Source organism: Bradysia coprophila, unplaced genomic scaffold, assembly GCF_014529535.1.
Source record: "Bradysia coprophila strain Holo2 unplaced genomic scaffold, BU_Bcop_v1 contig_561, whole genome shotgun sequence".
NCBI classification, from domain to species: Eukaryota; Metazoa; Arthropoda; class Insecta; order Diptera; family Sciaridae; genus Bradysia; species Bradysia coprophila.
Genome location: NW_023503807.1, coordinates 1,327,302 through 1,399,390, shown reverse-complemented (window position 1 = coordinate 1,399,390; position 72,089 = coordinate 1,327,302). Strand labels below are relative to the sequence as shown.

The window sequence follows — 72,089 nt, the reverse complement described above, 5'->3', positions numbered from 1 at the left end:
GCAAATTGCGCTTTGTTGACGATTCGTCAAATGACATTTCTAGTGAGAAAAGTGCAGCACTTTCTCTACCGTCCTTTCTCACTTGAACTGTCACTTTGTTTATGTTTTCTAAAATGTTATGGTGAATCGATGTTTTTTGTTTCGCGGTTCATCTAAGAAGTAAGAAATTCCGAATCTAGAGAAATTGCGACTCGAGCTACGCTCTTGTTGGAATTTCCAATTTTCTCCCCTCGGTAAACAAATAACTATTTTGTTTCTGTGTAAATATCAGAACACAATATGTGTTCAAAAATATACATAACTTGTCATTTATTTATGTACAAAACCATTTAGGTATTAAACGTATTTAATCGTTCCTTCAGATCAATGGATCTCGGCTAATCGCGTGATCTTTTATGCACCGTTTAATTTGACATGAACTGAACACACAATGCAACAATTGGAAAATTGAAACGATTCATCAACTGTAAAATAAACGAAAATAAATAATAAAAACCTCTGGTATCGACCACTCCGAAGAGGTACGGAGCAGAATTGATAAAATAAACGAAACTGGTTTTCGCATCTTATAGACATACTAAGGCACTACTGATGTTGAAAATTTGAAAATATTCCGTTTTAGAATGCAAAACGTTAGCGGGTAATCCGAGAAAGAACCGAATCCTTATATGGAACGTCGTCCCAAGAAACTGCTTTATCTTCCCAAATTATTTTTGTTTGTTTCAATTCCATTCGCTCTTGTGTGTAAATTTGTTTCCCGAAAAAGATGTGTATCTACTACCACCTAGGTATAAATACACTGTTTATTAAACAGTTCGTTATTATTATCGATTTTAGCACCGATAAACGTCTGTGAACGGTAACCATACACTACACATACATCCAATTTTGCTTTTGCGATCATTTAAATTCTATTGTTCGATAAAGATTCGATCGGCAATCAATGTGCTTTAAACGTTTTCGTCCGACCCAATCAGGTGTAGCAATGCCATCGTTTCGAAAAGAAAATGTGTGGAAATGATTGAATCAATGTATAAATTGCGTACGTTAAAGTAAGGATTTATGTATAAAAACGAGGATTTGTGAATGAGAGAAATTTCTTTTCATTCGTGCGGCGTGAATAACCTTATTTTCTCCACTCAAATACGCTCTATCTGATGACAGTTCAGGTGAGAAAATTTTCAAGAGATTGTCAACATTTAAAAATGTAGAAATATTAGTCTATGTAACCTAGGTGACAAAGATCTGAGAGAAAGAACGGATCATGTTATTACGTACGATACATCAAGATAAAAGTGCTGAGCAATGATCTGAAAATGAGGTTGTGGTTGGTTTGCATGAAATACTTTGAAACAGGCCATTTATGTTGTATCATATGCATCTCTCCATATAGGCGGATGTCAATCAAAATGTAAGATCACGTTAATCTCGTGGAATTGATAACAGATGGCGTGCGCTCAGGAATCAACGCCATCTGTCACCATTTATCTGGTTAGGCTCCACAATAAATCTGAAAAGTAAACAAATATTTAACATTACTGTAATCAGATAAATTAGACTGAATTTACCATGTAGTACTAAGGACGTTCAATATAAAAACATCTATAACATGATACAGCAACAACAACAACAACAACGTAACTAACAATCAAATGGAACATTAAATTTATTTATTAAAATAAAAAAAAAACATAAACCGCAAACACGCGGTTAGTTAGGTTACCTGCTCCATTTTCAACCGCGAATATCTCTCATCGTAGTAACAAAATTCAACTGAATGTAACGTTCGCTTAATAGACTTTAAAGCCGTTTGCACGAATATCATTACATCAAAGGGCTTCAGAATGCATTTAGCGTAATGGAAAGTGATTTGTACAACATACTCGTATTTATATGCACATAATGAGATTCTGAGTTTATCTTTTTTTTTCATTTATTTGTGTTTTGTATTTTGTAAAATCATTTAAGCATATCAATACCCATAAATTACGAATAACCAATTACCGTACAAACATACATTGCACATTGATTGAACAATTTTTTTTTCCAGTCGCTATGAATGCTCGTATGGTTTATGTATACAGTTGATGCAGTTCATTTTATCCTTTGTAGTTTCTGTGGTATATTGTCTATAAAGGCCAAACTTCTGCATTATGCACTATATGCACTATATGCACTACAGTCTATGCACTATATGCACTATAACTATTTTCCATCGTTTCATAAAGGTGACGAACAGATTCTCATCATATGATTTTCGTTTTCGACTGTTATTGAAAAACGGAAGCTATTCGTTAGCAGTTATTATGGCTGAGTGTCAGTGGTCACTTCACAATAGTAAAACCTATATATATGTCAGAGTAATGATGAGCAAAAAAGGTCAAAGATTGAATTCAATTACTCTATCAACGATTCTGTGGTGACTCGCTTGAAACTGGTGAAAGACTTAGGAGTTCTCATGGATGAAAAACTGACCTTTGGTAAACACGTCGAATACGTAATCGCTAAGTCTTATTCGATGCTCGGTTTTGTCATCAGGACTTGTAAGGAGTTTAAGAATGTCAAAACCTTGAAGAGTTTATATTTCGCACATGTACGTTCGTATCTGGAATATGCTTCGGTCGTTTGGCACCCGTATCAAGAAACTTTCATTGATAGGATTGAATCGATTCAGAAGAAGTTTTTGATGTTTGCACTCAGACGTGACGAGAACTATAAACTTCCACCTTACATTGACAGATGTTGCTCCATCGACATTGAACCGCTTGCTAGACGCAGGATAAATGCCTGTGCATTGTTTACTTTTGACCTTTTAAGTGGTGGTCTTGATTCATTTGAAATAACGAGAAGAATTACTCTAAATCCTCGTCCCACTCGAGCTGACGATCTAAATTCTTGCAAAATATGACATAAAATGTATGAGCTGGCTGTCAAATATTTTGCGAGCTCAGTGTAAACTCAGTATTTTGCAGCGTTCGATTTTGTGTGCATTTTTCACGAACTGTGTCTCATCTTAAGCTAGTAACCCTCCTTGTCTCATCCCTAGCTAAGCAGCTTAAGCTAGTAACCCTCCTTGGTTTGAAAGAGGTCGGTGCTATGAGAATTACATTTTTCCACATGAGCTGGAAATTTTGACAGATGACGAGATGACCGACACATTTTCTGTCGAAATTTCATTTCACTGACGGATTATATACTTGACTTTAACCTGGCGCATAGAGGTAGACTACCTAGAGGAATTATGACCGAAACTCATTGAAAAATTATATCACACACACCACTAACACGAAAACGTCAACTTTGCTTTGCTTTTGACATTATGAGTCCCTTCACTTTTGACATTTAGAGTCCCGAGTACTGTCTGTACAGGGAGCTGTCACATACACATTCAAATATATGATCTTTCAGTTTAATTTATCAATTGTTCTATTGAGAGGGCCCTTGACCTGGCGTCAGTATATTTCGCTAAGCTGCGAAACGAAATTTTGACAGGACTATCTGTCATTATTTCACTATTAGCGAAAAAAGTGACAGAAAGGCCATACAATTTCTCTCAACTTTATCACAATCCTTTTTTTTTTTCAGAAATGTATCCAGCTTAAGCTTTCGGGCCCTACCTACAAGATTCTACTCAATCATAACTTTGCATTAATATGCAGACGAAATTACTCTGATTCTCTGATTGCATTTTGTGCATCACTAAATACGATTGTATATGAAAATAATAACGAAATTTGATGGTCAATTTTGTATTATAAATTTAAAATCAATTTCGATTCGGATGAACGGAAAGGTATTACTTTGAAAAATTAATTATTTTTTATTGTGAATAATTGAATATATCCACAGAAATGTTTATTGTGTCCGTTGATGATTTTTGTTTTGTGCTCATTATCGACGATTAAAATAATTTTGTGGAAGATTTTTTGTTTTGTTTTATTATCTTCATCCTCTTGCATTTGAAGAAGGTAATATACGCAGTCCAGTGCAGAAGATAAAGCATTACGTTTTAAGCACACATTTTATTGGACCACATTCATTTGATTCACCAACTAATTGACAAATAAAAGAAAACTTACGATTAAACAGCCCGTCATCGTTTTGAATTATATTCGCTTATTTTTTGGTGTTTGAAGAGCCTTCGGAAATAAAAGTCCAGTAATTTGTAGCGATCGCGTTTTCATTAATTTTATGTGCCTGAAATCGTTCACGGGAATGGCGGCAATTTATTCAGGTTTTCAGTATTTTACCATACGGTACAAATGCTGGTCATAAGACAGATGTTGTTAAACATTCCAAGCAATTTTTTCTGAAATGGAGTTAAATGAGGTGAGCAAGACGTAGACAAATTAATTAATTTTAATTAAAGTTTTGAAATTCATTTGGTACAGTCGACGTCAGTAAAATTTAGACATGAGTTTCAGCTGTTTTTCAATTCAAACTCAGACTCGTCATTGCCGTCTTTAGCTGTTTGGCGCCAAGAGAAATTTTTGATTGTCAAATGTATATGTTAAGGCGAATCAAAAAACGCATTTTGTGGACTTAGGAGCCAGATTTTTAGGCGCAGGCCCTAAATGTCTGTGGAAGCCAAGGGAAATTGCCCCCTTTGCCCATATAGAAAAAGGAGGCACTGCTGACAAAAATGATCCAACAGCTGATACAAATAAATTCACGTCTAAATTTAAGCGACGTTTGTGACGTAATAATGTGGTATAACAGGACTATGGATACAGCGCGAGTTTAGATTGGGTAGAGATTTGGTCAATAAAATTTTTGTCAGAATTTCTCTTAATTTTTGATTCAGATGTCCTGCATTAGAGCGCAGGGAGTGGTTTTTAAATTGTAATTGAAGGTGAGCCAAATACTAATAGCAACTGATAACAGTGACATAAGTCAACTAGTCGTATTCGTTTCTTACGTCTGCGACACATTTTGTCCAGATTAAAGCAAAAAAAAAGTATTTTTCCTATTCATGAAAAATATTTCGTTAAGACGTTGACATTTTAAATTAAATTCACTTTGATACACAGTTCACGTATGAAATAATTTGTTCTGCACATCAAAACTTGCAAACAATGAACAATTTTATGAAAACAATTCCTTGCATGTGTCTGTCGAAAATTTAACATTGCATTGTCACAAATTTTATTCACACAACAGCAACAACAACACTAAAAAAAAAGACGAGAAAGAAAGACGAAATCCAGTTGCTGCTTTATTCCAGAAAACAAAAATGCAGACATTTTCCTAAACCTAATTATCAACGGACCGCTGCAGTTGAGATTTGATGTGTTTGTTTGTGTTATATTGTTTTCAATTTCAATAACAAAAATGTTTTTAAGTTATCTTCACAAAAGACATCGTATTTATATATATGTTGTAAGGACGGAACAACAAGCACATTCACCAAAGTTTTAATGTGTATTTCTGCCATCCAGAAAACTATTTGAAAATAATCTAAGTGAAACGAATCGTTAGTTCAGAAATAAGATCGATGTCACGTTTGGTTTGGTGAGTCCCCAATCTCTCTTTGTATTACATTATGCGACGATATGACTGTAAATGCACGAGATTTTGTTACTGTTATTGAATTTTTTTTTTTTTTAAATAAAGAATGCAAGTAGCACAACACTATGTGGTGCATAGGGTGCATGTGTTCTTTAATTTTGATTATAAACGCACTAGTGAATTTCAATTAAATCGACTTCCATGACTAATAGATTTTTGTATAGTTTCATGTTGATATTGACTCAGGGCAACAATTAAAGTTGGAAAAATAAAGAAAATGGTGAACAGTACGCTAGTTCAATCTATACATATGTATTACCACACAACATGCACAGAATTAACTAGGTCCCACCTTTGACTGACAATTATTGCAATGTAATTTTGATCAGCTTATTTTTCATTCTTAAACTTCCTAGGCATCTTAAATCACTATCACCGATACAATAATTTAGTTTTTGATATTCTATAAACTAACTTCAATCTGTGATGAGCTGTCAAAGAGTAAACATCTATGCCAAATCAAGGACATTCAGTCGATGATTGGCTGTCGAAGAAGAGACATCTCCGCCAAAACAAGGACATACTTTAGTCGGTGATCAGCTGTCAAAGAGTAAACATCTCTGCCAAAACAAGGACATACTTTAGTCGGTGACCAGCTGTCAAAGAGTAAACATCTCTGCTAAAACAAGGACATACTTTAGTCGGTGACCAGCTGTCAAAGAGTAAACATCTCTGTCAAAACAAGAACATACTTCAGTCGATGATTGGCTGTCAAAGAGTAAACATCTCTACCAAAACAAGACATACTTTAGTCGGTGATTGGCTGTCAGAGAGAAAACATCTCTACCAAAACAAGGACATACTTCAGTCGATGATTGGCTGTCAAAGAGTAAACATCTCTGCCAAAACAAGGACATACTTTAGTCGGTGATTGGCTGTAAAAGAGTAAACATCGTTGCCAAAACAAGGACACACTTCAATCGATGATTGTCTGTCAAAGAATAAACATCTCTGAAAAACAATGGTATACTCAGTCGATGATTAGCTGTCAAAGAGTAAATATCTATGCCAAAACAAGGACATACTTTAGTCGATGATTGGCTGTCAAAGAGTAAACATCTCTAAAAAACAATGGTTTACTTCAGTCGATGATTGGCTGTCAAAGAGTAAATATCTCTGTCAAAACAAGGACATACTTTAGTCGATGATTTTCTGTCAAAACAATGATTACTTCAGTCGATGATTGGCTGTCGAAGAGTAAACATCTCTGAAAACAAGGACATACTTTAGTCGATGATTGGCTGTCAAAGAGTAAACATCTCTGAAAAACAATGGTTTACTTCAGTCGATGATTGGCTGTCAAAGAGTAAATATCTCTGTCAAAACAAGGACATACTTCAGTCGATGATTATCTGTCAAAGAGTAAACATCTCTGCCAAAACAATGATTACTTCAGTCGATGATTGGCTGTCGAAGAGTAAACATCTCTGCCAAAACAAGGACATACTTCAGTCGATGATTGTCTGTCAAAGAGTAAACATCTCTGAAAAACAATGGTTTACTTCAGTCGATGATTGGCTGTCAAAGAGTAAATATCTCTTTCAAAACAAGGACATACTTTAGTCGATGATTATCTGTCAAAGAGTAAACATCTCTGCCGAAACAATGATTACTTCAGTCGATGATTGGCTGTCGAAGAGTAAACATCTCTGAAAACAAGGACATACTTTAGTCGATGATTGGCTGTCAAAGAGTAAACATCTCTGAAAAACAATGGTTTACTTCAGTCGATGATTGGCTGTCAAAGAGTAAATATCTCTGTCAAAACAAGGACATACTTCAGTCGATGATTATCTGTCAAAGAGAAAACATCTCTGCCAAAACAATGGTTTACTTCAGTCGATGATTGGCTGTCAAAGAGTACATATCTCTGTCAAAACAAGGACATACTTTAGTCGATGATTGGCTGTCAAAGAGTAAACATCTCTGCCAAAGAGTAAACCAATCAAAGCAAAGTACTGCTGTTTTTGTTAGCCACTCATGTATAATAAGGATACAGAAGAGAATTGTTGCACTGTGTGGTATGTTTGGTTGTGCTGATATCGTTTGCTATGCTAGTTGATATGTGTTGTGTGCATACTTATATTGCGCTCTAGGTTTTAATGTCGGTCGCTTGAATGACAGCAATATCTACTAATGCGGCTAAATAGCACGCTTCACATGCTATTTACCGGTCCCAAGCCCGTGAAAACGCAGAGGGGTAGAGTAGGGTATTAGTAGGGTTTAGTTAGGTATGAATAAGTTAGCGAAGGATAGGACATCACGTTAGGGAAATTTGTCTACCACCGATGTGTAACAGCTAATTTTGCAAAGAAATTCGATTCTAATGTGAACTTTCCACTGGTAAGATAGGTGTCCTTACTTGATCCATTTGCATAGCACAAACATGAGTAGCAAATGTGTCTTGTCTTACCACTCATTGCCGCCGGTATACGTTGTAGTATATAGTTTGCATTAGTTTTGAATTTCTTTCGGGTTAGCGATCATTTGACAGGTGATCAATTGACCTAACTCCTTGTAAGGCAATGAGAAACCGTTTATACGATCATTGTGTATCCGTTATAAGCAAACTCTCCTTGAAATTGCCACATTAGGTTGAGGATAGATGCGACGCCACGTTAGGAAAATTGTCAGCCATCAGAGAAATGATAACAGATGGCGCTGGGCCGGTGCCATGTCATCTGTTATCATTTCTCTGTCACCCACCAATGTGTAACAGCTAATTTTTCAAAGAAATTCGATTCTAATGTGAACTTTCCACTGGTAAGATAGGTGTCCTTACTTGATCCATTTGCATAGCACAAACATGTGTAGCGAATGTGTCTTGTTTTACCCCTCATTGCCGCCGGTATTGGTAAGATAGGTGTCCTTACTTGATCCATTTGCATAGCACAAACATGTGTAGCGAATGTGTCTTGTTTTACCACTCATTGCCGCCGGTATACGTTGTATATAGTTCACATTAGTTTTGAATTTCTTTCGGGTTAGCGATCATTCGATAGGCGATCAATTAACCTAACTCCTTGTTAGGCAATGAGAAACTGTTTATACGATCATTGTGTATCAGTTATAAGCAAACTCTCCTTAACGTTGCCTCATTTCGGACCTAACTCCTCGCCGATTCCTACGGGAAGAAAAGAGGGCACAGGCAGGGCCTTGGGGGCAGTTCCCAAGTGCGCTCAACTGTGAACAATCTTTTTCAACATCAGTACATGAAATATTTATCTCATAAAAAAAGCGTCATAATTGTCAATATTATATAAAATCAGGGTGAAGGTGACGCACCTCTTTGTGTTATAACTTACAAAGTAACTGATATTTCTTGTGGTGACGCATTCTGCGTGTGAAATAAATAATTTGAGAAAAAAATACTCAGTCGAATGTACTTAGAAAGGACAAATTTTTGGTTTAATTAAAAATCCATTAGACAACAATATGTATGAAACAGCGATGTAAAGCTTTAAGCTTAACCATTTCTTTTGTTCTAAAATAACATTTTTAACTAACAATACGTGAAGTAAGAGTAGGTCCGGAAGGAAAGGACAATTGAGGACATATTTTATGTATAATTAAAAATTATTTATTATTTTTTTCTTGAAATTTTATTTTACCAAAATTTAGCTTACAAATAACTTTGAATCATTTAAATATTATGGACGGATGACTTAACTTAACTTAACGAACTTTATTATTCAAAAAAATGCAAATTACAAATATAATATAATATTTCAATTGCAGCAACGGACGGCTTTCCAACTTAATTCAGCGTTAGTGTGTTAGTTGCTTATTTACATGGCGACGGACGAGCGAGAAGGCTGCACGGTCTGGGTTAAGGTGTTTACTATCGCAATGTTTGCATCGTTATGTAAACAGCCTTAACATGGCCTTAACGGTATGAGATTATAAAATATTGTAAAAATGATTCAATCAAGGTAATAAACAACCATCCAACTAGATTGGCTTATCCAAGGTTTTATTCGCACTCAATAGTACTGGACCAAAAATTAAAATGACATCGGCCATAGAATCAGAATATATAAAGCGAGCGGCACAACTGATTATAATATTCTCATTCCCTATTGTTATGCCCATCACGATGAAAGTTTCATCATATCAGAAAATGAAGTTAAAAATCAGAGAACGTGGCGTGTGTGTGTTTGTGTGTTAAATTTGATTACGGCCAGTGGTATACTAAGAATTATGATTTATCTGATAAACACAATATGGTACGTGTTAAATCCGTCAGGTCAGATACACATTAAACCCTCCGTTGTTGTTGATCATCACCGTTCCCTTGTTTCTTTTTGTGCGAGTAAATGGTGTGCTAAATTATCGTAATTTCCTAACAAATTATTAAAATTATTTACAAATTTTATTATCTGCAAAAACAATCACGCACTCGATTTTCCATCATGACATACCGCCTTTGATGGACATCATCCATATAGCAATACATATATATAACATACTTGGAGGGTAATTTATACTTTGTTTGCTTTAGCATATTTATGTGCTCTTTATAAGGACACACATATATATCGAACCGAATATGTATATTGTCCATATGAGCACATAAAACTGTTCAACACGTTGGTTAAGCCCATCATGTAAAATATTGTATATGAATAATGTATCCATTGAGATGACTATGATTCTTGCTGTGCCGCACATGTAAAACTAATTTATTCAAAACATTAAGTACACAATCAAATTATGTTCATGTTCTCCACAAATCCCGAGCAACGAATACTAAAAAAGATAAAAAAAATATTTCAAGATGAAGTTGATTAACAAATATACTCAAAAAAATAATAATAATAAAGAAAAAGAAGACCACGCGATATATGCTCAGCTCATGCATATTTTTAGTTCGTCGGATTCAAATATTTTTTTATTTATTTCTTTTTATTCTTTCATACACTCATAACTGCTTTCATGTGATGCGTACTGTAACGTTAAATAAACCATAGCTGGCTTACATTTGCATATGAGCGAGGTTCTTTTGATGGTAATAAAGCATCTTTGAGCTTATCAATTTCTCGCCTTTCATGAGTTCTTTCAAAATGCCGATCCGATGCGTGCAATGTCATATATGTATGTTTGTAACGCGTTTCACTTTATTCTACTGGCGTTCAACACAAAAACACCAACCGAAAGAACGAAGAAAAAAAATAATAAATTTAGTGAAAATTTTACTGTCACGTTTCGTTGAATTATATTCTGGTTCAAACGTTTATGTTTTTCGATTTTTTTTTTTATTTAAGTTGACATGATGAGTGTTAAATATTCGTCTTGCAGCTTGGTGGAAAAGGTGTCAACTAGACTTGATATGGGGGTAAAGCATTTCTTCCATAAATTCTTCTGAATTTTTTTTTTTTTTTTAAATAAATATTTAAATTCAAGTGCGTTTTATTGTTGTTCTCGACTTTTATGATCGTGGAGTTCAAAATCTATGTAAAAGCGATTTAGGAACCTATGACTGTACCCCATCGGACAATATGTTTGGTTCTGCTAAAAGCCATTCAAAGGCAATTGTGTACCATTCTCATTAATTCCATGCATAACAATCAACTAGGATCTGGTGCTCGTTTGGTTTAAGGTCTCTATTCGCTAGATAGATTGGAACTTCTAACAGGTTATAGGCCCAGATAGAGGATAGGGTAGTGGATAATAGAAGTTAATTACTTATGACTTGAGTAAATGGAATTAGTGTAGCTCTGTACGAAGTTATGATGAAAAAAAGAACAATCGGAAGACAAAGCGTACTGACACTGACTGAAAACGGATTATTATTTGGAATGTGAAGCAAAAGAAAGTTGACGACAGTACATGGAATGATTAAAGTAGAAACAGAAAAACGGCAACGACCTCTGTCAAGTTTAAGAAAAGAGCTGAACAGAAAACAACAGAAAAGCAAAAGAAGACAAGATCTAGAAGGCAACAGAATTTGAGCAAACAAGGATGAAAAAAAAAGAGAAGATGAAGACCAATCACATAACATAACAAGGGAACAAGAGACTTCGTCCCACTTTTTCTCCGCCCAATATAAAAAAAAAATATTCGTGTGAATTTTGTTGATCAGAGGCGAAGCCGAGGTCGATAAACACACGAAAACGAGACTTTTTATTTTTATCCCGAGTTATGCAATGGATTTTACATGCTGAGAGCGTCGAAAGTAGTGCTCGAAACATGAAAAGTACGGTTTTCGACGCATGTACAGTCGAAGAAATTTAGTTTTCGGGTTTTCCAAAGGTATTAATCTTATTTAACCCACACTTTATCCCACAACAATGGAATCCACAAATTTAAATTTAGTTAACACAGCGGTCACAAAGACGGCGCTGCAGTCACGATTTCAAAATGTGATATAGGGTGGATAAACTAAATTTTGGTTTTAGCTACATTTTCGCTTGGTTTTTAATTATTACATTAGGCTTCTAAATTAAGAATATCTTTATGCAATATAAAACGTTTGAGTTTGAAAAAAGAGGTTTTGTATCAGTGAACAATATAGGAAAGCGTTCAGTACGTCTCAACAAACAAAAGAACGTAAAACATATTTGTACATTTAGCCACCCTACGTCCGTCATAGCTTCTATTGTCTTCAAAAACATATTGTGCGCTTGTCATGATATGTAGTTATCAGAAGTTAGTTTATTTATGTGTCTCATCTAAAATGCTCGCCAGCAAAATTTTGATCATTAAATTCAACGGCAAAATTGATCTAAATGTTAAAATAATTGTGAATAATAGTGAAGTTAATGTGATTTTGTTTTCTCCTCATAAAGGAATTTGCATCAACTCGATGAAAAGTGCGGAGCACCATTAGAAAAAAAACTTGTCGCTTAAGAATGATCAAAAAGTTGCTGGACGCAGTAGGTCCAACTAATGCTTTGCAGGATATAGAATAAAAATTAGAGAAACACCAAGAGCCGTCCATTTGAAATCTTCATCATCATCATTTCAAGTGAGGCTTTTTTTTAACGAAACGGAGGTTCGCTCTCAGATTTGGATCGGAACAACATTCTTTTTCGCTAAAGCTCGTAGCCGTCGTGAATCAAGATTCCCGTGAAGAATCGCCAAAAATAAAAAATCGGCAAGGTGTGAAGAAACGCCGACAGAAACAAATAATGATAAATTTGTCTTTGTTGCGTTTCTTCACACTTTGGCAATTCTTCGTGGTGATTAAACAAATCAACCACAATGATTTTGTTCAATCCTTGGAAATTTATCCTTTTACGAAAGGTATCGCAAAGGCGGTATTTGTTCGATGCTAGTGAATCTATCCTTTTATAAAGGTTACGAAATGCTGCCTGGTTCGATCCTAAGGAAACTCTTATTTTACGTCAGGTAAAGTAAAGGCATCTTGTTCGATCCTGGGCAATTCATAATTTAACGAAAGATCCCGAGTAACCTATCATTTTACGAAAGATAATGTAAAGACATTTTAAAAACGTATTTTTACACTTTGGCGTTTCTTCACACTCTGGCGATTTTTCTCTTCTTAACACTCTATCGATTCTTCTTGGCAATTCATCATTATGGTTGATTATGGTTGATTTGAAAACTCAACAAGAAAAATCGTCATATTGTGAAGAAAAACCAAGAAATATCGCCCAATAGTAAAGAAACTCCAAGGATCATAGAGAATTGAAAATTTGTCTTTATGGCGTATCTTCACACTTCTGAGACTTTTCTTGATGATTTAACAAATCAACTAAATATGATGAATTGTCAAGAAAAATCGCCAAAGTGTGAAGAAACTCCAAAATATGACAAATCACCAAATAATACAATATTGTAGATTTGACTTTGACGATACTTCAGTGCTGTGTGGATGGATACACTTCCAGAAGATTTTTTTTTAAAGCAACACTTAGTCCAACTTTTTATTTATTTACTGTACCGCATATCATATAATTCCTCTTGTGTTTATCTGTGTTCTACGAAGCCAAAATATAATTTCGGACTACAAGTAAACCGTCTCGACTGTCCAGTAGTTATTTTCCTAATGAATGCAAAAAGGCTATTTCAACACTAGTTAGGAAAACATAATTTTTATGTGAATGTTTCTGAGGTTTTCCATCTTAATATTTTCATGAAGTTAGAAATGATCCACAGAAAATTTTATTACTCTAGAACGAGGTCGGAAATACAATAAAATAAATAGAAAACCGATTCGGAAATTGTACTTCTGTTTGATATTAAAATTCTTTGGAAATCGTAACAGCAAGCATAACTGCATGAGCAGGCATTTATAAATCATGAACTTTGAAGTTCGTCATATATTCATATTCTTATCTTATTCCTGACCAGATTCTGTTTTCATGATTGAGCTCAATCATGAGCTTCACTTATACAAAGAGTTGAATTTATTTACTATGCCAAATTGTAATTTTGCAAAAAGAATGTTCCGAATGATACAAGCGAACTTCCGTTTCGTTTAAAAAAAAAGCCTTTAGTTGAAATGATGATGATGATGATTTCAAATGGACGGCTCTTGGTGTTTCTCTAATTTTTATTCTATATCCTGCAAAGCATTAGTTGTAGCTACTGCGTCCAGCAACTTTTTGACCATTCTTAAGCGACAAGTTTTTTTTTCTAATGGTGCTCCGCACTTAACATCGAACTGATGCAAATTCCTTTATGAGGAGAAAACAAAATCACATTAACTTCACTATTATTCACAATTATTTTAACATTTAGATCAATTTTGCCGTTGAATTTAATGATCAAAATTTTGCTGGCGAGCATTTTAGATGAGACACATAAATAAACAAACTTCTGATAACTACATATCATGACAAGCGCACTATATGTTTTTGAAGACAGTAGACGCTATGACGGACGTAGGGTGGCTAAATGAACAAATATGTTTTACGTTCTCTTGTTTGTTGAGACGTACTGAACGTTTTCCTATATTGTTCACTGATACAAAACCTCTTTTTTCAAACTCAAACGTTTTATATTGCGTAAAGATATTCTTAATTTAGAAGCCTAATGTAATAATTAAAAACCAAGCGAAAATGTAGCTAAAACCAAAATTTAGTTTATCCACCCTATATCACATTTTGAAATCGTGACTGCAGCGCCGTCTTTGTGACCGCTGTGTTAACTAAATTTAAATTTGTGGATTCCATTGTTGTGGGATAAAGTGTGGGTTAAATAAGATTAATACCTTTGGAAAACCCGAAAACTAAATTTCTTCGACTGTAGCATGTAAAAAACTATTCTGTTTGATTTTTTCTCATTAACTAGAGGGAGGTCGCTTTCTTTTTTTTGGCAGAATTCATAAGAATTAGACGGAAGTGTTGAATGTATAATTGTATCATTCTCATTAATTCTGTACAATGAAGTAATCTCTGGTGAAAAACTAATTTCTCTGCTCATTGGCTTAAAATCAGTCATTCAACAGAGAACCATTTTCGTCAGAGGCCTTTCATTCCCTAGATATCTTGGAACTTTATTGGCATTTGTCATGCAAACACCACGTGAACCTACCCGAGTCAAATTAAAAGTCTCAAAAGGTCGAAAAGAGACGTCTCACGGTCTCAAATCCTCTGTATTGCCTCTTTTCGAAACTTTGAGACTTTTATTTTTACTCACGTACTCTCAGCGCCGACATTTTTTTGACCAATTTCTTACGAAGTAAGTTTTATTTATTTATTCCAATGAATTCAAAATAACAATTTACAAGTATTTTTACAAGTTCGTCGTTTCATTTTAAGTAAGTAAAGAGTGAATATTCAATCTAACTTCCGTACAATAAATAATCATTCGATTAGAGGAACGTCTTAGTCATCTGAAAATTAAATCCAGTTCGAAATAACAAATGGATGAGCTTCTGTTTTAGTACAGGAGAGTTTTGAACGCACCGCGAACGTACAGCAATAGGGCGATTTTATGCCACTGACGTCAGAATTCACTAGTCCTCTTCCTTAAAATTCCTGTAAATTTTATGGGGAAAATCAGGAATGACAATGTCGAGAGTTCTCTGCGCTTCTTCACCAATTTTTTTTTTTAATATTCAAGTTCCGTGCAAAACATCTTCAACACAAAAAAAAGCCAGAGAATCTCGCTAATCCTTTCAGCATTAAGGTAGCCAGGTAACGAAGCACACAGGACTCCCTATCGTGTCTTTTGCATGTTTCAACAATTCATTCTTATCTTAAGTACAGTTAGGTACTATTCGTTCAGTTCATAAAATGTTGCATGTAACAACTACATTGTGAGTCTATTTAAATATTTTGTAATTGCTAATTTGATGCTATCTTAAGTATTCACATTCACGAATAACGTTGAATTCGAAAAGATTGTCAATGTCGCATTCTTTATAAGAATTATGCAATTCAATGGCGCAACACAATTTACAAGAGCGTGTATATACGGGGGTAGAATATTCAAGGAAGTCTTGCTGGAATAACTTTTCCGCAATGAAATTTAAAATCGCTATTTTCGTTACACAACATTTATCCGAACAAAAGCGCTTTTTGTGCAACAAAGTCAAACCGTTTCACCTGATAGCTGAACACAATGCAGTTGATATTCCGCCAAATATATATATATGCATTCGACGAAGGAAGACGAAGAAAATCTATGCAAAAACCATATTCAACATTTTCCACAATAAAACCGAAAGCCTTTCATTTCCAACACCTCCCGTATACCACGGGGAAAATTAAAACAAAATATTTGTTCGCGATAAAGCATAACAAAAACATACATTCGTTCGAACACAAGTTTCGTGTACACATGGCAGAAATGTATACAACATTATAATGCAATCTCTTCCATTTAAATATAATATTTCTATTTCTATGTAATACTACGCATAACGTCTAACAATATGTAAATGAAAATATACTTTACCAACCAATCCAAATTCAACACACCATACGAAGACATTCTCAACAATAAATTTTGCACCATAATGAATGTGTTCCTAAATACATTTCCTCCTCCATAAATAAACAAAAGCATACACACACAGCACACACAACTTTCCTATAAGTGTCTAATATCGCAAAATCGAGAAACTTTTAACATATTCAAGTTCAATCGAATAATAAAATATATCTGCAAAGGAAATCATATTGCGTGTGAGTGGTTGATACTTGAAAACTTATACCTCTCCACATTCAACTGAAAAACGTATAATATTCCTTTGCCGGCACGATGAGTACGTAGCGTTAGCGTATACAACACAAATGCTATACGGGGCTTTTTTCTTTCTGTGACATCGCATAAAATGGTGAGACTTTAAATATTTTCGTTTTTTTTTTTTCGTGTATTGTAAATGAGTGAATTTCCTAATCTTGATAGAAATGGCGTGCGAAATTTCAAATTGACGATATACCAGGTTATATCACCGTATAAATATTGAGGGGGATGTGTGATATTTCCCATTAAAAACGCTTATATAATTTAAAGAGTACAAAAAAAAAACGAAATAAAATCCAGAATATCGTTCGAAAATATCGTAGCCAATTTTCAGTTTTCTTTCACTTTTTGTTGTTCTTTTCGATAGTATTTCGTGCAACATTTTCCAACCGTAACATAGACACAAATTTATTGTCTAAAAATTGAACCGGAAAATTTCATAAATGAAAATTTAAAAGTGCATTAATTTCTAAACGTCGTTTCACATGCACGAAAGTTTTTCATAATTGCAATATCAAGGGAAATTTTGCCGTTAGAATTAATGGTATAAACGACCGTCGTTTACATTGCTGTAATGACCGTGAATGCTTTGTATAAGGATGCTGAAATTCGTTGATGAGTACGGCCCTGCTGTATGAGAGAATTGAAATTCTTGAAAATTTGAGAAAGTTCTAGGTTTCTTGAATTCCTTGAGAATTTTCACGAATTTTAATAGGTTATGCCACGGTGCTTTAACTAATGATGTCGTTTCAAATTTAACACTACGTCTGGACATTGATTCTAGCGAATTTAAGAATTCGTATTTTGACAGTTGTCACCTTAATGGTAATAGAGTGCGTACAGTAATATCCTGTAAAGTTCTCTGTGAAAATTTTGACAGGTCTGTCTACCCATATAATTTACGTGGGTAGACTTGTCAAAGTTCACTGGTTAAACTAACCGAAGACTATATTCTTTAAAACCCTTTCCTTATACAAATAGCTCGATGTAGAATGTGATAAATTCATCATTGTACTAATTCTGATAAGCCAAATTTCTTGTTTAAAACGCATATTTTTAACTTTACAATGGCTATATTGGTGGGAAGTCTCTATTTCTTGTACGAAGTATTGTCAGTTAAATTCACGCTGTTGATTTATATGAGTTTAATGAACTCTTCGAAGTCACTTTTTAGTAGTTTTTGGAGATTTAGGAGATTTTAGGAGCATTTTTGAAATATTAGGAGTTTTAAGAGATTTTAGGAGGTGTGGGAGGCCTGTATGCTATGTAGAATTATGTGGAGAAAGAGCGCAAATTACATTTCTCGCAAATTTATGAAATGCAAAATATTTTCAATTTAAACTTTTTCCGACAAATCAAGAGTGACAGCAGCTTCTTCATTTTGAGTTATTAACCAGTTTATAAGCGAATAAAAAAAACGATTTCAGCATTCTCGAAAACAGGCTGTGGGAAAAAAGGCTAAGTGAAAATGTGAAAATCCTGCAGCAGTTCATTTAGCAAAACGTTTACAAAAGAAGAAAATCGAAAAAAATCCTTTGAAAAAATATCCAGAATCAGTAATAGTCTGACCTGATCGTATTCAGGTTTCAAGTAAATTCAGGTCAGGTCAAAATTGATTGAATTATCATGTCCGGAGCGGTAGCGTCCAAAAAAAGAACGAAGAATTTTTTTTGAGACGCGGCAACTATATATAGGCGAGAATTTAAGTTTCTTTCCTTTGGCCTGTATCACCACAAATCCTATTCTATCTTATTCGCGCTTCAAATACGAGCAAAACGAGCTATCACTCGACTATGTAGCTTTAAAATTACCGGAGATACATCGTTTCGAAATTGGCACTTTTCATAGAAAATACACCAAATTGACTTTTCCCAAACAATCAAAATCTTTCAACTTACTCTGTATGTTATCTATCTATCTGTCTGTCTATCTGCCGACGGTCGATCTCGGAAACAAGTCCGCCAATCTCCATGAAATTTTGCAGGAACCTCAGGGTGGGCAGAAAAATGAAAATGTGATACGCCAGGAAAAACCAGAATTTTGTTTTATTGTCCTCGAAGTGGTTTCTGAGTGTGGTTTTCGAGGGTCGGGAACGCGTTTTCGGCTGTAGCTTAGCTGTATTGAAACCTACAGAGGCGTGCGACCCATCAAATGAAAGGTATTCGTAACACGATTCGAACAAAAAAATAATTAAAAAAATCGGGTCAAATTCGTTTGAGCTAGAGTGATTAGAGTGACCAAATTTTGAGCTACTCGAGCGTAGGATGAAAGGACTAATATTTTTTTGGGTTATGAGAGATAGAGAATTACTTTCTTCGGCAAAGTCTCAGAGTTTTACGAGTAGAACAGAGGGGCATATGTGAAAAATGTCAAAAGTTGGAAATTGGGGTTTTAGAGATATTTCTTGAATGGTGGCAGATAGAGAATTACTTTCGTCAAATTTTCTGAATTTCGTCAGATTTTGTAATTTCGTCAAATTTTCGATTTTCGTCAAATTTTCAAATTTCGTCAAATTTTCAAATTTCGTCAAATTTTCGAATTTCGTCAAATTTTCGAATTTCGTCAAATTTCGTCAAATTTTCGAATTTCGTCAAGAAAATTTATCTGCCACATGCGACGCAGATTTTTTTGGTAAAATTTTGGTTGTTTCCAGTCTAAATTTTTTTTTTAATTATTTGGCAGATGATGAGAAAACCTAAGCCAGCTTGTTTGAACTAAAATTGGGTGTAAAATTTAATTTTTGCGTAACGAAGCTGAAAGCGTCAACTCTAGCGATATCATTCATTTTAGAAATTGTACTTCAAAGACTGCGTCACACTTTTCTCGAAGAGATTTTTGTTGGGATGTCCAACCTAAAGCAGGTTCAGCTTTTTCCAGTTCAGGCTGCAGGAAAACCTGACCTGTTCAGAGCTTTAAACTCAAACCTTAAAAACGTATTCCTGCGACAAAAGTTTTGAGTCTTGTCAATGCAATTTCTTCTCTCTACTGTTTTACCTCAATTTTGACGAATATCCGTAAAATATACCGGCAATTCCATTAATTATAATGGTAAAGCCAAAAAAAACAACGCTCATCCATCCATATTCAAATATGTTAGGTATACAGCATACCAATTGATATCTCGGTTTCAATAAATCTGGCAGTGATTTAAGGTAAACTTCTTCCACCGACTAACAAAACAACGGAGCTTGTTGCATTTGCAAGGCTTCACCAATCTAATGAATATGTCAGACACCTTGTTGCATTTCGTTTTCGTCGCAAAGTTATAAGATAGTTTTAGGTTTTTGTGAAGAAAAAAAAAAACGGAAAGAGAGAGAAATGGTTATGCACATAAAACTTTTGAGAAAACACTTGTTTCCTAACTGCACTGATCTGACATGACGATAATTTTAATTTATTTTGCATAAATTCCAGTCGACCAGATTTAAAAAAATTCAAGAAAATCCTATCTGCTGTATGGCAGTCTAAATGTATGCATAGTCGCGCTAAAAATATCACCAATAAAAAACATTATGTTGGAACGTGTAAACAGTTCCACGCCAACAAGAAAATAAGAATAAAAAAGAAACAACAACAGCAAACGACAACAGCGAAATTGTATCAACACAAAACCTTCCAGAGAGTGTAAAATTATTTTTTTCAATTAATTTTCTGAATTACAACAAAATTTATTCACAAAATAAGCAATTAACCGCGCCTGAATATGTCTGGCCGGTTCTCTTGTTTTAAAAATAATCATTGACTACATGGGTCTGGTCTGGTCACAGCACAGAGTTGGGTAAGATTGGACACACAACAACATTTACAATTTAATGCGAATTTTTTTTATGCATTTGTTGAGACAAGGTTTCGAAATTGTTTATGCAAATTGTTTTCATTTTTATAAAACGGGAGAGAGACATTTTTCTTTGATTATGTCTTAATTACGTCGCTTGCAGTTTTGGTCGACCAAAATTGGCTGTGTGTGTTATTTGACTAGAGATATAGGCAAGACATTGTAAATTTGATAAAATCGATTCAACTTGTTTGAAAATGATGAATACGCAAGCGTTCAAAATCTGTTACTTCATATGTTGATATTCTTCATTAAGCTTATTCAGTTAGATGCGTGATCAGGGGAAAAGGTTGGTGATACCTTATTTCGACACAATAAATGATAACTTAAAAAGCAATAGAATGGTAGGTCGACCCAGGGCCAATTTTTCGTGAAATTTTAATGAATTATCGTGAAATTTCGTGGTATTTTTGAAACGTCAAATCTGTAAAATTTCGTCAAGTTCGTGAATTTTCGTGAAATTTGTTAAATTTAGTGAAATTTGTTAAATTTAGTGAAATTTGTCAAATTTAGTGAAATTTGCTAAATTTAGTGAAATTTGTTAAATTTCGTGAAATTGGTTAAATTTCGAGAAAATTTGTTAAATTTCGTGAAATTTGTTAAATTTCGTGAAATTTGTTAAATTTCGTGAAATTTGTTAAATTTCGTGAAATTTGTTAAATTTCGAGAAAATTGTTAAATTTCGTGAAATTGGTTAAATTTCGAGAAAATTTGTTAAATTTCGTGAAATTTGTTAAATTTCGAGAAAATTTGCTAAATTTAGTGAAATTTGTCAAATTTAGTGAAATTTGCTAAATTTAGCGAAATTTGTTAAATTTCGTGAAATTGGTTAAATTTCGAGAAAATTTGTTAAATTTCGTGAAATTTGTTAAATTTCGTGAAATTTGTTAAATTTCGTGAAATTTGTTAAATTTCGTGAAATTTGTTAAATTTCGAGAAAATTGTTAAATTTCGTGAAATTGGTAAAATTTCGAGAAAATTTGTTAAATTTCGTGAAATTTGTTAAATTTCGTGAAATTTGTTAAATTTCGAGAAAATTTGTTAAATTTCGAGAAAATTTGTTAAATTTCGTGAAATTTGTTAAATTTCGAGAAAATTTGTTAAATTTCGAGAAAATTTGTTAAATTTCCTGAAATTGGTTAAATTTCGAGAAAATTTGTTAAATTTCGTGAAATTCGTAAAATTTTGTCAAATTCGTGAAGTTTCGTGAGATAAATTTGCAAACTAAGACCTGTCTCGGCCAGACCCCAACTCTTTCCGCTGACCAGATCAAAGATTATTTTAAAAACAAGAGAACCAGCCAGACATATACACCGATTCATTTGATTTCTTTCATTTATTTATTATTTCCTTTTTAATAATAATCGGAATTTCGTTCTAAAAAGCATGTCTGACCCGTACAGCAATAACACAACCGTCGAAGAGCGTTCTCATATTTTCGCAATCATCGGTTAATATACACATTAACAGAGTTGTTTGTCTATTTTAATTTATTTATTGCCTGATTCACCTGTCCCGCATGTTTTATATGTGTCTTCAGCCTTTAGAAGAAGAAAAAAACATTGTATTGAATAAAGCGACAAGCATTCCTCCAATAGCCTTCATTATTAACTCTCTATCCGTACGAGCGATCGCTGGGCACCAGTCATTTAATATATGAACGTACCACAAGTAGTTGAAATAATAAAAATGGTATGTGTGTTTGTCAGTGCAGCGGCAGACAACCGTACATTACAGGTAACAATGAAGCATTAAATGCGCATAATGTGTAATTTAGCCAATGATGAAGAAAAAATATGAACGTAATGGTTGGGCTTTGTTGAAAAGGCATTTGAAAATTTAATTTTAGTACTTAACCGATCCGTAATTACACGTTTTAACTGATATGATGAAGATTTTTTTTTGTTCGTTATTATTATTTTAGGTAAGCATTGCATATGAACTTGATCTGATCATACGTGAATGAGTTCTTAATGTAATGGTATAGATGTTTCATTGATTTCATCGCGGACATACTGACACATGGCATATACGTGCATATATATATATATATATATATCATTCAGAGCTATAAATTTTAATCGTATGCAATTTAACAATTAAAAATTATTTGCCCACATTTTATTTGCATCGAGAGGACGTTATATAATTACAGTTTACATTTCAATGAACTATCGTGCAGCCAATATATATATATTCGATGCACTGCAGTGTAGGACCAGTTGTCGTCACGTCTTTTCAAGTTTCATTAAATATTGCAAATATTAATGGGAAAATTTTAATTAGAGAAATCTTTGTGCATTGAACAGTTGAAGGAATTTTGTTTAATGTCTTATTAGCTACGGGTGTTGCGAGGGTTGGTATTTTCGAATAAGCAAACTTGTTCGACTTTAACGAAATAAAGCAAATTTCTCCGAATCAAAAACCGAGTGGGAAACAACAATGACAATTTTGTCACACCGTTCGACCATTCGCCTATTATTTCTCCATTATTTGCTTGCATTTCCCTTTATTCGGAAAATATTTACCGTTATTCGCCCGGACCCAGTCCCAGCATTCGCTGCTTGAATTTTTCATTCAGCATTATGATGTCTTGCAACGATTTAATGCAACTCGTTGGTCTGTCTTGTATAAAATATGTATTTTACAGTTCTAGGGTTGTAAAGTATCTCTTTATTCGTAGTTTCGTGTCTGAGACTGTGTAAAACACATGTGAATGTTTTGAACAAAGTTTCCTGATAAAAATGAAAGGTTGATTACACTGCGGCACTTTCAGGTGTTGATGACTGTAAAGAAAAATAAGATTAAATTGCTTCTCATGATGTTCTTGGAGATGAAATGAACTAGAAATTCTCTTTGTAAACAATTGCTGCTGCACATTAGTTTAAATATTAAACATTTAATTACATAGCAACTCTAATAGTAGCAAAATAGCGTACTGGATGCGGGGCTTTCATCAATAATTGCATTAATTCTGTAACCTAATCATCATTAGAAAATACAATGATTGCACGAAGCACCTAACAATGGAACACATTACGGCACTTGCAATATGAATTGGTTTATTAAATTTTTAATTAAGCTATGATCACGACAGAGTAAAGTTAACCAGGCAGGAGCGCTGGTTTGATTAGGGACCTGAATAATCTAGTAGCCCTATATTTTTTGCAAATAAAATTTTTTCAATTTATGTCAGTGTTCATTTGAGTTCATTTTCATACAGTGTATTAGGTCCCGTATTTGACGTTTCGAAAATGAACCGCTCCTGCCTGGTTTATTTTACTCTGCCGTGCTATGATTCATCAAGTGCATACAAACTTCTTTGCCCCAATAATATAATATTGACTTTTCAAGAGTACTTTTTGTCGAAATCACTCAAACGACCGCGTGAATAACGACCGCGTGAATAACGACCGCGTGAATAACGACCGCGTGAATAACGACCGCTAAACGACTTGAGTTTGAATGAGTTTGAGAAAAATATTGTGTGAACTGACCTTATAACCTGACCCAAGACCTGACCACTTATGTGATAAATATTTCTAGACATAAGGAGCAATAGATTAAATTAGAGAGATGGTGTTTTGTTGACTTTTTGTACTATCTTGGCCTGGAATGCCCATCCGCGCATATCATCTCTCTGGATTTAATGATTACGTTGTTTCGTAGGAAGATATTGTGGCATTTCACTTCAAAATTCTACTTTGGCAATGTCCCCAAAATCATCTCCACACTAAAAATGACAATTAAAAGTGAACGTCAGTCAATTTGTACTGCGGAGTTTGAAAATGTGGCACTGTCAACAAATTGACGTAAGAGCCGCTTTATTCTTCTATCTATATATATTTTCTGGTTGGACAACGGCAGTCACAGAGAACGGACGTGTTTATGCGTTGCTCTCTAAAAGTGTTTCTTTTGTGTGGCTGTGTGTGAATTCATTTTCGATTTTGTCTAATTTCTGTGCCAACTTTTACGGCTTTGGTGTTTTTATTTTGCTGTAATGTTTAAATGGTGAAATTATTTTAAAGGTTTTATTAACGAAGTCAAAGTGTTGTTCTCGTAGGTCATTTTCTCTTTGATCAATAAAGTCGTTCTCGCCTCATTGTGCGATATCAACAATTGTGTTATTTCCTTTGTTATTTAACATGTGCTTCGTGGCGTCGGTTTACGGATTAACAATCGACTCTACCAGAAGCTAATGCTAAATTACGTGCTCGATTAATGTACGAAAATGACACATTGCCGTATGGCATCTGGCAGTCAATTTTAGTGCAGGTAAGGTACAAACGCTTCGGGTTCTCATTTGACACCCCAAAACCACATAGCAAATTTTTACAAATTTGCTGTGGTACAATCCCAAGATACAGAAACTATCTTGTACTCCAAAATGACCGCGAGGTTTAACAGATCTATTGATTGATACGTTGTATGGATGTCAAGGGATATGACGAAATACGAATCATTCAAACGCTACAACCTGCAACGCCAGAACGAGTTCAGTCACATGGTGGCATGGCGATTTATACGAAGAGGCAACTCATGGCCTATGGTGATTAGACACTTGCTATTACCTAAAACTAATAGCCGTAACCGTAACAAAGTCGGAAATATCAAAAAACCCAACATTCGCTTTCTCCATAAAAGAAACCATATCGACATAATGTCAATAGTAGAAAGAGCTACAACATGACAATGTTGATAGCGCCATCTTTGGGAAAATGTACAGGTCAATTAGTGATGGTTGTGGTATTCGCATACCACCCACGGCTTGGAGAATTCACAACGTATGGGACGTTAACACACGGTCGATTTGTGAACAATCTAAGTCGGGAGAGATATGATGTAAAATCACAGTCCATATGATCAAGAGACTTGTACAATAGCACAACAGGCCCATCTGAGGCTTAGGTGCTGGGCTTACACCCTCCCATCTAATCTAATCTAATCTAATCTATATTTTCTAAGCTAAGGATAATATATACCGTACAACGCATAAAAACCTTAGAGAGGCGAATTTGTAAGAGAAAATACTTGAAATTCTCTCACATGTTCATGTAGTCTGGGAGATAGTTCACTTAGTTTGGAAGAGAGTTCACTTAATCTGGGGTATAGTTTACTTAGACGGGGAAATAGTTCTTTTTAAAAAAATTCAAAGAAATGATAACGTCCCAACTCTGCAAGATGACGCACGCACGATAATTACAGGTGAGCTGTATGGGAGTGAATTCTTAGAAAGTTGGATGATTCTTCCCAATACGTATACAATCCAGTAGCCATTCACATGCGTGTTGTATCTCGCAGAGTCGGTGCTGCCGTTATCACTTCTCTATCTATCATACGTTTGCCGTTTTTTTCTCTTTTAACGTTCCTCAAAGACAATAAATGAATAATAATTAGCTTTAAAAATACATTCGAGCATTATGATATATGGAAAGATGGAAATAATTTTACAGAAAATTTATTTACACAAAACATGGATGCGTTCAACGAATTATCATCATCAATAAAATAAATTTTACAACTTAATTTAAGTGGTGCTTAATAACACAATCACCCCAACATACACAACAGCGCTGTCTTACTAAATTGCCTTCTTTTGCTTCTTTTTTTCCGTTGCATAAAGTAAATATATTGTTCACTTTGAATTATTATTAATCCATCCATTATTGTTATTAAAGATAACATTACATACCCACCAAACCATAACAATAAATATGGCGTTATTAAACACATAAAAATATGGAAAAATGCATTTTATAATTGCTTTATCTTTGCAATTTTATGAGTTTTGCGCGAAACCAACTAAATACAAAAAAAATACTTCCACATTTTGACGAGGCTGGTAATTAAACACACTGAAAATAGTTTTCAAACAACAGTCGTTTAAGGATCTTTTTTAGATTCTAATTACGGGTGAGATGTCTTCACGGTAATTTAAAGACTATTCGATTTGCATCTCTTTTTTCAGCGTGCAACTCCGATACAACTCTTTTTTTTAGCTTGCAACACTGTTTTATCGCATGCCCTCGGTTTGTAACTGTGTCTTTACACAACGACGCACGCGAAAATATTCTACTCAACAATACCAAATGACAGATTTTCCTGTTATGGCAACTCTAAATTTCATTTACAAAACTAGATCAGCTGTCACTTTAGCATCGGCAAAATTGTATTTTTTTTACGTGTCTTTCCAGCGACTTTCCAACACAGCAATTCAGCACGTTCGACGTAGTGTAAACTCTTTCTTGTAACGAAAATTGAGCAATTCGGTAAGATTTATTAATAAAAAAATTTAAATTTTCGCGTCGCAACCCAGACTAAAAACCTTGCATACGTCATTGTGTAAAGACGCAGTAACTGACCCTACACACAACCAAGGCTGTATACTTTGGGGAGGTCACGCAGACCGCCATTTTATTAGATACGCGGGAACACACCACTTCTGATGATTTTACATGTAAAAAATTTCACCACATCATCAAGACGACGAGAATCATCAGAGTAGGTGAATTTTTGTATGAAATCGGCCATTTTATCATCAACTGTGGTGTGTAACCCGCGTATCTGTATCTGCGTGACCTCCCTAAAGTATACAGCCTTGCACACAACAACGTACGCGAAAATATTCGCCTCAACAAAACCAAACGCCATTTTCATAAAATCTGTCAATTTCACATCTTTCCAGTGACTTTCCAATAAAGCAATTCAGCCCTGAATTCAGCACCACAAGAATGTGATGTAAACACTATCGATGTAATGTAAATTTTGTGTTGTAGCGTAGATTCAATGCTGTTTTGCGATGTGAGATTTTAAAACTTTACGCCACACTGAATCTACGCTACAACACAAACTTTACGCTACATCAATAGTGTTTACATCACATCCTTGTTGTGCAGAATTGCTGTATTGTAAAGTCACTGGAAGGATAAAGTATAGTTTTCACTTAAAAAAAGCACTCCGTTTAGCCTCCGTCTACATGACAGTTGTAAAATAGAACAAAAGAACTGTCATGCTCAAAACAAACGAGGCATTGAAAACGTGTTTTGGTCCTATTTTTCATGACGAAATTTTCGAAACTGTCAAATGAAGTTAGAACTTTTTCTATTCAAAATTGCGACTGCTGCATCTGTCAATGAAAACTAGGACCAAAACACGTTTTCAATGCCTCGTTTGTTTTGAGCATCACGCAAACGGAGTTGAAATTGAATTTATTTTAATTTTTTACTCCGTTTACGTGACAATTCCTTTGCTCTATTTTAGAACTGTGATGTAAACGGAGGCTAAACGGAGTGCTCTTTTTAAGTGGAAACTATACTTAAGTTAGCGAAATTCATAAATTTAAATTTTGACGATGCGAATGTGACAGCTCATCTGATTTTAAGAACGAAATTGAGGGTTGCCATAATAGAAAAATTTGGTGTTGTTATGGCGAATATATTTTCGCATACGTCATTGTGTGTAGGTCAGTCGGGGTCAGTAAGCTTTTATGAACGAAACATTCTAAAATCTCGAATCGCATTCCAGCACCGGAAACTTCGCATACGTCGTTGTGTAAAGGCACAGTAACTGCTATATGAAAATGATTGACTACCGAAAATTGTTTTTTTTTAGTGAAACTATGCAACGATTCGATAACCGTTGTGTTGTTCATTTCAATATGTTTCCAATCAAAGCATTGTTTCAATTTTACTAATTTAACGCAATTTTTGCATGTTTGCATTCTGCTTGGTAATTGATATAACTGCAGCCGCAAAATTACACACTTGAAAAATTGAACAAAGAAGCGATGTAATTAATTACTTTAATTGCAACACTGTTTAAATAATGAAATAAACTAAATTTCACATAACATCCAACACAGAAACATAACAAACAACGAAAATATGTGTAGAGTATACTAAAAATTCGCTAAAATGTATACACAATAGAGGACGCCAGCATTTTTCGACGAAAACAATAATGCCCCACAATAACAATAATTCCCAACAATAATGCCCCATCAAAAATGGCGACCATTGTGAATGCATACACATGGACAAGTCAATTTTTTATTTATTTTTTATTTTTATTCTAAAAGTGCGTCCGGATCTATATTTTATTACTGCAATCCGTAGATCTAATTTGTAGGAAGCTAACGACATTAGGCTGGAAAAAATGTGTTCATCTTTCAACACGCTGTTCAACGACAAACATCATCCACTACACAACAAACACGTGCTTAACCTGCAAGCGGAACATATAATGTTTGTCGTCGCACAACGTGTTGTAAAGTGAAACAATTTTTTCCAGCTCAATGTCTTTAGCTTCCTACAAATTAGATCTACGGATTGCAGTAATAAAATGTAGATCCGGACGAACTTTTAGAATAAAAATCAAAAATCAATAGAAAATTGACTTGTCCATGTGTATCCATTCACAATGGTCGCCATTTTTGACGGGGCATTATTGTTGGGAATTATTAGTATTGTTGGACATTACCGTTTTTGTCCAAAAAAGCTGGCGTCCTCAAATATGCCGTTCGTATATACACAAAGATCACTCAATTGCATGAAATTGATTAATAAAATATTTAAGAGCAAATGCACAGTCGAACCGATTTTTTTTTTTTAAATTTATATTTTCGTGTGTTTAATCATTTGATGCGAAATTACATATAACAGGCAGAAGGTTACATTTGTATGTTTCCAATTAATTAATAAAATAGTGAAATGATGAATTGATTTCTGGCAGATTGATTCGAGGCACATTGACGACAAATAGCCTTATTATGAACCGTTGAATCATTTCCATATTTTCACGGTTATATGCATAAATGCATTCAATCTGAATTAAATGAAGTGCATGATGTACACATGCACTTCATTTAATTCCGAGTGAATATTTCACCAAACAATTACTTTATCCCTACCCTAAAGACAAAAGTGAACTTTTTTGTTGGTTTATTTTTGGTGAATAGAAGGTAAATGCCACCACCACACCAAGTTTATACTGCGAATGGTTTTGTAAGAATTTTTTTTTTAAGTAAAAATAAAAACCAACAACCGAGAACGGCGACTAATTTTACATTAAACGTAATTAGGTTCGACAAGATTTGTATTTAATTATTTTACGAGATTACAATTTGCAACATCGATTTTATTGGAACGCATTGGTATGTCTTGAACATCGTTAAGCCAGAACATCTTCGGTTTTGTACGTTGCTGTATACGTTTTGTTTGTGCCATGTTCAAAATATCACAAAAGGAAAAACTGTGGTAGTGGTTTGTTCAACGTTCAACTGACTGTTCGTATATAAAATAGGTATAAGTAGAGTATGGTTTACGACGCTATAAGATCAATAAATAATAAATGATAGAAATTGAATGAGAGCATACATTATCATCATGGGAATAACAGTCCAATTCAAATTCTATGGGAATTTTTATTTCAGATTTCAGATTCCGTTTTTGTTGCTTCGAAATAATTGAAATCAGATAAATTCCACATTGTCGAATTTCGTCAGAAGATTGAAAAGAGCGACAATTAGCACCGTTTTGACGTGCAAGCTCCACTTGCAGTCAGAGGTTGCGTTCCCACCTTTATCCGAAAAAGGGAAAAATTTGGTCACATTTGGGATTTTTATACCGGCTATTTGTATATTTAGTACATATACCTATATATAGTTAGCATATAGCTATATTGACGTATATATATGTAGGATATAGCTATATTTAGTTAGTATATAGCTACATGGACCTATATGTAGTTAGTATATAGCTATATGGACCTATATACAGATACTACATAGCTATATGAACCTGTATATAGTTAGTATATAGCTATATGGACCTATATACAGATACTACATAGCTATATGAACCTGTATATAGTTAGTATATAGCTATATGGACCTATATACAGATACTACATAGCTATATGAACCTGTATATAGTTAGTATATAGCTATATGGACCTATGTACAGATACTACATAGCTATATGAACCTGTATATAGTTAGTATATAGCTATATGGACCTATATACAGATACTACATAGCTATATGAACCTGTATATAGTTAGTATATAGCTATATGGACCTATATACAGATACTACATAGCTATATGAACCTCTATATAGTTAGTATATAGCTATATGGACATATATACAGATACTACATAGCTATATGAACCTGTATATAGTTAGTATATAGCTATATGGTTCTATATATTATTAGTATATAGCTATATGGACCTATACATAGTTCTTATATAGCTATATGGTTCTATATATTGTTATTATATAGCTATATGCATCTATATAATAGAGTCGGTCGATTTTTGAATATTTTCCATTCGAGATTTTTTCAAACCATTCGACAATCAATTTTTTCTGAAAAAATTTGAACCAACAGAATTTTGACTGAAAAATTTTCAACAAAAAAAAATTCTGCGTCGCATGTGACAGATTAAAGTTCTCGTAGGTTTGTCCGTGAGCATCTTCCACTTTGCGACGCAGAATTTTTTTGGTAAATTTTTTGTTGAAAATTTTTCAGTCAAAATTCTGTTGGTTCAAATTTTTTTCTGAAAAAATTGATTGTCGAATGGTTTGGAAAACTAGGCCAGCTAATTTCAATTAATTGGCTGTGAAATTCAATTTTGCGTAACGACGCTGACAGCGTCACCTCTAGCGATATCACTTGTTTTAGAAGTTATCACACATCCTCTTAAAGAGTTATTGCCGGGATTATCGCTTAGAGATACCGAAAAAAGGTCATTATCGCCCAGATCATGTGACGTGGGCGATAACATTCGCTCTTTCTATCAACAATTATCATCTCTGAGCGATATGAAATTCCTCGTAAATTATTATAATCCATCGATCAACAATAAGTCAGCAAAAAAAACTTAGGAATAATTGAATAAAAGGGATGATTGAGCCGGTATGAATAATGTAATTGGATAAAAGAATTATGTAACCATACCGGCTAAATCATTTGTGTTTTTTATTCCATACTTCAACAGTTCGTGCTTCAAATGTCTTGCTATGTGGGGATATAAAATGTTATAAAATATTGTCAAACCATTGATCATGCTTGGAACATATTTTAAGTTTAAAATATTTTTATTTTCGCCCGGTAAAACCGAAAACAAAAAGTACACAAATAAATCCTGACTGGAGCATTTATGATTTTATGTTTTCTCCTTTACCAAAAAACAAAAAAAAACTAAAAAATTATTGAAACGAACAGGTTTTAGATTTATTTAATATTTTTCATGGCTTTTTTATTTTGATAAATATTTATATTATGTTATATGCTATATCCTTTACCTTTTAGTCTTTAAACCATAAAACCACATATGCGTCTGCATTCTTCAGAAATAATATTTTCATTTTTATTTTTATTTACTTTTTTTTCTGTCTTTACAAAATGGAGAATCTCTTTGACTATTTATTGCTAAAAAATCGCAGTCATAATTCATCTAAAAATGCAGAAGAATTTTTATTCCGTCTGTCATTTTCGTATTAGCAGATATAAAGTCATATAAAACCGAAAGCGCACTGCACACACATATGTTTTATGAATATATATATATATATGTTCCGTATACAGGCTGAAATGGTTGCACATTATATTTTCCATGCACAAAATGTGAAGTGATTCATTTTCTTTTTTGAAATGTTTGAAATTAAATCGGTTTTGCGGCACGGCAAGCATATTATAAGAAATTATAATGCGAAATCATATTTATAAAATATTTTCGGAGAACACTCAATAAGTTCGCTGCAGGACATTATAATCTATATAACATGGGATATGAATGTGGATATGGATAAGGTTTATAGAAAATTTACAAAATACAAAAAAAAGAGGAATTAAATGTTGTTGGCTATTTCGCGGTTTGTTTCTCTCTATTTAAAATTGATATAGTAGATGGGCTGTTGTTCGTTTTTTCATTCTTCTCTCTGCTGTGCTTATACAGAAATACGCAGTCCAGAAATATTATTCATATTTTTGATTTGGCACGGTTGGTTTTTGTCTGATAGTAAATGGGCACATTATTGTGAAATGATTGTTAATAATATTGGAATAGAATGTGTAATTGAAATTTATGTGCGTAAAGAGATTATTGTACGATTAAATATATCTGTTGAATGTTGAATAGTTCGTTGGTTGGAATGGATGGTATATACATATATATGAGAATATTGGAATGATTGGTTGGGCATTTAATGCGGCACAATAGCATTTCCATGGTTTTGTTATTGTTGTATGAGATTTTAATTCGAAAAATGCATATTCAGCTTGTTTGCTTTGAACTTAGTGACGCACATTAAGGTTAGTTAGTCAGATTTTTTTTCGTCGTTCGGTTGAAATCATTAGGTTACAGGCTTTGGGTTGTCTGTTGAAATATTTTCACAGCATTTTCTGATATATTGATTTGGTCGAGATGAGCAGTAATGTTACCATTTTTGCGATCGGTTTTTCTGGATTCTTTCCATCGTTTTCAGTCGTGCAAATATAAATTGTAGAATTTGTTGTTTTTGTTTCATAAAATTGTAATTACGAGTCGTCAAGAATGAAATAAACATTTTGCCTTATTGTTTTCAAAGTTGCTTGAACGAAAGAAGTAATAGATTTACTCATTACGGAATCTATTACTTCCTTCTGTCAATTTATTTTAATCGAGATATCTGCAGGAAATGCACTTTTTTTTAAACTTAATTGAAACACGGAGTGACTATTTGCACCCGGGCCAAAAATACATTGCTACATCACATTAGGGACAAATTGATTTTTCCGTCTACAATTTAGCCTGACATAGGTGTTACGTCAAAGACAAATTGATTTTTTTTCTTCGAGTTAGCCTGATACTCGCTGAATCAATTTTGTTCCTAACATTGAATAACTCTGTATTGCAGAAAATCTGTTATCCTCTGGCTACGAAAAGTGGTACTGTTCTAGAGTGCGACAACTCATTACTCATACGTATTGAAGTGTGACTGTTGCACACTAGAAATTAAGACTGTAAGTTACACCGGGTGCAAATATGGTATTAAAGACTATTTGCAACCGGAAGCAAATAGTATCGACAATTGAATATGTGTTACCAACAAACATCTCGACTGTAACGATCTGCTTTTCAGTTTCAAATGTAAATTTATTGCAAGAGATTGACTAACAGTTACACACGCGGAATTCTGAAAACCGACATATTTTCTGTTTTTGTGTTTTACGCGAGTTCTTGATTTCTCCCTTTAAAAATACATGCAAAAATCACAAAACACTGAAAAAACACAAAACTGAAAAATATGTCGGTTTTCAGAATTCCGTGAGTGTAATAACATTGTTGCAGAGAACAGAAACTGCACTTTTCTGACTGTCCCTGTTTTGATATTTCGTTTTTGGCAGCTGTCCTGCGTCATTTTAAACTTATTTTTTCATTAAAATTTACGAAAACATCGGTGCATTTTTGAGCAGAGCTTATTTTAGAGAATTTAATTCTCAAAAAAAAATCCTGAAAGTTCTTACCAAAAATTAAAAAAAAAAATCTCAAAATTTTTTTGGAGTTTGTGGGAAATTGCTGAAACTATTAGAATTTTTCAGAATTAAAATTCTCTAAAATAAGCAATGTGTCAGAGGCATGTTGAGAAAAATGTTTTCTGACGATCCGTCATTCCACTACTGATATGCTCACAATGCCATCTGTGAAAGGATAAACTTTGTTGTCTGATGAATAGACTAACACATCGACTTTACGGATTTTTTCTTAAAACAAAAGTGAAGAAATCCACAGAAAATCACTTCCACTCCACACCACCATACTACACCAAGTGTCAAATACATAGATATATGTCCAATTAGCATATGGAAGTAAATTATCCAACACGCCTACATAACATCGTTTGAAAAACAAGGATTTCGCAACAAAAAAAAACACAGAGAAGAAATAAAGTCTTCAAATAACCAATTAAGCTAATTAAAATGTGTTACAATTTCAGTTGTAAAAGATTGGTTCAACGATCAAACCGTGGTGTGGTGATGAAAGAACTTGTTCGCGTTTCACTGGCAATAATTCAGTAACTCATTACAGAAATGTAAATAGAAGTTTTGTGGGGATTTATGTGTGTATGTGCTGTATACCACACAGAAACATATTAGAGATGCAGTGAAAATCCATATATACAGCTGCAGGCAGGAAAAGGAAATTTGTGGTGCCTTACAGCTTTCGGTTTATGGCTGAACTGAGATGCGATTGATTTTTATGGGAAAATATAAAGTTTCGATCATGGGCGCGCGTTAGCATAGCGCCCGTGACGCAAGTCCTATTACTAGAAAAAATTTCAAAATTTTTTTTTTGTCGTAGACTGCCATTACCATTAAAAAAACTAGGCGTCCGTACGAGTTCAACGAGCTATCACACGTTCTTGAAGCTTAAAATTTGGCCACGCAAAAAATCTTCCAAGAAGCCCCATTTCCATACATTTTGGTCAATTTCAGTACTTTAAACGAAATGAAAAAATCCTACGTTACTTTGTTAGTCCGTCCGTCCGTCCGTCCGTGTTTCCTATCTTCTAAAGTCTTCTTTAGATTTTGTTGAAATTTTGGGAGTAGATTCTAGTCGTCATTCTAAGACATTCCAGAAAAAAAAAATTGGGGGGAACCAGCCTCGTCTCGGAGCTAGGGCTCCTCGAAGTTCCCATATAAGCCCCATATAAGAACACCTTTAAGTGTGTGTGTGTGTGTTGATGGGTATGGTAGAACAAATTTGTTCGCTTTTGGTAAGCTCTGCTCGCCTCATTTCTTTCCTAAATTTAGAATTTTTTAAATTTTTTTAAATTTTTCAAATTTTTTTAAATTTTTCAAAATTTTTTAAATTTTTCAAATTTTTTTAAATTTTTCAAAATCTTTTAAATTTTTCAATTTTTTTTAAATTTTTCAAAATTTTTTAAATTTTTCAAAATTTTTTAAATTTTTCAAAATTTTTTAAATTTTTCAAAATTTTTATTTTTTTTTAATTTTTTTTAAATTTTTTAATTTTTTTAAATTTTTCAAATTTTTCAAATTTTCCAAATTTTTTAAATTTTTCAAATTTTTCAAATTTTTTCTATCTACTAATTCTTCCAAAAGAACTGATATCAGTCAAAAACACTCAAAAGAGTAAAAGTGACGCAAGTCCCTGCATACTTCCAAAACAACTGATATCGCTGGATGTGACGCATTCTGCGCTTGTACGCAAAAACTGTAACAGGAAAAATTTGACCAAAGAAATTCTAGAAACAAAATTTTACCAAAAAAATGTTGCGTCACAAGTGGCAGATGTTGAGGAAAGTACTTTTAAGAAATTTTTAAAATAGGCAAGAATACGTCCTAATACGTCCGAATCATCTGCCACTTTGTGACGCAAAATTTTTTTGGTAAAATTTTGTTTTTAGAATTTCTTTGGTCAAATTTTTGCTGTTACAGTTTTTGCGTACAAGCGCAGAATGCGTCACATCCAGCGAAATCAGTTGTTTTGGAAGTATGCACAGGGACTTGCGTCACTTTTACTCTTTTGAGTGTTTTTGACTGATGGAATATTTCACTGTTGTATAATCTGCTATGTTTACGAGAAACCGTTACGTACATCGACAAAGCGGATGTACGTAAAATGTTCAGATCATCATTTCGAATACTGGCTGAACTGATACGTGTTGCCGATATGATGGTCAAGATGACCATGCTTATAGTTTAATGTTCATCTTGTTGAACAAAATATTCAAACCATAACATGCTATCGCTGTACACCGCAGAGGACATCAACGAAAAAAATAAATTGCAATTTTTGCAACCAAATTTTATTACTTTTACATACTTGTAACTATCTACTTCAGTGATCTCATGCACTTCCTTAAATCAGACAATGGGTTCGAATATCTCTCGTTCCAAACAAAAAATTGTTAAGAATTGTATCTCAAATCAATATAATCCAACGAAAACCTCGAGACATTTTTAACAAATGTCGGGTATGTATATGCATGTAAGAATATTATAAAACTTGTGCATCGTGGGCATGTGTATCCATATAAATTCATTTCACAAAACTTCGGTAAACCGCACATGAAATGTATTATGTGAAATATCAAGTTTACCGATTCAATAGAATGATAAGACTTAAAATTCACCGAAGCGTGCTTTCGACAATAACACTGATAACTCATTTTTCTGTAGTTCACAATGTTGTTATAAAGCATAACGGGGCGCACCACAAGAACACAACGCAAATCCTCGACCTTATCCTTAACGAAAATATTATATCAGTCTTTCGAAATCTCTTACGTTTCTCTTTCAAGAACCAAATTACGTTATATACCAACCAATATGTACCGTACCTTTATACCAGACTCTGTGTAAAGAACCAATAAAGGAAACGTAAGATAAAAAATGTAAAAAAAAAATTTATAAATTCGAACAACCCAACAAACCGTAATTTTATATAAATTCGGGTAGATGCGATTTACGATGATATAATAGCACACATTGGAGGGCAAAGATTTTGTTTTGTCTTGCGGGATATAATTTTTTTTTCTGCTGTTTTTACTTCTTTTCAAGTACTTTTCGGAGGACACATCTGTTATAATCTATTGTTCAATAGCGACATTCTTGTCGTTCAACATTAAAATAAAAATCACAAAAAAGGAGAATTATGTCCTCTGTTCGATTCGATGCTGTATGTGCGCCTCTGTACATTTAGGGTGGCATTCAAAGGTAATCAAGACATAATATCATTGTAATAAAAGATGAAATAGAGGGTATAATGAAATGATTTTCAGAATGTTTTGATGAGGATATGAGATAACTGTGGACTACATTCGATGTAGGTAAGTAGGTAGGTACAATTATTCTAACAAAACATGACCATGATCTGAGATCTACACACTTTGATTCTTTTATTTACAATGACATCATTCGAATTATGTTCTTTGCAGTAAGGATTCAATTTAGAGATCTTTGTGAGTGGACGGACAATTAGAGACTGTCAGCCGTGTACGAAGTTTGAAATTGAATTTCATAAAAAAAATGCAACTTGGAACGAACAGTGAGTGGAACGAACGAAACAAATGAAACTTACCGACAATAAAATCAGTCAAAAACACTCAAAAGAGTAAAAGTGACGCAAGTCACTGTGCATACTTCCAAAACAACTGATATCGCTGGTTGTGACGCATTCTGCGCTTCTACGCAAAAACTGTAACAGCAAAAATTTGACCAAAGAAATTCTAGAAACAAAATTTTACCAAAAAAATTTTGCGTCACAAAGTGGCAGATGTTGAGGAAAGTACTTTTAAGAATTTTTTTAAAATAGGCAAGAATACGTCCTAATACGTCCGAACCATCTGCCACTTTGTGACGCAAAATTTTTTTGGTAAAATTTTGTTTCTAGAATTTCTTTGGTCAAATTTTTCCTGTTACAGTTTTTGCGTAGAAGCGCAGAATGCGTCACCTCCAGCGATATCAGTTGTTTTGGAAGTATGCACAGGGACTTGCGTCACTTTTACTCTTTTGAGTGTTTTTGACTGATATCAGTTCTTTTGGAAGAATTAGTAGATTAAAAAAATTTGAAAAATTTGAAAAATTTGAAAAATTTGAAAAATTTGAAAAATTAATAAAATTAAAAAAATTAAAAACAATTAAAAAATTTAAAAAATACTAAATTTAGGAAAAAAAATTGAGGCGAGCAGAGCTTACCAAATACCAAAAGCGAACAAATTTGTTCTACCATACCCATCCACACACACACATTTAAAGGTGTTCTTATATGGGGCCTATATGGGAACTTCGAGGAGCCCTAGCTCCGAAACGAGGCCGGTTCCCCCCAATTTTTTTTTCTGGAATGTCTTAGAATGACGACTAGAATCTACTCCCAAAATTTCAACAAAATCTAAAGAAGACTTTAGAAGATAGGAAGCACGGATGGACGGACGGACTAACAAAGTAACGTAGGATTTTTTCATTTCGTTTAAATTACTGAAATTGACCAAAATGTATGGAAATGGGGCTTCTTGGAAGATTTTTTGCGTGGCCAAATTTTAAGCTGCAAGAACGTGTGATAGCTCGTTGAACTCGTACGGACGCCTAGTTTTTTTTTAATGGTAATTTTGACAAAGTAATAATGGTAATTTTTTGAAATTTTTTCTAGTAATAGAACTTGCGTCACGGGCGCTATGCTAACGCGCTCCCATGATCTAATGATGAATTCAGTTTACCATTTTCTACTTCTCTGAATCTGCAAACCGGTGCAACTTTTTGTTGAGTCAATATTCGTTTGCAAGCTCCTGAAATTCCCTCTAAAATGAGCGACGACACGACTATTTTGCTTTCCAGTCACAGATTTTAGAAAACTTTATATCCAAAACATTTCTGAAAAAGTCACGGTCGTTGAGTCGAATTTCTGTTTTTAAGAGTGATATCGCCAAAACATCGAACAAAATCACACATTTTGGGACAAGGGGTCACGGATATTATTGACTTATAGCTCATTCGATTCGTTGAACTGTTGCGAGTAAAACGTGGTACTAAGTTTGGTGTCATATATTTTGTTATCGACGCTCGAGGTCATGAAGTAAGGGTCTGCCAAGATGGGCTCGTTTTCTCGCGATTAGTCGAGTAAAACAATTTTGGGAAAAAACTTTTTTAGCTAGGCTTGTAGGCCTTGAAGAGACGCACATTTTGAGTATACACACCACCAGGTCCATGTTGATCTGTTGATGATATCAATCATTTTAGGTGAAAAAACAGGTGATTTTCCCAAGTCCCTAACCGGCTGCAGTGACATAAGTCAGAGATATGGTATGTATGGTGAGAGAGCCTAGCCTCTGTAGTACCATAATATGGAAAAACATCTTTGGATAAGTTTCACTGCAAAGGGTTGGAGCGACTTTAGTGGAAGTTCACCCCAAGTCGACGAAATTTTATCCCTTTCTTTCGTTTGTTTTTCGCTTTCTTGAGGTTTTTTGTGCCGCTATTCATTATTTATTGCTGACAAGAGTGAGATCAATTAAAATAAAATTTTTTCGATGTATTCACTTGGTTCTTACACTCTTGGAACCCAAATTTCGATCAATTTGGACTATTTTCTATTTAAAAGTGGGGTATGAAGCATTTTTGGACTTTTTTGTGGCTATTCAATATTTATTTTTAATCCTTGAACAATAAGAAGCAAAAATTACAATTCGCTCAAAATTTTACTCTGCCAAATCGTCAGCATGCATTTGAACAATTTCTCATCTCTGCGACCATTCGGACTTCAAACAAACATTGGAAAAATATCTTTCCTTTGGTGGCATATTATTCCAAAAAGTTCTTGTAATTAGTTTTATTCAAAGTTTCATTTTTAATGTGCCTCGCATTTAAGAAAGAAAAAAAAAATTGGCAACGAAATTATCAAACGAAAACTTTGAGAAAATTCAAACGTAATTTATTATTCTCCGTTTTGCACCTGAAGGGAGAAATTACGCTTAATTATGTGCTATAAATCTTTAGGCATACGGAAATCATGTTTAGGTAAAAAAAGAAAGAAAGAAAAAAATAATAATAACGAAACACCGTCTCGTCTGATTCAGACGCAAAACGTATCGTACAGCCAGTCTATATATGTATCCTTTATATAAAAATAACAACTTCACCGAAAATAATTACAAAGATTAAAGCCAAAAACTCATGCACACAGAAATATACCACAGCTCGGAAAATGTGTGTTCCATTTGCATCGCTTATCTTCCCTCCTTTACTTTTCACCTTTAATGGAATACAATTTTTTTTTATGCGAACAAATAACAATGTGCAAGGGCATATTAACCGTCAAATAAATCAATCACGAAGGGTGTAGACGAAACAGGTTAATTTATATGTAACCACAATTTTTATGGATCGAAATGGATTATTTTTGGATGAGTAATTTATAAGTGGAGCTAATTCCTTTTGATTGGCTAAAAAGCAAATAAAAAAAAAACGGGAAAATTAATCAGAACCGCCGGTTGCCATTCGAAATTACGTTGAAAATTGAATTTATTTTAAAAATGTAAAGAATACAAAAAATCTCTTGGATCATAATACAAAAAAAAAAAAAATTTAAACGCACGTACTGTCAATGAATGAAGAAAGATGCACTCAATGGATTTTTATTTTATTTACTTCTCGTAAATCCTAATAAGATGGAACAGCATATTTATCTTGAAACTTATTTACTTCTTCGTGGTATTCATCTATACTTCGATATCCTTAAATCTTTTGGTACTAAGACCCATCAAAATATTGAAGAGTTAAGTGAATAATCCGTGTTGCTTCAATACTGTAATCCTCTTAAGGTATTTGAGCGGAAAAAAAATAATTAAACAAGATAGACGGGAAACGGAATTTAAATTTTTAATGGTCGAGAATAATAATTGGGTAAGGAATCAATCGATAATTTCGTTCACGTCAGTTTTGTATAAAGAAGAGTCACAAATCGAAGTAACAAATAATTTAGGTTTGGTGGGTATTAAAGTACAACGGTCAATTTGTCTCTGAATTATGACTTTACGAGCTACTTTATTACGACAAATTACAGTCCTTAAATTATTTTGGCTGCAACCATCGATATAATATAGGGTAGATTGGTACACACGAAGAACGAAAATTCGGAAATGTATCACACACACAACGACAACAATTTTTAATCACAACACAAAACAAAGCGAAGGGACATTAAAAGGTACATTCAAAAAGGAAGGGGACCGCGCGTTTTCTTAGAACGTAAGGTACGTTACATACACTTTCAAACATGATTTCCGCACAAACGTTCTTCGTGTGTAACAATCTACCTATATTACATCGATGGTTGCAACAGCTGGTTTTGCTTCAGCATGCAAACATTGTAACAATTGTTTGCTTTGCGTTTATCGAGATGTTCTCTTTATATGCGTGTGCGACGAGCACCAACTGATAAGTGGAGATCGTACTAACAATGAGACAAAAGAAATCATCCACGTGTGATACAGCCTTTGAAATTCGCAGGCATCTAGTTGAATGACTATGCCTCATACAAGATGTTTGTTGGTAGTCATGAATGTCATGATTGGTATCGCTGTAAAGCTTACATCTCAGGCTAAACAGCAACTATATTTTTGTGTTCAAACGAGTCACCAGTAAGGTCCAAACAGTCTTCGAAGCTTCCCGCAGGTCCCAAAAAAACGAAAAATCGATCTAATTAAAAATTTTCCCATCGAAATATTTTGGGAATAGTCATTTCGTCATCCTGGGAGGCCCCTGAGCACATTCCCATAAAAATATCCCATGTGCACGAGGGGTCGAATAAAATTTTTTTAAAGCTCACCGTGGACCTATACTAGGTAAATAATAATGACGTCACGCAAATCACAGCACAATAGAAGCGATGACAGGTATGATTTAATTTTCCAAAAAAGTGCATTTAATGTCGGTTTATAGATCTCGTAGTAGTATATTATTGACAGTTCAGGGGAAAATCGAGGCTTGCCGATACCGAGTCGTTTTTTATTGGTCTGAATCGTTCTGGTGATTCGACAGTGTCTGACACTTCAACAGATTTCATAGCACGTTAAAGGGCTTTATTACCAGATGGATGTCACGCTTTGGTACCAGGTACCATTTCTAAGTTACTGTAAAATCCGAGGGATGATATATTTGTAAATTTCGATGACAAAGAATTTCCAAAAAGACAGAGGATTTTCAATGATTTTCCAATCGCTTTCCAAGGATTTTCATAGGATTTTTTCTCAATTTTCAAGGATTTTCTTCTTTTTATTTGATTTTCTTGAACTCGAAAATGGACCTTCTATGAATTTGAGGTGAAGAATTTTCTTTTGACTGACAAAGGATTTTCTGTAAATAGTTACTTTACTTTACTTTACCGGCGCTACAGCCACTTGTGGGCCTTGGCCTGGTCGAGAATCCGGTTCCAGCGTGCCCGGTCATTCGCTGCACTTTGCCAACCTCTTATTCCCAGCGCCCGAAGATCTGATTCGACGCCATCTATCCATCGCATTTTAGGGCGTCCTACTCCTCTTCGCCCTTCTGGATCATTTCGGAATAACATTGAGGGGGCTCTGTTCCTGTCCATGCGTGCTACATGCCCTGCCCACCTCAACCGTTGGACTTTCACCACTGCCACGTTTCAATTCAAAGTTGTATCGTCGCCGCCACCTTTCGCCTTCACGCATCGCTCCGAAAATAGTACGAAGGACCTTACGCTCGAACGTTAGGAGCAACTGTTCATCACTTCTCTTCACCGTCCAAGATTCGCATCCATAGATCAGAACTGGACGAATGAGCGTTTTGTAAACTTGGCACTTCGTTTCCTTCGATATCAACTTTGAGCGTAAATGTTTGATTAGACCGTAATAGCATCTGCTTGCCGCCATGATTCGTCTTTGGATTTCAGGTGTATTATCGCCATCGGGGTAGGGTAATCTCGCACACCACACAAATTCATGGTGTGCGAGATTCACCTCTAAGTGGTGAATCTCGCACAGTCATGACTTTTCGTTACATGTCGTAAAAGGACGCATACTATGATCGCGTGTGCGAGATTCCCCGACACCTCGCCATCCGAACGAATCAGCGCTCCAAGGTAGATGAATTCTTCGACTACCTCGAGGTTGTACTCTCCAATGCTTATCACGTCCCCTTGTTGATTGGCAACCGTATTGGGCTCGGCCTTCATGTACTTGGTTTTCGATTCGTTGATCATCAAACCCATTCTCTCCGCTTGGATTTTCAGATTTGTGAAAGTGTCTACCGCTGCTGCATGTGTACGACTGGCAAGATCCAAGTCATCTGCAAAGCCCAGAACTTGAACTGATCCATTCACCAGTGTTTTGTTGGTTTGGATACCAGCACGTCTCATTGCGATTTCCAAAGCCAAATTGAAGAGCAGGCAAGACAGTGCGTCGCCCTGTTTCAGCCCTTCCCTTACAGCAAAAACGTCAGACAAGTCATTTTGCACCTTGACACGACATCTGGTGCCCTCCAATGTCGCTTTCACAAGACGGATCAGTTTTGTTTCGAAGCCCAGCTCCTTCATCGCAACATACAATTCCCTACGCTTGGTCCTATCGTAGGCTTGCTTGAAGTCGATGAAAAGATGGTAAGTCCGGACTTGAAATTCCCTGCCTTTTTGCAGAATCAGACGAAGGTTGAATATTTGGTCAGTTGTTGAGCGATCTCGTCTGAATCCGCCTTGATAATCTCCAATGACTGCCTCAGCCCGTGGATTTAGTCTAACGAATAGCACTCGAGCAAAAACCTTGTACGCCGTGTTAAGCAAAGCAATACCACGGTAGTTTTCGCAAATCATCCTGTCACCTTTCTTGTGCAGAGGTAAAATGGCACCCTCTAACCACTGATCCGGTAACGATTCGTTGTTCCATATTCGCTCGACTAATTCATAAATCACCTTAGCCAATTCCTCACCACCCATTTTCAGCAGTTCCGCTGGTATATTATCCGGACCTGAAGCTTTGTTGTTTTTGAGTGAGGAGATTGCTGCTGAGACTTCCTTCAATGTTGGTGCTGACACGATACGACCGTCGTCGTTGAGAAAAGAATCATCGGTAGCATTGCCGTCTTCAACATCCCCGCACTGAAATGTTCCTTGAATCGTTCCAGGACATCATGTTTTGCTGTAAGCAAAGTGCCGTCGACTGCTCTGCAGATAGTCATTCGAGAATTGAAGCCTCTTCTTTGGTTGTTTATTCGTTTGTAGAACTTCCGTGATTCGTCTGTAAATAGTTGTCCCTCGCTAAAAACTGACGAGAGCTTTGGCCGTATTTAAAGGACATCGTTGTTTGAGTGAAGTTCCCACGGAATGTAACTGTATCGCAGTCTTACGAATTCCAGCTAGGAGACATTATCATAAAAAGTATTAAAATCATGAAATCTAAATTCCTATGCACCGAAGTTCATGTAAAGGTAATTTTTTTCAGAGTATGTACTCTCTATAAGCTAAATGACAATATAAATTGTGAATAGCACTGCAGTCGTTATTGCTCAATATTTATATCGTCATTATGTAATTAAATTTGTCATTTTAACATAAATATTACTCCATTGAATTAATTTTCGAAATGTTTATTTAAAATTTAGGATTAGAGATTTAGCAACAGATAAATGTGAATGCAATGCATAAAAAGGTTAATTAGCAGAGAGAGAATTTATAGGACTGAAATGGCAGACATTTATTCGGTTAAATTGCACGATAGTTTCTCGATATTTTCCGAAGAATGTGATCATTGAATTATCATTAATTTACCGACCGCACTCTCCCGACCGATATATACATTCAAATAAGTATAATTTAAATAATTTCAATCGATGATATGAAAGAAAAACTTTTTTGAATTTTATAGAACCAGTTCTTCTTGATGTTGTTCTGATTTATGCTGCCTAAGTCTATTATATATGAAGTAGCTCCATAAACCAACACTTCTTGCTCTCTACATGTGGTCGGACATAATATTAACAAACGAGCCTCAAATATGACCATAACCACTCAGTAAGAGGTGTGAATTTGAATAGCACTCTAAATTCAAAGGACATTGTGGTTGTTGGACTCTTTTTTGTTTTGGATTAAATCAAATGATGAAATATTGGTGTAAATATTGTCCTGTAACAAACGATTACGCCATACCCTGTGTTCGATATATTTCTTATAACATGCATACGCACAGATAAGATATATATAAACCACTTTAAATCAAGCCTCTGATGAAGGCCCCCATTAAATTGAAAATTATGCTCTAATACACACAATAGTGCAATAAATTATGTGAATTCTTAACGTGAATTTATGGGTGACAAGATGCAACCATTTACTAGTCTACACATAATTGTTCAACGATTACACAGTCCGAGCTTTATAAAACTTTTTTTTTGTTCCACAACAGCAGCAACAACAACGAAAAAAAAAATTGTTCATTTTGATGCAATTTAACTACATTCGAATGACTGCATGTAACACATATTTAAAATCGCGCACAAATTGCATTAAATGCCATTATAAAATCCACATTACAATTCAAACAATAAGACCATAAATTAGAAATATGGGCAGTGTGACAAATATGTGAGAGAGTTTTTCATAAAACAAAAATATAAATTATGATGGTGGCATGTAACAAAATATTTAATTTTATTTTTTTAAATAATAGCATGCCTCAGCATATGGTGGGTTCTCCAAAATCCAACAAAGTCCCAAACTTTTTTTTGTTTTGTCGTAAAAAAAAGCAAACCAAAAAAAAAAAATTATTCTTCATTGTGATGGTGGTGTTGATTATTCTTTAAAAACTGTAATTACAGATATGATTTTATAAACGTTTATTGTTACTCTAATGCATAATAATATAAATTTCGTTTGTAATATTACTGTGCTGAGTTGAGATTACCTACACTCTTTATATGTCCGTACACCCACCCGAGCATTCTTAATGTTTCAAAAATTAACACATTACAATAATAAATTTTGTGCTCTGCAGCAGTGGTAAGTATATACATATAAAGACGGTAAAGACGGTTGAGACCACCTCGGGTGATTGAGTTGTTTTTGAGTTATTAGGTAGGCACATATTTATGGATTTTGGATTCGATTACTAGAAGTTGAAATGTTTCGAAATTGATTTTTTTATTAAATCTGGTCGAGGGACACTGAATGTAAATCAAAAATATGTATATCAATGAGTGAATGTTACACCAGCTGTATCGTATGACTGCGCACCGACTTAGTCGAGGTAGCAACTTTATGAAATTAGTCATTGACCATTTGTGTAATAAAATGTAATGTGTAGCTAGTTTAAGAGCACGTACAGCAATTGTTTTTTTTTTGTAATGCCCGTCATTGGGAAATGTATGGAAAATTTTATCACAAAAATTCACCGAAAAAATTCAAAGAAACTCACCTCTTATGCTTTCCATTGTATTCGGGCATAGTCTCTTCAGGTCGCCAATTTGAACACACACTAAACACTTTTTACTCGATGCAAAAACAAAAAGTTTTTTTTTGTTTTGTCGCGACAAAAACACAGAAAATATTTCGACACAACTGTGACACTCCGCTATTATAAGTACTAGAATGAATGTTCGCTGTGTTCACTTCGGCGGTAAAATACTTTCATTCAAAAAGTGTCGGACATATTATAAAAATCATGAAACAGTTGACAAAGGGTAGCGTATACATTTAATAATGCTCATCGACCATTTTTTAAAGCTTTACGAGAGCTCAGCGGACATTCTACCAACGATGAGAGAGTATTTATTAAAAATTTAGCCTCTCGTAAGACTGCGCTGAGCGTAAATAAATGTTCGTTCCTCTTTAGTAAGCTAAGAAGACTTCGCGAAGTCTAATTATGCCACCTCTTTGAATAAAAATATCGGCTGAGTTCTAATAATTCTCCGCTGAGTTCTAATAATTCTCCGCTGAGTTCTAATAATTCTTCGCTGAGCTTTAACAAACCTCCGCTGAGCTCTAATAATTCTCCTCTAGGCTTCAGGAAGTGTCCGTTAGGCCTAAGCAAGTTGCAGGAAGGCTTAATGGAGCGAATCGGACACTCAGTGGAGATCTGCCAAAGCTAAGTGGAGTCTTATTAAATCATATCAACAATTATTAGGTATCCGCTGATGCTCATTGAGTGTTCGCTTAGCTTCATTACCTTACTACAACGTGCTAAGGTCTGACGGACTCTTACTGAAGCCTAGCGGAGAATTATTAGAGCTCATTAGAGGTTTGTCAAAGCTCAGCGAAGAATTATTCGACCTCAGGAAATATTTTTATTCAAAGAGGTGGCATAATTAGACTCAGCGAAGTCTTGTTAGCTTACTAAAGAAGTGGGAAAGGTTACAATTTTAACAAATGTCTACCATCGTTGAAGTGTCGGACACTTTTCTGAATGAAAATATTTTACCGCCGAAGTGAACACTGCAAACATTCATTCTAGTACTTATAATAGCGGAGTGTCACAGTTGTGTCGAAATATTTTCTGTGTTTTTGTCGCGACAAAACAAAAAATAAACTTTTTGTTCTTGCATCGAGTAAAAAGTGTTTAGTGTTCAAATATGCCTTGGCGACCTAAAGAGACTATGCCCGAATACAATGGACAGCATAAGAGTTTCTTTGAATTTTTTCGGTGAATTTTTGTGATAAATTTTCCATAGTGCGTAGCCACGGGTTGTAGTGGCGCTATTGTCGATGAACTGGTTGACACCCTCGCGTTGTGTAACCTTGATCAGCTGAACGATGTGCGAAATTCGAACGGAAGGACCTTGGATTTACTTATTTCCACTATTCAACCGTGTCGGTTGACTGTTAGCGTCTCAGACGATCCGCTGGTTCCGATTGATAGCCATCACCCTCCTCTGTATATTGAGCTAGATGTGTCGCGCGTCAGATACTTGTCTGGGGACATCGAATTTTGGAATCATTCATTGCTTCGATACCGAAGACGCGAGTGAACTCTAACGACTATCCGGTATACTTTTCTTACGAGCTTATATTGATGATAAAGAAAAAGGAGGCTCTAAGACAGAGATTGAAGAGTGAGAAGTGTCCGGCTGCGAAGGCAAAGCTTAAGACCGAATTTTCTGAACTCCGTAAGGCTGTTAAATTGAGTAAAGCTGTGTGCTTCGATGCTTACGTGGAGGACTGTGAAGTGAAGATTAGGTCCAATAATAAGTGTTTCTTCGCTTTCACGAAGTCGTTGAGGAAATCCAACTCGCTGCCTATTGAAATGGCCTACGATGACGAGCTTGCTGACGACAGGGTATCAGTGTGCAATCTGTTTGCCAAATTCTTCAATTCTGTATACAATCCACCTGTCTCCCATGGTCGAAGTGGTTCCTGACCCGTTTGTTCATCAAGCCATACCTGCAGGTGATGGTTCGGACATGATGTTCACCCCACCGCAGGTTGAAGCAGCACTGAAAGGGTTCGACAGGAATAAAGTAGCGAGTCCAGATGGTATTTCTATGATGTTCTTTATGAACTTATCGCTCGCTCTCAGTCTGCCGTTGTGTATTTTGTTTAATAAGTCCATTTCTGAGAAAAAGTTCCCGGACAGGTGGAAGATTAGTTTTGTCTCTCCCATCTTTAAGGAAGGAAAAAAGAGCGATGTGAAGAACTACAGGCCAGTTAGCATTCTCTGTGCGGTGTCTAAAGTGTTCGAGAGGCTTGTGTTCAATAAACTGTTCGATGACGTAAAGTCCAACATTCACCATGCTCAACACGGGTTTTTTGTGAAGAGATCGACGCAGACGAACCTCATGGAGTATGTTTCGATGGTGGCTGACTCTATAGTCAAGGGCGGTCAAGTTGACACGATATACACTGACTTCGCTAAGGCATTTGATAAAGTGGACCATGGCATTCTTTTGACTAAACTGAGGTCATTCGGGATACCTGTAACTGCAGTTCAGTGGTTTTCATCATATCTGCGTGACCGGACCCAAGTCGTCGTTATTGGTGGATCGAGGTCTGGCGGTGTGTGTCCGACTTCCGGTGTCCCTCAAGGGTCTATTTTGGGTCCATTGCTCTTCATCATCTTTATAGATGACCTGCTGGATTCGCTACCATCCTGCTCTGGGTTTGCAGACGACTTGAAAATATTCAGAGCAATTAAGACTGTCCATGATTGTAATTTACTACAGGGTGACCTGGCCAGAGTCGTTGAATGGTGTAGCAGAAACAGTATGACATTGAATATCAATAAATGCGCAGTTATGTCCACAACGCACAGCCGGGATAAAGTGATTTATCCTTATGCCGTCGGGAATGAGACGTTGGATAGAGTGTCAACGAAGAAAGATCTGGGTGTTCTGATGGACGATAAATTGTCATTCGTGGATCACGTGGACTTCATTGTACGTAAATCCTACCAGTTACTGGGGTTCATCTTTAGATGTGGCCGATATTTTTCGAACCAATCGAGTCTTGAATTGCTATTCTCGTCACTCGTTAGGAATCGGCTTGAATATTGTTCGTCAGTGTGGAATCCATTTTACCTGAATGCCAGGGATCGGATTGAAAGAGTACAAAAGAAGTACACGAGGATGCTATACTTCAAATTCGGCATTGCTCACCCGAGGCCACCATACAATGAACGGCTATTGAAGTTGAAACTCCATTCATTGGAGACTCGCCGTCTGGAATCTGACGAGCTGATGCTGTACAAACTTATCCACTATCGTGTAGATTCATCATTGAGGCGACAGTTGTCATTCCGTCAACCGTCCACGAATACCAGGCTGAACTCAATTTTCTACCTTCCAAATATGTCTACGAATTACCAGCTAAACTCACCGTTAAATAGATTACAACTTAATCATATGCACTATTTCCGTGAACTAGACATTATCGGCATGAGGCCGCCTGAGTTTAAGAAGGCAGTTAAGGACTGTTATGTTTGGTAACGGATGGCTATTTCTCGGATTGGTGAGTTTTTCTATTTGAATTGTATACGTTTTGATGAATGATTTGATGAAGTAGTAGTAAGTGACTAGCTTGTTATTAGGCTCCGGCCTGTTAGTTTGGTCGTTAAACTGAATAAAAATAAAAAATAAAAAAATAAAATAAGTGCTGAGGACAGGTATGTACTGAAGAGAAGTCCTGGGTTCGATCGCCAGATAGAGAAGTATTTCCTAACTTTTCAAAATTAACTCTCAAAATCCGTGTTCGTAGCTAAACAAATCTGGAAACCATGTACACATGTCTAATGATTACTAATCGAATTGTTCAAAAAAAAAAAAACATTGAGAAAAGTGACTGTCACCAGATGTGAAGGTATGCAACAACATTACTTTCTAGATTACTTTCAAGGACAGTTTGGGTGTTAAAGGTTACAACCAAAGTTCTGTACATTGGTAAAACTTCTAAGTACCGCACAATGAAACCATTAGGGGTCCAGTTGGTTTATTCTTGAAATCAAGTTTTATGAATTAGCTGGCACACATGAAGAGCCTCAACTATTTGCATAAATCATCAACATTTTTTAACATATTAATCATTGTGGTTATCATCATACATAATGTATGTTTGATGTGGAAACATTCCTAGTTAAAAAAAGAGAATATCGTTAATTTGCTCTGGAGGAGAAAACTTAATTCCCTCAAGATAATCTGCTACTGTAACACATACAACAACCAAATAAAATAAATAAATTCTCTTAACGAAAGAGGCGAACGAAGAAAAAAGGTAACTCTCCACGCATTTCAACCGAAAGATTTTGATTAATGTCTTTCGGGTGCGTTATCACAACCAAATTGACACGAATTGATTAGTTTTGTTTTTGAAAGGCAGATTTATTTTTGTTGTCTGCAAGTTTTTAAGAGTATATACCAACAGACAAACGATGGCACGATGTGTGGTGGTATGTCGCGTTATATAATCTCGACGTTTTTTTTTTCCTTTGACGAATTAGAGGAGAAATCAGATGAAAACGCCAACACGAAGCCATTAGACGCATTCATGTAGTATAAGATCGAGACGTCTTATCGAAACTCTAGATCAATTTGCTATTAATCAACTTCAAGATGGTTTAACTGGAAATATAATTTACTTTTTTGTGCAGAACAATTTGTGTAGAATATTTTGCTGTAAAGTATTCGACGGCCAAAGCTACGTTCCGTGTAGCTTTTGGCGTTTAAAGTTTTATATGAAAGAGTCGCAATTTCGACTGAAATGGAACTTACACGAGCAACAGTTACGTAAGTTTCTCTATAAAAAAAAATTGTATTATTAGTGCCAACTAATTAAAGTTGGCTGTGTTATGTAGCCCAATACAAAACGTGTGCACAAACTTTTGAAATCAGTCACGTTCCCAGCCAGAACCGCATTGAATAAACTCCAATTTGCACTCGCATTCAACTGAACGAACTTCTCTACTTCTAAAGAATGTCTTTCTTATATACATTATGTTCTACTGTCAAGTTTATTTGATCTCAAACTACGTTGAAGGGAAGAAAATTTCCATATAAGCCGAACCGACATTACGAAACCATCTTTCTGTAACAAAAGACACTAAGTATCGTGTACGAAAGGTAGGAATTTCATCTGTTTCAGTATCTCAGTTTTCATATAACACAAAATTGGAAATGATTACAAAGTGATGACATGTTGAATATGTGGAAAACGAAAATTTAATTAAAACGAAGAAATGAGATTGTGTTTAGTATTTATTTTAGATTTTGATGCGGATGATGTGAAACATCCTTGTTCAGTTGAATGATTTGAGTGGGGGCGAAATGGAATTGGAAACAATTCTTTTGTCGCTATAGGTCTCCACTGTCTTATCTCAGTGAGAAGAAACAACTGCAGCATGTTTGAAGATCATAATTGGTTATGGTTTTATAATTTGTTAGGTTTTGATACTTTTATTGGACAGTAGCAATGAATTGAATTGCCAAATTTTCACGACTGTAACTGGCCGCGATAATATACTAGAATAAGTTTTAACCGTTTTTAAGGTACGGAAAGTCTCGAATTTCTATGCAAAGTAACTCAATAGCCTTGTCGGCAATTGATATAAAATGGTATGATTTGTAGACAGCATCAGTTGCTTTCGAATAGTAAAATGCAAGAAAGGAACATGTCACAATAGCGAATTATAAGAAAATTGAAATTTTATTCATTTAATAAGCCTACGATGTTTAAAAAATAATAATTTACAGTCGACGTCAGTGATGTTTGTATGATAATTTGATTCAGTTGTTTTTCCAGCTGGTTCACTCACACACTTATACGCTCGTGCGTGTAACTATTCCCCTATTATAAGGACTGGAAAGCAACTGAATGAAATTTCTATACAAATATCACTAATGTCCACTGTATCAGTAATTTCTATTGACATCATCAGCCTACTCGTAACTGTGCTAAATAAATGAGATTTCTTATAATTCGCTATTTTGTTACATGTTCCGTTTCTACATTTAAATATTCATATGATGTTACCTGAACTGTAGTTATTAACAAGGCATTAACACCACCGGTTACATTTCTTCAATCTATTGGCGAGCTTTTTACAAGACGATTGAGTTAATTTTGCGTGACCCGAATTTGACCTGTTCGGAGCGGCGCGGCAAAATGAATCCCCATATCGTGTCTCTTGGTTCTTGTATGGTTAGTAAATTTGAAGATCATAAGCACGATGAACATATTGCGTGTTTTACGAATTCCACTCACCTTAAGTTAATTGACATTTTAAAAAAAATCATTAATTAATGTAGTTATAATCGTCTTTTGATCAGTCTCATGGCTGTAACGTACGAGATAGGTGAAAAAGTTTTTTATTTTTTTAATTTATGCCATCAAGTGTGTGTGTTTTTTGCAGCAACAACAACAACAAAAAAAGTTAAATGTTTGGGAAAAATCTGAACGCGAACCATGTGTACATACACTCGCGTATTTTAATAGAGGAAGAGTTTGGGGTCAAAGTTTTTAAAACATGCTGCAGTTGTGTTCTGTGTTCGTTCTGTCATAAATATTTTCTAAATATTTTTTTTTTTGCAAACCGGTGCATTTGGATTGTTATTTTTATATTTTATGAATATGAATGAAAAATTATTACAACAGACTCAACTTGAACACGAGATTTTGCTCGTTGATAGCATTGTTGAGCAGATTTATTTTTATGATTTCATTTGAAAATTTTTTTCATTTTATTATATCAGTCTTATATTTACTAGCCCGTAGTCAATAAATTAGGGTTTTCGGAAAGGATTTGTACGAAATACAATGCAATATGTTTAGTTTATGATTTCAGTTTAATGATGAAATTGATGGAATTGCTTTGGACAATAAAAAAAAGAAAAGAAAAATATTGCTGCAAGATTTGCAGATTTGATTTTTTGTATTTGATATGGGCTTATTTCAACGGAAAATCTTTGCATTTTATTTGAGGCATTTCGAAACATTCTACATGACAAACAGAGCATTTAAAATATCAATTCGAAAAGGAAACAACCTTATTATCAAGAAACGAAATCTAATAATTGTTAGACTCGGCTAAAATAGTCTTTTACATGCTATATTCGTCGAAAACCGCACGTAAAATGTATTACATTGCCCTCGGCTACGCCTCGAATCAACAAAAGTCGGCACGAATACTCGACTTTTCGTCTTTTTATCCCTTGTCATGTAAAATACTATTACCTAACAAGGGCTAAATAGATGAAAAGTCTAGATTTCGAGTGACTTTTGTTGCTTCGAGGCGAAACCGAGGTCAATAAACACACGAAAATCAGATATTTCATTTTTATTATAAGTTATCTAATGGGTTTTATATTCTTTTGAGCTTAAGGTCAATTCAATTTTCTTCCCTAGGGTTGTAGTAAGCCACTTTCGACCCGAAATACAAAGATTTATATAACTGATGCAGTTTTGGAATTACCGACAGTGCCAAGTGCACGTTCATTGTGTCAAAATTTGAAGAAAAAATTAAAGAAAAATCTGTAATTTTAATTCATACGACGATAAGGTGTTCTCTCAAACAGACACAATTCTTTAAATGTTGAGTGTTGGGATTATATTAGAGAAAACAACAAAAATACAAAATATCAAAGTCTATCTCTTCATTTGTTAAGGTTACTGATTCTTAATTATGAGGCAACTTCGTGTGAAGTTCATTACTGAGTACCAAAAAAAAAAAAGTTTTCTATGTGCTTGTAATCTGCAGAGACTATGCAGAGACTTATAAGTTTGGAAAAAGATGATAGACATAAGTTATTTATCTCCTGTAATGTCATAATATTCACAATTTTAGTGTCACTTTTAAAATCAAAATGGGCTAGATTTAAACACGTCATTCACAGAACGTACGTTTATTAACTGAAAATTTCGATACATCGTCATTTGCGCACGGCTAACTTCGATAATTTCACATTTATTCACGGAAAACTTCGATAATTTCTCATTTATTCACTGAAAATTGACAAATTCTTGACAGTATACTAGATGTGTGTTTTATTTGTGGGGAATTTGAATGAGTGACGGCGTCATGGCGTGTTTATGTTTCAGTTTGATTTTTTAAATTTGGTTTTTATGGTGATTATGACATTACAGGAGATAAAACCTTGTTCCTAACACGGTAGTAAATGGGGGTTTTGCGCACACGATGTGTTGCCGAACTCGCTTCGCTCGTATCGGCAATCTCACATCTAGTGCGCAAAACAATCCCATTTACTACCTTATTATGAAAATAGCTATTTCGCATATGCCTAGACGCGTTGCAGCAATTTTCTATTTCCTGCCGTAATATCTACATCAAATCTTCAGTCTTCATTAAATGATTACCAAAAATTATGGGAAAAATGAATTATCTTCCAACTAAACAATGAAGAAGAAATAAACGACGATCAGAAATATCTTGAACAGATTCTCGAACCACTTTTTCAATAAATCATTTGACCAAAATTAAAGCTGATACATTTATAATTCATATCAATTTTGATCGTTGTTGTAGCTCACTCATTTTTTTGTTTTTTGTTTTGTTTAAATTTATAATTCCTGTATTAAAGCCTCATTCATATTCTGTGTGTATTATACATATATTTATATGGTTTGGTTATACATGAGCACGATTCAAAAAGTAACAAAAACAAGTTGATAAAACTGAAATTAATATTAAACGTTTGGCATTTAAGTTTCGTTTTTCGGATAATTTTTAACAACATTCTGGATGGTCTGGAACGTTTTTATTTTAAAACTATCATTTTGTGAGCTACCTAATTGCTCGGTTTGATAGCCAACTTTTAGGCCTTGCGTGACAAAATTATATACATTTTTCTGAATATTTATATGCCGAAGACGAAGGCACATAATGATACATGGGGCCCATCCTTTTTATAATGATATCTTTTCGGTTAATAATTTTTATATTAAATGAATTAATAAAATCGTTTAGTTTTTTGTGAGTCTGAAACGAACCAATTACATTACCATGTGTGGAAGAAGATTTAGACGATTCGAAAGAATGTAAACGAAATAATGAAGAACAATGATTTTGATGGCTGGTTATATGGATCGAAGTGACTGTTCGTCAGTGAGTGCCAATAACATTTTATAGACTTTTCACGCCCAAATATCTCTCTTCTTCAAAATGTGGAACAAGGAGCTTATGCTCCGTTTTACGAAATGGTATGCATGTCGAATTATAAAAAATGGGACAAAAGAAGCTTTTTTTACAAAGTGTGACACAAGGAGTTTATGCACCTTTTTACATACAGTGGCATTCTGGAGCTTATACTTCTTTTGAGTCAAAAGTTTTGACAAAATAAAAGGCAAGGAGACTATGCTTCATTTTAAAGAATGTGATGCAAGGATACTCCCCTTTACAAAATGTGGCACAAGGAGCTTATTCGTTCTTTTTCAAAGTGTGACGCAAGGAGCTTATGATCCCTTGACTTGACTTGACTACTACAGTATTTCGGGTCTACGGTTAAAAATTCTTTTGCTGACGTAGACCTAGACCCGCATGCATCTAGAGATTTGATCGAATCCATTGCTTGATGGTTTATCAGAAACTCCATAGTTCAAAGCCAAGGACTTACCGGATTAACTGATACAGACGTGGAAGATGATCAGGAACCCAATAACCCATGACACTCCAGTACGTTACGATGACGAAGAGAATGTTAATCAGAAAGTGAAGTGAAGCATGATAATTCATGAAGATTGAATTACGCAGGTTTATCGCGATTATTATACTAGGATGCAATGAAGAAAAACGAGTAGTAAAAATGGAATTGATTCTTCGAATCATAAAACTTAATGACATATTTCTGGCCAAGACTTTAAGTCGATTTTTCACCATGTAGCCATGATGGCTCTCAAATGGCAAAAATTGTAGACCACAACCAGATCTACATTTTTCTCAATTTGGCCAAAAATGAGCCATCATGGCTACATGGTAAAAAATCGATTTAAAGAATGTCTTGGCCAGAAATATGTCAGTAAGTTTTATGATTGCAAACAGTAGTAGCTAGTCCGACCACATAGATCCAGCGACGGTGCTAGGAAAACAGTATACCAAATAGATTACCCTACACTGATCTCATTCAGAACACTCACAGATTTACGTGGTGAGAGTTGTAGTTGAAGGTACTGCTTGAATACATTTGAATCAAATGATTTGATGATGTGTGCTGAATGTTATCAAGGAGAATGATAAAAGGAAATTAGGTCATGATTTACCATTTTGCCAAAGTCCTCACGTTCAACGTTCTCATGGGAGAGTTCACAAGAGCATGTTTGATAACTCAAGTCAAATCAAGACATTTTTATCGCGTAAAAGAGTCATTTGCGGGCGAATAGTCTATAAGATGCTATTCGTACGCGCTGGCGAATATTTCTCATCTATAGATACATTTTGCTGTAAAGAAAACCGTTTCATGATACAGGACGTCTATCTTCTAATCAATCGATGGACTTTTTGTTACTTAAAATCTCAATTCGTCGGTAAATGTAATAATTACTCCGACGACGCAAAAAAAAATCAAAACTCGTTGTAGTGTTATTACTAAATTCGTTCATTTAGTTTATAGTGATAAATTGAAAAGTCTTCACCTAACTCACACCCATCACTTAGCGAGCAAACAATTTTAATTATTTATTACACGTGCTGTTCCATTAAAAAAAAAAACCTCTATATACCAACATGCAACAGTGAGTGAAGTTACACACAGTACAACCAAATAGAATAGCACCTTTACAGAAATAACATTACGGAACTTGGTGTTGTTGTATTTTTTTCCTCTCTTTTCTTTTCTTTTTTTTATATTTATTTCAAGATAACATTTCCAGTGGACATTGAAGACGTGATCTTTGTTTTGATATTATTGGAGTATCTAAATTCTAAACACAGTGTAACAAATTTAATAAACGTGATCAATTGAAAGAATCTAATTAAATTTTGATGTTTTGTATTTTCCATTGAAGATTTTATTGAGTGATAAAACCGAGCCAGAAGAAATATAACTTCAGATAATGATGTTTTGCTCGTTAGAATGGTTTTTTTTTTGTTAAATATTTCATTTCGTTTTATGGAATTAATTAGTTGTGGTAATCATAACTGTGGCATTTAAAATATAGTAACAATAGGAACATGTCAAGAAATACATTTTTTGATTGATTTTTCGATGTACACATTTGAAGAGAGCTTGTAGATCTTGGTACTCGATTTAACATGAAAATGTTGTTGGAGGAGTAGTATACTCTCAGATACACAATACATTTTGTAATAGATTAATGGAAAATGTTTCAATGTTAAACTGTGTCATAAATTCAAAAAAAAATGTTTATTGCCTGCCCCATGCGAAAATTGACTATTACACGGCTGTTTACCCCCTGCGAAAGTGATCCATTACACTAGGGATATTTGGGGTTTATTTCAAGTTGACAGTTCTTTCAAGTAAAATTTGCCTTGCTTTCATTTTATCTCTTTTGTTGAATGAATCGATCGATCGAAAAAGAATGTAAGAAATATCGCTAAAATAACATTTTTTTGACAAAAATATTGATCGATGAACACAATTATTTCAGAAAAACTTGTTACGCAAGTAATCTGGTTACAACACACTTTTAGAAGAATTCGCAACACAGAATTGTCGGCCATATTTATTGTAACCATAATTTTGTCTTAGATTCCGTAGATTTCCTTCAATTGTATTGAAACACAGAGCAGCTTAATTACGAACTGAATTGTATTGAGTGATAAAACAGAATGAAAATCATACGAGAAAATTTAGTTTCCAGGCATACTAAAGTTTAAACATCGAACACTAGATTAGTGTAAATTACCTAATCCAACACCCCCGCTTAATTTACATAAATCAAAGATTGAATTTCCGATTAAATTTCCAAGCTTCGATTCCATATTGTAGTTTCTTTCCTGTTTCTTTCCATTTCCATATTCCTTCCATTTCCATATTCCTTCCATTTCCATATTCCTTCCATTTCCATATTCCTTCCAATTCCATATTCCTTCCAATTCTATTTCGCACAGATTACAAGTTGCAACGATCTGCACGAGCTTCGCTTAAGTTTGCTCCGGCTTGGTTGTTCACTGGAGTTTTGTTAACATTCGAATTTCCATTGTAATTTCCGTTGCCGTTACCATTGTTGAAGCCTTGCCAATAAGATACATTTCCGTTACCATTCGAATGGGTATTCAGGTCTGGACATTGCCATTTCTTATGTCCGACCTTCCCGCAGCTGTGACACTGGAATCTGAATGTATTCATAGCAGTGGAAAAGTGTCCATTGTTCGATATTCCGTTTTTGTTCTCAACCGATCTTTTCCCATGCTCGTCCAACAAACGTTTCTTCACGAATTCAATGTTCAGTGATTCAGGATGGAGGGTTTCCAATGACGTGACGAGCGAACCATACGACTGAGGCAATGTTAGTAATAGTTGACATATTACATCTATCTCTTCTAGTTTCGCTCCAATTCCTTTCAATTCGCGAATGATATTATCAAATTCCAGAAGGTGTTTCCTGATATCACCGATTCCGTCATATTTCAAAGTGCATAACTGTTTTCGGAGCAACAACTGACCGGCGACGCTATTTCTTTCGAATACTGACTTGAGAGCGTCGTAGATGTCCTTTGCCATCGACTTATCCTTAATGTATTCCAATTGACTGTCCGCAATATGCTGGATTAGTACAGACTTGCATATCTTTTCTTTCTTCAAATGTTTTCTGTAATCGCGATCGTTAGCATTTAGCGTAATTATTTCCAGATCTTCCTCGACGTATTCCATTAAATCCTTCTCTTCCAACACGGCATGCATCCGGTATTTCCAATTGTTATAATTCGTTCCGTCGAACTGAAAACGTTTCACGTTCGCTTCTTTTTCTGCCATACCTTTGCGTTCCTGGGCCGATAACCTCTTAGATTCCGTAGATTTCCTTCAATTGTATTGAAACACAGAGCAGCTTAATTACGAACTGAATTGTATTGAGTGATAAAACAGAATGAAAATCATACGAGAAAATTTAGTTTCCAGGCATACTAAAGTTTAAACATCGAACACTAGATTAGTGTAAATTACCTAATCCAACATTTTGATGTTTCGAAGTAACACTTTATGGCCACACATTTCGTTGTATTTTTCAGTTGTAACACTAAATGCTTTTGCTTATAGTACAAACACTGCACTTTGTTGCACATTTTTTTGAAAACATTAAAAAGGACTAACAAAATAATTGCACAAACAATGCGTCTTCATCGATACTAACTGATTCAATGTCAACATGTCACCAACGCAATTGTAACTACTGTTGCGACAATACTAATGTAACATGAGTGCTGTTTTCGGGATCAATTTTTTGGGAGACGTGTAGCGCGTGTAGCGTGTGAGCCGATTTCGTCAGCACACTAGATTTGTTTGTAAACGTTTTATCGAAAGAACAGATTTATTTTTGTTTTGTTGGTGTTGGTTTATTGAGATACTGAATTTATGTAGAATTTCTGCAGAACAACCGTGTAATAGTCAATTTTCGCATGAGCAGGCAATAAACCAGAATACGTTGGATGCTGCGACGTAATTCATTGCTCTCGGACACAATTTTGTAGAACTCGCGAACTCACTCGTGTCACTCGTGCTCAAAAACCTACTCGTGAGTTTGCTCGTATCACAAAATTGTGTCCTTGTGTAATGAATTACTTTCGCAGCATCCAACGTAATCTACTATTATTGAGATGAACGTCCAGTTTTGTTTGCGATATTCGTTTACAATTGACTCGTATAGCCAGAGGAACATGCATGAGACATTTTTACGTTTCGATTTTTTGCTTGCTTTTTTTACTAGACATTCCAATGATGCCTTGCATCCATCAAATCAGATAAAGTACAGAAGAAGTGCAAATACAAGTTAGACTTTTCCGTCTGCTCTCGCCATACTGTATCACATTAGATATGGTAGATGTGATTTCCAGAGACTCGAACAAGAATTATACGGCTCCGACACGCAGTTAATTGACTTAAGAAGAAGATGAGAAGAAGTTTCCATCAAAAAATTAGTTTATTTGTTGTACGTTCCTCAGCACAGCGCACGGGACTAGTGTTTTAACATTTGAATTTGACAAAATTTATAATTAGCTGACTAGCCGGAGTTGGTTGGTTGGTTCCAACAAAAACACTGACAATTACAATCTTTTATTAAACTTGTCAAAAGTTTTCATACTTTCTCTGCCAATGGAGACCATTAAAAGTTTCCAACATTTGATAGTTGAGGGAGATGGGTAGCGATAAAAAAAAGTGCTCGTCTGGTGTGCATAATAAAATTGATTTTTTTCTTTAAAATTCGGATATTATAGATAACATTTGCCAGCATGAATGACACAACATTTCAGTGAATAGATAGGTTTCAAACTATAAGCCGCAAGATCTGCCATGTTTATTATTGGCCGCGATAGTTTCCAAAATTGTTTTTCAAATCTTATTTAAATGGTTGATCGAAACGCTGATGACAACTTGCTCTCTGACGGAGTACTTTTTGTTGAGTGGAAACCATACCTAGGCCTTGATTTACACTTACTCCGTTTAAGCTCCGTTTGGTCCCCGTTTACTATTTAAACAATTAAAAAGAGGCGTGGCTTAGCTAAACGGAGGCGAAACGGCGTAAGTGGAAATCATACATCAGAATTCTAAAGTTTGAAAAATGATTTCGTAACACTTTCAAAGATATAACGAATTTTGTAGTAGTCTGCAAAAAATCTTTGTAAAAGGAAAAATGCTATTGCCAGGCGCTTGCCAATAGCCTTCGTAAAAGGGAAAACACTATTCGCAAGCAAGTTTGCCTGCCAATAGCATTTTTAGCCCCGTACGAAGTACGAAGGGGCTTATAGGATTACGATGCCGTGTGTAATTGATGGAATTCGAAGCAGACGGTAAGGGCAAAGTGTTTGCCTATGTTCATAGATGACGAATCCGCAATAAAAATTTGGGCCGTCTGTCCGTCTGTCCGTCTGTCCGTCTGTCCGTCTGTCCGTCTGTCCGTCACGTCGATATCTTGAGTAAATCAAATCCGATTTCAAAAAATTTTTTTTCCCTGAAAGATAGTCAAAATAGTGAGGCTAAGTTCGAAGATGGGCATATTCGGGTCGGCCCTTCGTGAGTTAGGGCCACCTAAGTGATTTAAGGTCTTTTGGTGATATTTATGGCAAAATAAACGATGGAAATGTAAATGACACGGCAAATGATAGGTATTGTCAATACCAATCCAGGAAAAAAAAGTTTTTTAAAATCGGGTGAGTGGACCGTGAGTTAGGGCCTTAGAAGTGAAAAGCTACTAGGGCCCTATGTGTATTTTACATTGAACTCAAGTAAATTTCATTCGTTTTTCGTAATTTTTGTATCATTTGGAAGGTAATCAAAAGCCGAATAGAATGTTGTTGAAAAAAAAATTAAATTTGGGTCCTCGGACTAAGGCCGCTACTAGGGCCCTATGTGTATTTTACATTGAACTCGAGTAAATTTCATTCGTTTTTCGTAATTTTTGTGTCATTTGGAAGGTAATCAAAGGCCGAATAGAATGTTGTTGAAAAAAAAATTAAATTTGGGTCCTCGGACTAAGGCCGCTACTAGGGCCCTATGTGTATTTTACATAGAACTCAAGTAAATTTCATTCGTTTTTCGTAATTTTTGTGTCATTTGGAAGGTAATCAAAAGCCGAATAGAATGTTGTTGAAAAAAAAATTAAATTTGGGTCCTTGGACTAAGGCCACTACTAGGGCCCTATGTGTATTTTACATTGAAATCGAGTAAATTTCATTCGTTTTTCGTAATTTTTGTGTCATTTGGAAGGTAATCAAAGGCCGAATAGAATGTTGTTGAAAAAAAATAAATTTGGGTCCTCGGACTAAGGCCGCTACTAGGGCCCTATGTGTATTTTACATAGAACTCGAGCAAATTTCATCCGTTTTCCGTATTTTTTGTTTCATTTGGAGGGTAATCAAAGGCCGAATAGAATGTAGTTGAAAAAAAAATTTGGGTCCTCGGACTAAGGCTGGTACTAGGGCCCTATGTGTATTTTACATACAACTCGCGTAAATTTCATCCGTTTGTCGTAATTTTTGTTTAATTTAGAAGGTAATCGAAGGCCGAATAGAATGTAGTTGAAAAAAAAAAAAAAATTTGGGTCCTCGGACTAAGGCCGGTACTAGGGCCCTATGTGTATTTATACTCAATAAATTAAAATTTTGGGGCTATTTGAAATTTTTGTTTCATTTGAAAGGAACGTCGTACGGGGCTTCGTAATTGCGCTATGCGCAACTTCTAAGATGTACACATTACATAATAATTTTACTTTAACTACTTTAACCGGCGCAATAGGCTTACGGTCAAAGTAGGGTGACAGACGCACTAGGGTCACGTACGCAATAGATATACGGGTTTGTACGGGGCTCAGTCGCAGCAAACGCTCCGACTGTTCTGATGGCTCGTTTATAATGCAGATCCTATTGACAGTTGCCTGCCATAGCATCTTTAGTAATAATTTGGCTATTGGCAGGCGCCTGCGAATAGTCACTACGTTTAACTTCAAAGTAAAGTCCTAGGCGAAAGTCAAAAACCCAGTCAGCAAGTAGACTTATACGTGAAATGTAGCCAAAGTTTTACAACTTTTCTTAACTGCTTATATCTTAGCGTAGATGAATTTTAACCAAAAAGAAAGAACATGCAATAACATACCTTTCTAATAACGCCTCACACGATCCTGTACCTTTCATTCATCTCGAGATACGTCCACAAGAAAATTGATTTTTTCGGTTTTCGATCAACTCCCACTGACTGACCACATAAGTGTTGAGGAAATTTTGGCTTTGGGACCTTACTGGGCACATATAAAAGAAGTCAAGGGAATCCCTCCTATTGTGTTTGAATTGTTAATCCCTGACCATGCTTCCACATTCTAATTCTAGGTTCGGAGCAAACCACCTAACTTGAAATCGATGACGGATCGTTAAATTCCCAGTAGCAACAACGAAAATAATATCAAAAAGGGTCGGTGAATGTCAAAGTTCCGAAAATTGTGTATTGTACAACTTTAATCCGCAAAATTTTCACTAATGGAACATCAAGCCCGAAATATTCGTTACTCACCTTTTAATATTAAAATGCCTCCATTATACACACACCACACCCCCCGAAATATTCGGGGAAAGATAAACGTGACATTCCAAAAATATTTACAACTTTGAGATAAAGAGTAAAGTTTCACAAAGATTTAATCAATTCGGGAACATTTTATGTTCACCAAAAGAAGTCACCACATTTTATTCTATACCGGAGAAAAAAGGGAGGACAACACGGCAGTTTTACTTTTCTTGGGACGGAAAAAAAAGATGGAATTTCCTATTTCCGCAGCGTAACGAAAATATATTTGTCACTCCATTTGGAAAAGGTAAAAATAAGATATTAAAAAAGTAGAATTTTCTCTCGTAAAGATCAGAGATTTGAAAAGAATGGCAAATGAAAAACATTTGCGGTTTTTAAGGTTGCTCCGAAAAAGGTTTTTTTTCTATCTAAGGGGTAAAATTCAATTAAACAATCTCACAAAATATTATTATTTCAACTAATTAATGCGAGCTATAAAATTACTCGTAATTATCGTTGAGACTATTAAAAAAACCACCGAAAGCTTTACATCATCATATAAACCGTTCAGGCTAACAGCGAAATTCCATTCATCATTTCCCCGCACGTATAAAGCAAAAGTATAAAATCGGACATAAAACATTTTAATGTCTGCAAGGAAAAACCACAGGCAACCCTTTTTTGTTGGTTCTCTTTTCAGTTCGGTTTTACACATATTCGTACTCCGATTCCGTTCCTCGCTTCTTTTTTTTCTTTCTCAATAAATAAATGTTTCTACTACGATACCATTTTAATTAATTTTTAATTCTTTTTCGCATTTTAAAACGAGATACTCTCTTCGGTGCATGTACGTACGTACACGTATAAAAATGTACTTGATGTATGAAATCTGGCAGTTTTCCTGCTGCCACTTTACAGTCTCATTTAATGTTTCGGTTCAGCGATGAATGTTACCGAGCACATCCATGTATACATACATTTTAACCAACAACACACAGCACACCATATTAAAACTCCTACTATATCAGAAGCTTCGCATATTTCGTTTGACTTCATTTATATATTTATTGGCTGATCTTGCACGCAACATTAATCAAGATCAAAGTGTAATTGATTTTTAATTTCGAAAGATGCGAATTTTATGCTTGCAGGAAGAAACCTAAACGATGTATGGGTTGGAGGTAAAAATTTGTGTGCATCACGCAATAGTTTATTTAACTATGAGTCTTCCATATACAATATGTATGAATGCATGCGTTCGTTGGTTATTTTGCTGGTATAATATGCAAATTGGTTACAATCAATTGGAAAGATTTTCTATGCAGCTTGTTAATCAATTTACTTGATTATTCCTTTTTTATTGAATGGATGAATTAACATTTGAATGTTTTAGACGGATAGGAAACCATATGCACTGTTTTTATGATTCGCTCGAAAACGGCTCTCGCAATGTTACGGAAATGAATTGAAAACGTTTAAGATTGGAACCAACATGAATCTGTTTAATTCGCTTCATGGTGCAATGTACAGTGCCGCACTATCTACCAAAAGGCTCTGCGGGGAAATCGGGAAAAGGCCCGTAAAATTCGAAAGAGGCCTTTTCTCTTCTTCCACTTAATAAAACCGAAGCATCGTTACACTTAGGTTCACCCAACTTCACTTGGGTTCACTTAGCTTTATGAAATATAATTCCTTAGGAAATGCTATTCCCAAGGAATATCGATTCCCATGGAATCATGCCCGCACGTTAGTAAGCGGGCGTGACGCAGTCCACTACCAAAAATGTTTTACAAATTTTTTTTTTGAGGACGGCGGAGCATATTTACCGCAACATTTTGACTTCTCCCCCTTGGCCCCAATGGTCCCAAAATTAAGATATCTAGGAATCCATGCGAGTTCAACGAGCTATCACACGTTACTGCAGCTTCAAAATTGGCTGAGATATTGAACTTCGAAATATTGATATTTGTATGAAAATAAGCAAAATCTCGAATTTTCAGATAACTCAAATTGGCTACGTTAGTTAGTTAGTTCCTATGAAAAAGGACGATTTCGTAAATCCTAAACGTTTTTTACGATTTTCCTGAAATTTTGGTTATAGGTCAATCTCGGGCCCTAGATTATGAATGAATTTAATTATGAATTATGATCGGTAAATGTTGGAAAAAGTCGGAAAAAGTGTTTTGATGGATTTGGGTTATTTTCGTCGTGAGTGATGTGTTCCAAGGTTGGTTCCAAAATTTTGGGATGAGAGATGATTCCTCTGGCACTTCCTAACTTCCAACGGATTTTTCAATGGATCTGGGTTGTTTTCGATATAAGTGAGGTGTTCCGAGGTTGGTTCCTAAATTTTGGACTGAAAGATGATTCCTCTGGCACTTCCTAACTTCCATCGGATTTTTCAATGGATTTGGGTTATTTTCGATATAAGTGAGGTGTTCCGACGTTGGTTTCTAAATTTTGGGATGAGAGATGATTCCTCTGTCACTTCCCAACTTCCATCGGATTTTTCGATGGATTTGAGCTGTTGTCGACATGAGATGCTTACAAAACTAGTGACCCTTACCCATAAACTTCCAAAAAAACTGATATCCGCCAAAAAAAACCCTAAAGGGTGAAAGTGTGACGCAAGTCCCTGTTTCTACTTACAAAAGAATTGACCCAAAAAATTTAAGAAAGAAAATTTTCTTAAAAATTGCGTCACATGTGGCAGATGATTCAGGACATATTTTTCCCTGTTTTAACTATTTTCCTAACATTAGTTTCCTCAACATCTGCCACTTGTGACGCAATTTTTTCTAAAATTTTCTTTCTTAAATTTTTTGGGTCAATTTTTTGTTGATAAAACATTCGCCTCAGAAAGCGTCAGCCTCAGCGATATCAGTTATTTTGTAAGTAGAAACAGGGCCTTGGTCACATTTTCACCCTTTAGGGTTTTTGGCGAATTACGATTTCCAAGGAATTACGATTCCTTTGGATCTACGATTGCTACGAAACTACGATTCACTCGGAATTACGATTGTTTATGGATAGCAGTGTCAATGTTGTTGGTAGTGTCGGTATTTTAGGAGTGTCATTTGAGTTTAATGCGTCAGTCTGATTGAGATTATCAGTGCCAGTTCTCAGATAAAAATGCAGAGGGCGCTTCAGGAATCACCCGAATTCCCAGTATGGCCAGTCTGGGACTGACAACATATGTGTAGTTGCTTGATGGATTGGAAATTGGATATTGTTTCATAATGTCTCGATGGAATACCCGGACAATATATTTGCAGTTCTGTCACAGCAAATTATTTAAATTCATCGAAAATCCCCCGACTGGTCTTGTCAAAGTTGTTAATTGGAATAGGCACTGACCGTTATTCCGTGCTTTCCACCTACTTTATTAATCAAAACGGCATGCGAAAAGGAATGGTCTAATTTCGATATAATTGAATTTCCCTCAAACACAAACAATCACGCCGCGCCATTTGATTTCACAAAAATGAAATTATTTCCTATCGAATCGATTCATCGGAAATCAAACACTCACACGAAAAATATTAAATCTCAATGGAATTTCGAACAAAACAAACACGAAATCCCATAAAATACGGCGAGACCGACGTATACCAAAAATTCGTTCTTTCTTTGAACCAAAATTTTTTTCTATATTGCGCCTTCGACTTGATATGTGAATCAATACCTATCATCAAAACCAAACACATATTCATCTAGTCAAGCTAAGACGTCCATGGAGTTTATATAAAAATATTATTACGGTGAGATGGTGATCAGAGATTTATTGTACATTTCACGCCAAAATATTATGAGAATCACTCACACCCAACGTCTGCCCTTCTTTACTTTTCTATTGAAATATTACAGATCCATTGTTCTGTCATCCCTTGTGGATAGATCTAACCACACATATTCAAGGTATATAGGTAGAAAACGAATAAGAGAATCAATTCCTTTTGTTATAATATAGAGTCGGATCCAAGAAAAAAAAAATCTTTTTTGCATGGTTTATACGAGTATGTCTTTCTGTGGTATGTCAAATATATATATATCCTAGTCGAATGCATACATAGGTGTATATGTTCGACGTTCGTTTGGCTATAGAGAGGCTGTCGTATTTTTTCTGGAAATAGTATGAGTAGATTTTGGATGAAACATTCTAGGCCAAAAAATTTGTTAGTTTTTCTCTCATTTTTCGGGTCGACCATAAACAACAATATAACAAACTACAAAAATGTTGCGGCATGGATTTGCTTTCGGGGTCAGTACTTTAACCTTCTATATATAATACCTACGAAGAAAGCCGTCATTCGAACGTTAGCACAACTGAAACGACTGAAAGTTCTATACGAGGGTATAAACACACAGCGCTCTAGGAACAGAAGCTCACCGTATTCACTCGTTGTAGTTATTTTGTGGTTCACATATTCTGTTGTTGATAATGACACCAATATAATTGACGGAGCACGTGTAGTATTGCGTGAAATAGAACATTCAGAGTTGGCATTCGGTTTCAAGACACGACATGTTTTTTCTTCTTTGTTTGATGTTAGTCTTTGTATTTTTACGCCGTTTAATGAGTCTATTACTGGATAAATAAATTGGACAATTTTGATTATCTTGTTTAAGTCATTTCCTTTACTAGGGAGGGGAAATGGACTTTCCGTCCCTAGGGAAAAGTCTTTACCTCCTTCGTAAAGGAAAACGTCATACTACACTCGGGAAATAATTTGATGTATCCTATCACGATGAGTGAAAGTACTCGGGCTAAAGGCGGATACGAAACAGCAAAGTCCTTCCCTTGTATAGTGATAGACTATTCTTACTCGGTGTTGTATGTACAGACATTATAATTTACATGCCTGGGGTTGAAAATGGCTTATTGCATTACTAGGGACAAAACTTGGCATAAAAATGAAAAGTCACGAATCGTATCCACAAACTTTACACGAAAACTGGACTTTTCATCTTATTTATTCACTTGCTTCACTCAATTATTTTTGCCCTTTTCAACACTTTAAAACTAAAGGTTTCGCGCTATTGCGATGTCAGAAATAAAAAAAAGTCCTGGCCTATACTATGTTCCAGGGCAATATTATCGTACACTCTTGGCGAATATGACGGCTGGGACGTCGTTTCGAGTGAATTATGTCGAATGACAGCCAGTTCTTTGAGAGACATATTGCCTATATCAGTCGAAATGACCCAGTCGTCATATTGGCATCTCTCTGATTTTACAATTTTTAACACCCTGGGCCATAATATCACGCCGAAGACAATAAAATATCATCCAGAAGATAATATCGCCCAGGAGATGGTAATTTTGCCCAGAATATCGCCCACAAGACGAATGTTTTATCGATAATAGATTAATATCGACTCATAATCGGTAAGTATGGAATGATAGTCGATAAATATCGACTGTTAATTTAATGAATATTGACTGATAATTCGATCATCCGTCGACATTTATCGATTATCGATAAAACATTCGATTGATGTTGTATCGATTATTTGGACATTTTATCATCTATTGATGATAATTTGCACAAAATAAAGTCCACAAAACTGTGTGTGATTGTGATATACTGTCCAGAGTGCTAATTTCTGAGTAATAATATCGCCCTATGGTTGATATAATCTGTTTCTGGGTGATAATATCGTGTTATGGTCGATAATGATTGGTGTTTCGATCTATAATATCCTCCCTTAGCGATAATATTGCCAAGAACTGCATATTTTCGTTTTCTGGGCGATATTACCGTCGGGACTATAATCACACGGTAGAAATGTCACGTCTTCTGACCATTCGCTGAAAACTGTGATATGAAACCAATTGAGAAAGACACCTGTCCACACAAATGTTTGTTCCTCGTACGCTTCTAAGTATTATATAAAATTTCTAACGAGCATTTTTTGGTTCATATGCACGTGAGAAAAACATGTGGAATCTGTCAATGTGAAACTTCTTTTTATCCGGAAAGTTTTTAGGTCTGTCAAAGTAAATTCAAACAAGAGTACTCTGAGATTTGAATTTCGATTAAAATATATTTCTATTGACAAACTGCTCAAAACTTAGTGTATGGCCCAACAAACTCATATCTTCAGTTATCAATCTAAAAGCAAAAGTTTGCCTCTTCAATACACAGAGAATAGAACCTCTCATATCCACTCTGTAAGATTTTTATCAATGCGGTCAAAATGTTTCTAAAGAAAATAAAATAATTCAGCGAAACAAAATCGGCAGTATGTACACCGAAGGAGTGGAGAACTTTTTCGTATGTAAACAAAACAAAGAGGAACAAAAACCCGCACCATAAAGACATCTTCAGATTTTAGAACATTTTTATGGACTCTTTATTACTTTGACAATGCAATTCTTTCAATTTTTCTACATTTTATCAGAGCTTATCGAACATCTCATGTGTATACAGCATGTTCGGACAGATGTACATACTAATTCAATATGGTGTTGTTTGTATTGAAACCAATAAAAACACACAATAGATTATACCATAAATCTACCCACAAACTCACCCATAAATATACATACATATACGTTGGAAAGGACCTTACTTGTGATTAATATCTATTTTTACCCATATCTTGCAAAATCAACAATTTATGTGCGCAAAAGTGGTAACTGTTTTCTGACAAAACATTTCTTTCTTTCGTTTTAAAAAAAATGTTTTTATATCTTGATTGAGCAGCAAAGTTGATAGAACCATTTGTTTGCTTTCAGATGGCACAAAATATTAACCAATTCGTTAAAGTTTTGAATTAGAATTCCTGTTGGGGTCAATCGTGTAAACATTTGCAAAAATACTAGGGCCATTCGTGTCGGGCCTATTTGCCCTTATATTCATCATCATGAACACCGGATAATAGGAAACCTACGATGGCCTCTAGAGGCGCCACATTTTTCTTCGATATTTCATAGACAGTTTCAGGAAATATACCAGATCAGGAAAAGCGTGAAAGTGACGCAAGTCCTTGTGTGTACTTACCACCCCCTAGACACTTTGACAAAAAATATATGTGAATAGCGTGTCACACTCTTGGTACTTACACAATAACTGATATAGCTGATGGTGCCGCATTCTGCGTGTGAACGCAAACGTTTTATAAACAAAAAATTTACTCAAAAATTTTTAGCGTCGTACTGCCCCCAGTAGTGTTTGGCGTAAACATCAGTCGACTATAAAATTTCCAAATAATCGGTACAATATAACGTTTTATCGATAATCGATATATATATATCGACCGATAGTAGACATATACTTATTGAAAGTCATTTTTTACCGATTGTCAGTCGATTTTTATCGATTCCGGATAAAACGTTCGATTGCTTGACTTTTTGAAAATATCGATAATCGATTCTAAAACATCAATCGAAAGAATTGATGAACTTGCCTTGTTTAGCATTACAAAGAAGGTTTAAGCGGTTTTTACAAAATGCCTTAGTATTTTTAAAGCTCAGCTGGAAATCCCCTCAGCTGGTCCGTTTGATTATTTTATGGACGAAAAAAGTTTTCAAATATTTCAATCATTTTGTGCTGCCGCCAGATCGACTGCTGAAAATTTCATCGTTTACGCCTTCGTCTTAGACGACTTTTTATATCACATGGCCACCCTTCATTGCAGAAGTCAGCCTCTTTTCCGTTGGACGAAGTTTTTCCCCTTCATGGCTAACCTCTCGTCCGAAAGATCAGCTACGTCACTGCTGGGAGCTTGGATTTTTGGAGTTTTGAGCAACCCGCATGATTGAGTTCTCAATCATCTCGTTACTCAGGGTTTGCGAATACATAAATTGAAAAGTTCCCTAAGAATTATCTCAAGTGGTTCCTAGAGCACGTCTTCGTTATACCGTTTACACGAACTGTAACGGTTATTTAATTACAAGAAATGGTTAGAGGCGCAAAGATTTCGTTATGTGAAAACGTTCGGTGAAGTGAAGGGCTTTTTTTTAACGAGACTTCCTAACTTATAAATCTTGGTAGCAGTAATTGTAGGACTTGTTCCCAAATATGTCACAGCATGACATCTAAGTCTTAATTATAAAATGTCGAGAGAAAACATGGTAAAAATAGCAAAAATAATGCGATTAAATTGGCATTGTAATGTCGGTTTTTTGAAACAAAATTATATTTCATAACAAGACGTGTAAAACAACAGAAATCTCATTTGAACGAAGAAATAAAAAAAAAAATCTCAAATGTCAAAAGCTAATTATTTTACAAATTACCCATCGCCCCATTAGTGTTGAAGCGAAAGAGAGACGTAAGAAATTCGAGGACATGTGAATTGCTCTAAATTACATCAATCTGAATTACCAGATATTATGCAATCTAACATGATATATGAACAAAATGATGTTATAATTTGTTAAATTAACCTTTCGACTTGTA

The 72,089-nt window shown here is 35.0% G+C and overlaps 2 long non-coding RNA genes across 2 annotated transcripts in view; one reads left to right on the top strand and one right to left on the bottom strand.

Annotated features, from left to right (window-relative positions):
• Positions 1–43,142: 43,142 nt before the first annotated feature.
• LOC119083115 lies at positions 43,143–57,682 on the bottom strand. Its single transcript, XR_005088800.1, has 3 exons — positions 57,672–57,682; positions 56,682–56,683; positions 43,143–43,546 (listed from the first exon to the last, which is right to left on the bottom strand). It is a non-coding gene; the product is annotated as an uncharacterized LOC119083115 (long non-coding RNA).
• An 8,440-nt stretch (positions 57,683–66,122) lies between these two features.
• Positions 66,123–72,089, top strand: part of LOC119083117 — a 24,234-nt gene continuing 18,267 nt past the window's right edge. Inside the window, exon 1 of the long non-coding RNA XR_005088802.1 lies at positions 66,123–66,295. This is a non-coding gene — a long non-coding RNA (uncharacterized LOC119083117). The remainder of the gene's footprint in view (positions 66,296–72,089) is intronic.